The sequence below is a fragment of the Ostrea edulis genome, chromosome 2 (assembly GCF_947568905.1).
Source record: "Ostrea edulis chromosome 2, xbOstEdul1.1, whole genome shotgun sequence".
NCBI lineage: Eukaryota > Metazoa > Mollusca > Bivalvia > Ostreida > Ostreidae > Ostrea > Ostrea edulis.
In genome coordinates, this window is record NC_079165.1 from 84,520,890 (window position 1) to 84,592,978 (window position 72,089).

Here is a 72,089-nt window from a genome sequence, read left to right on the forward strand (position 1 = left end):
GATACGAGATGTATTTCAAGCTCTATCAAACCTGAAAAATCCAGGAGCTTCTGGACCCCCTGCCTCATAAAGTGGCGCCCCCCGTAACCACAATTCCTAGATCCGCCCCTGTGAATAAGTGTTGAATCGATGCAATGTACAGAAATGTTAATTGTCCAGACAGTATTGCGTTGTTCCGGTTCATTTCCATACTTGTAGGGTTGCTGGAACAGTAAAGCCTGAGTGACCACAAATTATATTATATGCACATGTAGTAGACGGATTTAGGAAATTTTTTTTTATCAGTAACATTTACTATATAATCCAGTCGAAAACAACGAAAGAAATTCAGCGGGCAGTTAATACAATTAAATTCGCAAAACAAATGTAAAGTCAACGCAAGTACACACGGTAAGTTGGCATAATAAAACACTTACAAGTGACTTATTTTTGTTTCGGAATTGACAAGAAACCCTGTTTTTACGCACAAAAAATACTTATGTGATTTCATTGGCAAAACCCAGGAGCCTCCGGGGGCTTCGCCCCTGGGCCCCATCTCAAGGCGGCCACCAGACCCCTTGACGTACTTTGCGTGCACTTCATTTTCTTTCTGGCTACGCGCCTGTGGTATATATAATGTTTATGTGTAAACCATTTTTAAATGATTTAATTCTTATTGTATCCTTGTCTCTGATTGGTCAAATTCTAATTGAGGAACGCAAGTTATTTTTGTATAACCTGGTTTGGTATAGGGACACCCCCCTCCCCTTGACAACCAGAAGCCGGAGCTATTTTTTTCTCGATCTCTAAATTTACATCGCATCACTGTGTTCAACCTTCTATGGAATAGAAAGTCAATGTGTACAATAAGATACTTCGGTTTGATACACATGTTGTTTTCTCGTTGTTCAATATTAGCATCTACTTACAGTACGCAAATCACTGTTGTAAAACATCTTTCTCTGTATGTATGGTCGAATAAGAGATTAAAACAAAGATATTATATTCGAATTAATCTTTTGCCAAGTAAGCATTACCCTGTTGATTTTGAAATACATTTCTCACTGGGGGAAAGGGAGGGGAGTTGTTTCATTGCTTGATCCGTCTTTCAACAAAGGAAACAAAAATTCATACGTCAAATTTTATCACATGACGTCAGACACATTGACATGTGGATCGCGATTTGTCACTTGCTAAACATATTTTCTTATGTCGGATTTAGTATTAGCGACAACGTTGCATACAAGGGTAAGTTTTCATGTCGTAGAAGTTTTCACAGAGTTAAAAGCCGCAAATTTTGCATTTTCTGATATTTGAAGATTATTTTGGGTAGGCCTAAACAATGCAATTTCCCGTATTTTCTCAATCTGTCGGAGATGAGCGACTTGAAAGTCGATCTCTAACCTATCTCTAAAGGGCAGCGAAATACGCATTGGATGCATAGTCTACACATATTTTCTATCATGACAAACTTCACCTTCGATACTGGCTAGGCTCCGTAGATGGCGACCTTCACATAGACGCTTCGTGTCGTTGTTGCTAAGTGAATCATTGCGCGGCTCAATTGACTTGTATTTTTCCGAGTTGTGTACATTTTGATGAACGAAGGTTAGCATCTTTGTCTCTTGCATTAAATTATAAGGAATGGCTTTAATTCTGGGGCAAGTTATACAAGTACATGTATAACCTGGTTTGGGTCAGTTCACGCTTTTTTATAATCCGCTTCGCGAATTAAAGTCATTCCTTAAATAATGTCTTAAAAGTAATGTTATTGATCGAACATAGATCTCCTTTAATGCTCTGCCGTGGGCCTCTTGTTAGTCAAATTTTTAGATGAAATAATTCCAGTTTCATCCCCGCTAAGTTCTGTTAGTATTAAAAAGATTAATCGGGAACGGGGACCACACTGATGGCTTTCATAAAGTACTAGGATTACTTTTCAATATTGACATCCAATATTCTTGTTTATTATAAATGAAGACCGAATACGTACTTCGTATTGGATAATGAATAGAGATATAAACATCAACGGGTTCCAATTCACTGCTACCTAAACATGGATAGCTCTACAAACGAAACCGTTGTGAGTTTTCGGTTCGCATGGGGCTCTAATAAATGTTTGGACAGAAACATACTGGGAAAATATGTTAATAGGAATTTTTTGATATTATAATGCAAGAATACAACGAGCTGCGCTGTAAACCAATGGTTCTTATAAGGGGTGAGTCTGTAACTCTCTGGTATGCCCAAATATTTTCCCAGAGAGCTACAGAGATCTCCATTAATGCAGACGCACAATATAATTCGGAATTGTCGGCACGCTTCGCATGCTCTGTGATGTACCTGTGTGTATGTGTGATTGAATAGAGCTGTAGTGTATAACAAATTTATACATTTTGATTAAAAAAAACCCGCAAAGTTCCTGCATAATAAACTTACATGTACATTCGATTTATCATGTTGCGATGATCCTTTGTAAAGTTTAAACATGAATTAAGGTATCTGTGCAAGTTAAGATTTTACACCTAGGTATGCATGTAAAAATTAAATGAATTACATGTAATAGCATTGTGTTTTTATTTTTTGATAATTGTCAGATGAACAAAAGAAGTTCAGGTGATTTGAAACATAACAGGCCTACTATAATAATGTTGTAACGTGCAGTAAATTGAACACGCTCACCGTTGCTTAGAGAAATACTACCATATCACTAGAAACGCTATAGCTCTCTAGCGAAGCAGTAGAAATTTCCTACATACTGTCTGTTACACTTCCCCCGCTCAGGGAAGCTTCCTCCCGTAGCTTAGTATGGGTCTTTTCTGATTGTTTGACACCTCTTCAGCAAAGGCATCTGTCGTTCCTGACTACAACCGCCGTCATCCCCGGACGACACCACATCCGTATATGGACATATTTAGTCCCAGATATACTCTACCTGAAGCAGGCCTCCCGCCAAACATCAGTCACTACGCTGCCACCAATTTGTAACGGGCAGCGGTTTGAACACGCTCGCCCTTGCTTAACTTGCGTGATCAAGAGAAATCACAAAAAAGCTACATACATGTATAGCTCAAGAGCAAGACAGTGGTATACTGTCCGTTATACATGTACTATATTTGCCAACAATTCGATATTACATATATTTAACGATATCGTGCTTCCATATCATACGCAAGTTTAAATGTCCAAGTCAGCCGTTGACTGTGAAAGTCAGCCTTTCTCGCAAAAGTCCAGTAGAAGACAATCATGTCTGCTATATCAGAATTTCAACACAGAATGTGATCTTGAACTGACCTACAAGACAAAGAACACGATGCGCTGGTAATATTTGATGAAATCAGTTTTACACAAATCTTGTTTTCTCGACAATGCGTGAATGCCCTCGGTTTATTAATACAAATAATAAAAGAACCTACCCTTAACGTCGGGTGGATGTCGAGCTATAGAGAAGGAAAACAACGTATGACGTTCACAGTGCTTTGTACATCAGGTGATTCTGATATCAAGACAAAACACTATTGTTATAGAAACTTGTTCCATTCCGAATAATCACACCTGAGTCTAGCTCTATGACAATTATCTGACAATAGTCTTAAGTCAAAAGTCATATTAAATTTTCCATTAGTTTTCTAAATGTATGCAAAAACAAAATACCCAATTAAATGTTATTTTCAATCAATAAACGCATTTAGAACAAAGGTGTTGCGAAGGGGGACTATATACAGTCATGTCTGTGCGCTCCCTGCCCGAACACAAATTGTTCTCGAAAGATGACGTGCATACTTACCAGCCCACTGAGAAATATTTTGAATGAAGCACAACGAGTTTTACTCCAATCATTTGACATCTGTCTGTCGTTGTTTAGTGTTGTCGGCCCACATTTGAAACTGCCGTGCCACCTCGATAGGTAGAGAAATTACTGGAGTGGTTGGTTTTTTTTTTTTTTCTTTGGGGGTGGGGGGTGGGGGGTTGAAGATGAACGGAAAATATAAAACAAAATGACCCTAAACAAAACGCAGGGATAACAAAATGATATGTTTTCTGTGGATATTGTGCAATTTATTCTGAAAAGATCAAACTTTGCCAGCAGGAAAAGAACTCTTTCGCTATAATAATTAATAATTTACTAACATCTTCACAAGTCAAGGGTTATTGATTCGTTACCTCGCATTAACCCTTGACATCAGTTGCTATATAAAAGTTGGGCTCATTAGACTATTACGCAATCCACAATAAATAAAACAACCAATGAAATCACTGCATTTTGTTATGGTGTACATGGATACAAATGACGCGATCTCATACTGCTGTATTGTTTTACACGCGCAGTTGTAATGTTTACACCACTAATTACGTTTATTGATAGATACAGTTTGGAAACCTTTTTGCTTACGACAAATATATTGCTTAAACGATTGAAATAGCCATGACTGTGGGTATCAATACACGTATTTTTATTTGAATCTCTCGCTTCGCGTTGTTATTAAATAGAAGCATATTCTCATTGGTTCCAACTCTTTTGTGGAAACAATCAGAACGAGCCTAACTTTTTGATAGTCACTGATGTCAAGAGTTAATGTGAGGTAACGAATCAATAACCCTTGACTTGTGAAGATGAATATACTTACAGATAGGGTTAGACTGATCTAAAAGGAGCCTTTCAGTATAAATTCATCAATTCAACTGTCCATAAAGGTGGAAGATAAACTCGCTGAAATTTTAGAGTCAGACAGGGTAACCACTTCAGCCCAAATCTTTCTTCTAAAAAATCTTGATAGATACACTGATCAGTATTAACAGTAATCCTGTGGAACTAGATCACACATTTTTGAGTTGCTTATCTTAGGTAATGATCTTGTTTCATTATCCCCTAGGGCGCATTCGATTGGGATAGATTGTTTGCTTGTTTTCCGTCTCGTTGAGAATTTTTCACTCATATTGATACGTCATCATTTCTAAGTTAAGTACAACTACACCTATACTTAGCGTTCAGGGTTGTAGCAGTGTCGACGCCTGCCGCGACACGGGACCTCCGTTTTTAAAGTCATATTCGAAAGACTCATGATTCTCACTTCTAAATGCCGTACATTTGGCGAAGGTGCAATCGTTACCTATGTTTACGTCTTAGGTATGACGCGGCCATGACACGAGCGGGGCTCGAACTCACGACCTCCCAGTTACGAAGCGAAAACTCTACCACTGAGCTATCGCGACCGGTGTTGTATACCTGTACATGTAGTAGCCTTTCCCCCATAGTAGCCCCACCCCACCCCCGGAAAAATGGTTATATAGTAGCTTTTCACCCTAGGGGCAAAGGCTACTATATGTATATAGTAGATCTTCCCCATAGCGGGGTTTGCGGTGGCGAATCATGTGACTTTGTCATGATCTATTACCCGGAAAAATGATGACGAAAGTCAACACAGGGAAACATTCAAAGAAAAAAGTAACACCTTTAACAATAACGAACTGTCACATAACTCACATCAACATTTGAAGGATTTTCTTGGGAAAAAATCTATACTAAAATGGTAGTTCTGCGTGAGATAGAAGTAGAGAACATTGACACAGGTTGTTTTTTTTTTTTCAGTTAAAAACTTTCCGACATCCAAAAACAACATCAAAATTTATGACTTTTCAACACTTTACACGACCATTCCTCACGATAAATTAAAGACTAGACTTTTTGACATTATAGACAGTTGCTTCTTCAACAAAAATGAAAAACGGAAATAATCATATCTAGTGATTAGTCATCCAAGAATTTCTTTGTTAAGCACCACTCTGATTCCACGCACAAGCACTCTGAAGTTGAAATAAAAAAAAAAGAAACATTCTGGAGTTCCTCATTGACAATATCTTCGTAGTCTTTGGTGATCTAGTCTTCCAACAGTCTGTTGGAATCCCCATGAGCACGAATTGTGCTCCTTTGTTAGCTGACCTGTTTTTTATATTCATATGAAGCAGAATTTATTCAAAAACTTCTACATGAGAAGAAAAAAATTCTTGGTGTGGCTTTCAATTTGATATTTAGATATATCGACGACGTTTTGTCTATTAACAATATTAATTTCCATTCATATGTCGATTCGATATATCCCAGTGAACTCGAAATAAAAGTCCCCACAGAGTCGTCCACTTCTGCTTCATACTTAGATATTCTATTGAAAATAGATATTAATGGCAAACTAACTACTTAACTTTATGATAAACAGGATGATTTCAGCTTCTCCATCCTCAACTTCCCATATTTATGTAGTAACAATCCATTATCACCTGCGTATGGTGTTTACATCTCTCAACTGTTCGATACGCAAGAGCTTGTTCTGCGAATGATCAGTTTTTAAATCGAGGCAGGCTACTGACAACCAAGTTGATGGTGCAAGGGTTTCAACACTCTCGTTTAAAGTCAGCATTTCGCAAATTCTATGTCGTTGTAACGATCTAGTGCGTCAATACAACCTATCATTGGGTCAAATGCTGTCTGACGTGTTTCATACCGATTGTTAGGCCGTTCTTGGCACACTGATTTTGACTACGGATATCTCCGTTTACCTGATCAAGATATAGGACTCACGGTGGGTTTGACCGATCGACAGGGGATGCTTACTCCTCCTAGGAACCTAATCCCACCTCTGATATATCCAGGGGTCCGTGTTTGCCTAATTTTCTATTTTATATTCCTTATAGGAGTTATGAGATTGATCACTGTTCGTTATCTTTACCTTTCATGTTATACAGAGTTCATTTAAGTCTATAAACTGTATTGGAGAACAGTTACGTAATTTATGCTCCGAAAGCAGCTTCTCGAGTAGCAAGGTATCAATATATGACAAGGGAACAAATTATAGAGAAAATTAGTGAATCTCTTATATTCACCTTCAGATGAATACTTTAGATATTCCAGTTGGATTCTAGATTGGTTTATTGATTGGTGTTTTCCGCCACACTCAACAATTTTTCTGTTATTTGGTGGCGCCCAGTTTTTATTGGTGGAAGAGAGAACCCAGATACAATGTACCTGGGAAGAGACCACCGACCTTCCGAAAGCAAACTGGGAACTTTTCTAACTTACCAGCGCGAACGGGTGTTGCATTCTAAAAATGAGTTTTAAATATTTAAGAATAATCGCTTTTTTCATTTTTGTAAAAAAAAAAAAAAAAAAAAAAAAAAATTAAATCTAAAATCACAAATCATACACACATGAATGCAAGTGACTACAGTTTTTACACTTGAATGATGTTATCACACATTTTTTGAAAAAGTTTATATGAAACTTAAAAGTAATAAGAGGCTCATTGGTCACATCGCTCAACTGAATAGCAGTTCCAAGCAATAAACAAGCTTGAGCAAAACTATCATTATACCAGCACTTTGGTTCAGAAAAAATATGTTCTTCCCTTGTAGGGGCCCTATGGTCCATCATTTAAACAAATTTAATCTAGGAATGTATTGTGCCAAGTTTGCTTGGAATTGGCCCAGCGGCTTTGGAGAAGATTTTTAAAAGTCATCCATGCATTTTCACTATAACCTCTACTTGTAGAAAGTCGTGGCCCTTCATTTGAACAAATTTGTATTCCTTTTACCCAGGGTTGCTTTGTGCCAAGTTTGATTGAAATTGGCTCAGTGGTTCTGAAGAAGAAGTCGAAAATGTGGAAATGTTACTGACGGACAACAGGTGATCAGAAAAGCTCACTTGAAGAGTGCATGCTAAAACTCAAAACTTTTCCAGAATACTCTTCGTATGGGAATAAAATACCATGACGCTGTCCATCTGTCAGATTCAGAATAAATCCATCTATGGAGAAATTTTGTAACGAATATGTATAAATAGAAGTGCAGTACAAATGGGAATTGGCACCGCCTGTAATAGTTACAATTATAACGATAGTATGTTCACATCTATCAAACCACCAAATACCCGAGAACAGTAGGGGGAAATGTTTCTTACAATTATAACGATAGTATGTTCACATCTATCAATCCACCAAATACCCGAGAACAGTAGGGGGAAATGTTTCTTACAATTATAACGATAGCATGTTCACATCTATCAAACCACCAAATACCAGAGAACAGTAGGGGGAAATGTTTCTTACAATTATAACGATAGTATGTTCACATCTATCAAACCACCAAATACCCGAGAACAGTAGGGGGAAATGTTTCTTACAATTATAACGATAGCATGTTCACATCTATCAAACCACCAAATACCCGAGAACAGTAGGGGGAAATGTTTCTTACAATTATAACGATAGTATGTTCACATCTATCAAACCACCAAATACCCGAGAACAGTAGGGGGAAATGTTTCTTACAATTATAACGATAGCATGTTCACATCTATCAATCCACCAAATACCCGAGAACAGTAGGGGGAAATGTTTCCTCTTAATTTAATTGAAAAATCCTACTTTCTCCTAATGAGGTGTTAAGAATCATGTCTAGCGAGAACGCGAGTTAATTACTTACATGTAATAGCGGCAATTTGGGATCAACAGAATTGTACTCAACTATCTGTATGAAAATTTGTGTTAATCAAATGGTAATAAACTTCATATTTCGAAATGTTAAGCTTTATTATATGAGTGCATATTATACAAAAGGTTTGAACACAAGTTCTTTCAACTTAGGGCCCGGGGCCCTCGTCTTAAATACAACTGTCATTTTTTAAGTTAATTACAATGATAGATAAACATGCTCATTTCTTAGTTACATTAAATGAATAAACATACATGTATTACAGGTCAGTTATTTGAATAAAGCATGATGTTAGTCAGCAATAACAGTAAATCCACAAGAATACCCGACCAACTTTTAAACAGAGGAAACAATAGACTGCATGGTTTATATCATCATGTTGTGCTTCGTCTTCCACAATCAAAAATAGACAATTGAGAAGAATGTAATAGACTTCTTAATAATTCACTTCTGGCATGATTATATTTGCTACATACAAAGAAAAAATTATATTCACGAGTCTTCTGGTAAACCACACGCAGTTACTTTCAACAATATTTTAAAAAAAAATATAAAAAAAAAAACAAAACAATTTCGAATGCATAAATAAACAAGATAAATTTCGAATGTACATCTGTGGTGTACACAAAATGGCTTATAACAATGCAATGTTAGGTGAATTTTGTGTATGTCCTCGTTCAAGTCGGATTTACTATTTACTCTGATCATTTCAACTTTCTAAATCTGTTGGCTAAGACATTCCATGTAAACAAACTAAATGATGAAGAAAGCAAATATAGATCTACAGTATAGGTAACCAGCATTTGTTTCTCTAACATACATCAGGATATTTCATCTCAGAGTTTCTGATAATCACAATTTTGTCAGTCTCCCGTCTGTACGTGATAGATTCATTCACGGATCCTTATTGATCAATGGCTGTTTATCATTTGACCTCCTTCCATCTTTCAGTATCATAATGTTGTTACTATCACGTGCAGTTATAATTTTAGTTGTTTACTAATGTATTTGTTTCTTTTCTTTCTCTTTTTTTTTTTTTAATTTTATTTATTTGTTATTAGTATTATTTTTTTTTCATATTTGTATTTTTCTTTATAAAAAGGCTGAATTATTTATTGTTAAATCAAAAATTAGTATGCAAGTTACTAAAATTCAATATATTTTTTTCTGTATCTATATAAAAAGAAAATCAAATTAACATTTTATTTTACGTTATACCTTGTGTCAGGTCAATACACGATGTTACTCTTATCAGCGTGACCCTTTGTTTACGCTAAGTGAGGATCAAGATGAACGTGGAGAAACGTTTTCAGAAAAAATTTAGGGAAAAGAAGGAAAAAAGCTATAAAAAATTCACAGGCAACAGAGAAGAAGGTAACCATTTGTGTATATGTATACACGGCAATGTTAAATAGGCATTTCTGGTTCCGAATAGTCTTTAAATGTTATCACCCGAAAAATCTCTGTCATTTTCTTTTTTCTTCTTTTTCTACTATTGATAGGACAGGGATTTGCCGATAAAAGGAAGAAGAAAATAGAACACGAATATCGTAAATTATTGAGGAAAGAGAAACGCTCGGACAATGACCGCAGAAAACACGTCTCTGTTCTGGAAGAATTGTCTGATGAAGCTACAGGGTCGACAGATGTAACTGAAGCCAAACAAAGGTACCCATTCAAAGGAATAGATTGCTCATTTCATGTTTTGAATCATTTTTAAATGGTTACTATGTGGCAGCGTAAGATAGGTCTTCTACTGTAGTTCTGGTTGGTGAGTAAAAGCACAGGAGTCGGCAATTTTATCAATAAAGTAGAAATATATGAGAAATAAGCACAAACACTACCCATGAGCTTCACGAGTGAAGCGCTCGCGAAGCTCATGGGTAGTGTTTGTGCTTATTTCTCATATATTTCTACTTATTGATAAAATTGCCAACTCCTGTGGTAAAATAGCCAGCATGTTTCTGAGCTCTTGTTTATTGATAAAAGTGTATATGTACCAACTCTAGTTAACATTAATGTACTTATTTAGCACAGTCAAAATCCCCAATTTGATCCCCATCAGAGGCAAATGCTGTCTCCCATACATTGGGACTTACATGTATTAACACCCTAGCATTTTTAGAGAATGGATTTGTCTCTGGTTGTCCAGGTAGACTAATTGTCACAAGCCTCAGCTGAAATGTACACTCCTCTCCATTTTCACTGTGTGAGAGGATCATACAGTTCAGTCCTGGCTTGCAGCAATGTGATAGACTAACGTAACCGCTGCGACCTGAGTTCAATCCCTGTGATCGACAGTAGTTGTATGTGAGAGGGTATGGTGGTCGCCTGGTCGGACACGTGGGTTTCCTTCAGGTACTCCAGTCTCCTCCCACAAAATGACATCCTAGCACTGACATCTGTTAAGTCTGTAAATAGCTAATGTGTAGCTAATGTTCCTTGTTGTAAATTTGTTATGTCTGACTTTTAAGATAAAGATTATTATTAATTTTGCATTTTTTAGATATTATGATTTGTTGGATATGGGATATGTTGGATAGTATGAAAGTTTGTGTCTTCAAAAACAAGAGGGACCAATTTCTTGGGTACTAATTATGCATCTGACTAGTAGATCTGTCACTATCAGTCTACAGTTTGATTGATTGTATCTTGTTTAATGTCTCTCTCGAGAATTTTTCACTCATATGAAGATGTCAACAAGACCAGTGAAGGGCTTCAAATTGATACCTTTCCTGGGCGCTTATGGCCATTGAGCAGCGAGGGTTCTTTAGCATGCCACACCTACTGTGACACGGTACATCCATTTTTAAGGTCATCTCCAAGGACCCATGACATTCACACCTGATGCCGAGCGTTTGGCTATGGAACTGTCACTACCTGTTTTAACGACTTAGGTCTGTCGCGGCGGGGATTCGAACTCAGATCTTCTGCATGTGGGGTGAACACTCTATCTCTAGACCAATGCGATGGTATATAGCCTTAGATATCAGTCTATAGTTAGGTAATGATTCTATATCTATAGATATCAGTCTATAGTTAGGTAATAATTGTATATCCTTAGATATCAGTCTATAGTTAGGTAATGATTCTATATCCTTAGATATCAGTCTATAGTTAGGTAATAATTCTATATCCTTAGATATCAGTCTATAGTTAGGTAATGATTCTATATCCTTAGATATCAGTTTATAGTCAGGTAATGATTCTATATCCTTAGATATCAGTCTATAGTTAGGTAATGATTCTATATCCTTAGATATCAGTCTATAGTTAAGTAATGATTCTATATCCTTAGATATCAGTTTATAGTTAGGTAATGATTCTATATCTATAGATATCAGTCTATAGTTAGGTAATAATTCTATATCTATAGATATCAGTCTATAGTTAGGTAATGATTCTATATCCTTAGATATCAGTCTATAGTTAGGTAATGATTTTATATCCTTAGATATCAGTGAGTCTATAGTTAGGTATAAATGATTCTATGTTCTTAGATATCAGTTTATAGTTAGGTAATGATTCTATATCCTTAGATATCAGTCTATAGTTAGGTAATAATTCTATATCCTTAGATATCAGTCTATAGTTAGGTAATGATTTTATATCCTTAGATATCAGTTTATAGTTAGGTAATGATTCTATATCTATAGATATCAGTCTATAGTTAGGTAATAATTCTATATCTATAGATATCAGTCTATAGTCAGGTAATGATTCTATATCCTTAGATATCAGTCTATAGTTAGGTAATAATTCTATATCCTTAGATATCAGTCTATAGTTAGGTAATGATTCTATATCCTTAGATATCAGTCTATAGTTAGGTAATGATTTTATATCCTTAGATATCAGTGAGTCTATAGTTAGGTATAAATGATTCTATGTTCTTAGATATCAGTTTATAGTTAGGTAATGATTCTATATCCTAAGATATTGGTCTAAAGTTGACTGGTTACAGGGCGCTTGTTTCACACCTGTTACCCCCAGGGTTTGATTCTTAATACTGGTTCCTCATCGAACCTAAGACCTGTAATTTTGGTAGTGACTATTATCAGTGCCTATTGTTAGACATGAAAGTCATAGGATGTTTTAGTTTGATCTTCAAAATGGAGTTCAAATTTCACTGTAGGTATTGGCATGATAGAGAAACCTCACTGCTATGGCCCAAAGCACCATGCATAAGTGGACATTTGTGGCACTTCATGAAAGCGTGTGGCATCTTTACATTCAAGAGTGAAAAATTCTCAAATGCAACCTAAAATGACATGCAGTCTATGTTTGGTAGGGATGTTTTTTGGCCAGATATTACTGATACAATGTTTATACTAGCAATATACAATATATACTGGATTTATTTTACTCATTATGAAGTCTGGGTGAAATTAAAACAACAAAATTGACAAGTAGAAATATCACTGTGGTTTGTGTTTGTGTGATAGATTCAGGGGTCAAAATTAACTTTTTTCTACCACAGGCTAATTTTAACCTGTGTTGGTAAAAATCCACAGGCTAAAATGAAAACCTACAAGCTAAAATAAAAATAAAGAAGCAGTGCTCTTTTTTCATATGTTTTTAGTCAATGATTTTCCCCATCATTACTGAGCCTAGTGGGTCAACAGGCATCGTTTGGACAAGACACTAAGTTACTCATATGGTGCAATGTTTAGGTCTCTTGATTATCGCACCTCTAATCCACAACCCATTTACCGCAGGTCTAGATCCAGTCTTCCAATTTCATGCCACATCAGGGTTGTAATTTTTCAAAGCGAATCCCGGACTCATGATTTTATAAGCAGCACGACCACGAGCCCCTTGAACTATTTTGATAATCGTTAACGTGGCGAGCAGTGCACTCGTGTCATCACTACAACCCGACCTCAATATGACAATAAATTTAGGTAGGACATTCTCGTGATTCTAATGAAAATGACTTCCAGAAGACTTGGTTTAAAATAATACAGTTTTGTTGACTCTGATTTTTTTTTTAGATAAATGAATAACAAAAACCTCATACTTGGAATTCAATTTAACATCCCTATAGGGGAACAGGACTTGTGGCACATGTCTATATTTTTCATCATAATTTACGATGTCCGACAAAGCATTTGTTTGACTCCGAGTTTCTTAAAAAATCATAAAAGAAAAATCCGGATAGGAACGGTTGTTGAAATCGGTCATTCACGTAAGCGTTTGTATGATTCAGAGTGCAAGTTTAAGAAAAGCGAATACCGCATCACCGTACAAAACGGATACGATACGATCATAGTTTCTAAATCACCACTCGCTATGATTTTCGAATGTCCACTAGTTTTACTCGCTATTTTTCAAATGTACTCACATTTTGCGAGTATTTCTCGCTAATTTCAAGCCCTGTAGATTTAGTTTGATGTGGCAGTTGGAAATAAATGTAAATATTTAAAATGTGGTGGTCTTTCAGAAGTTACGAACACAGCTGAGCAAAGGCTACAAGTAGTACTTTTACTATTCATTAGACAATTACAGTGTTTCATATCTTTTGCTCTTCCTAGCAAACCTAATATCACATCCTTTTGATAAAAAAAAAAGCATTTTAGAATAGAAGAAATACAGTTTTCTTGGCAACCAAACTTTAAAGGGTTGATTATCTGAATTTGAAAATGGCCAGTTAAGTTTAAAATAAGATGTGCACCACACAGGATGTGAACTGGTGCAACTGACAAATGCTTTGGGCAGATTGGTAAATCAGTGCAAGAGGCAGATCTGGGATATCATTGAAATGTGTTCCATTATTATCTCTGTTATAGTGACAGACTCATAAACTGCACTTTTAGGTCTATACAGAAGCCCATTGGAACATACACAAAGGCACACCATGAATACAAGCAGAGAAAGAAAGAGAAAGAGAGGAAAAAAAAGGTTAGTGTAATAGATTTATTTTCACTACGGAAGAACACAAATCCCTGGATTTTCATTGGTCAGATTGCCTAACTGAATGATCTCAAAATTAACAACACAAGAATTCTTGAAAATAGATCGAGGCTTAAATTAGATTCCATGAAAATGATTACAAAATGTATTTTAGTTGATAATTATCAAAAAATCTCGGTGAAAACTTTTAGCGAAACTAGTTCTTTCTAATATTACTTTTAAGAAGAGATCATTAATTTATCCCATTGTGAAGTGATTTTCATTACTTTTCCCATGAATCATATCTAAAAGCAGTTGTTTAATTTCAAGAGCTTAAGGTATATTAGCCATAGATCAACAGAAATACTAGTAATCATATTACAGTGTATACACAAATATTTGGAATTTTAGACACTTCAGATTGCCGTGGTGGCCGAAGAGGTTAAAATGTTTGCCCCGCATGCAGAAGGTTAGGGTTCGAATCCCAACCACGACAGACCTAAGTCGTTAAAACAGGTAGTGACAGTTCCATCGCCAAATGCTCAGCATCAGGTGTTGATATCACAGGTCCTTGGAGATGGCCTTAATTACAGTGAATTAAAAATGAATGTCCCATGTCACAGCAGCTGTGGCACTCTAAAGAACCATCACTGCCCAATGGCCATAAGGGCCAAGCATAGGCCTAAATTTGAAGCCCTTCACCAGTCTTGGTGACATCTCCATATGAGTGAAAAATTCTCGAGAGGGACATTAAGCAAGATACAATCAATCAATCAATTAGAAACTTCAGAAGTGTATTATTTGCCTCTTAAGAAGGTTATGCATGTACAATGTAGATATATCTGTTTATAAATTTCAAAAACCTAGTATACTTGATGATTATCTCAGATTTCTTTCTAAAATCTTAAAACTCATTTGGAATTTAATTCACAGTTTAAAGGTTTCTTCAATAATTTTGCAAAATGTCTTTTCTCACTGTTCAAAAGTTTTTAAGGCAATGTGGATGTACATATATAAGCCTATTATAATTAAGGAGAGGTATAAAAGTCTGTAATTAATGATGTTGCTGTGGAGATCACTCAGACCATCTCTAGTGCAAGGGAGACAAATCTCTAGGGGCTGATGGATATGAATGTTTAATATTTGCAGGAGGCATTGAAGAAAAAACAGTCAATAGATACAGCTATGGAGAAATACAACAAGAAAAAGCAGTCTGATTACAAACTTCTGTGTAAAAGAACTAGTCGAGGGCAGCCCGTGATGAAGCATCAGATTGAATACTTGTTAGAAAAAATCAAGAAACAAAAAACATGAGTAAATGTCAGGCGAGTGATCTCACTAGGGCTGCAAACATATTCAGTCCTAGAAAAATGTATTCTTCGACAGGGAAAGTAATTTGATGCAAATTTGGATCACAGATCACAAGAAACTCATGCAAAGGAAATTACCTAGTGTATTGCTTCCTGTTATGGAGATCTATGATCCATGGTGATCATTTCATTTTGCTAAAACACTCCAACATGGGTAATACGATAGGTATGCTTATAAAGCATTTAGACTCTTGAAACTTTTGAAGAAAAACTTGAGCTATCTGTAACCTTCTTATTATTATATATTATTGCTCAAGTGATACATGTGACTACTGTATATGTTTGTATGACATGGCACATCGTTATAAACCATCGTATAGATGGAGACTAATCATGTAACAGTTTCACGAATTTTAAAGGCATGGTAATATCTAAATACACGAAGGAGTTGTACAAGTTTGAAAGTATTTTCTTACTACTTGTAGTTATCCATGTTCAATCAAGTGTGTACGGGGATGTCAGTAATATAAATAGATTATCCACTTAAATGTCAATAATATAGATAGATTATCCTTAAACGCTGTGTTTCATTGTGATTTGATATACCATCTTTTCTGAAAATGAGAATTTCTACACACACATACACACGCACGCACGCACGCACGCACAGTTATTATACCTCCCGAACGAAGTTCTGGGGGGTATATAGGAATCACTCTGTCTGTCTGTCCGTCCGTCCGTCCGTCTGTCTGTCTGTCTTTGCAGATTCGTGTCCGGGCCATAACTTCTTTGTTCTTTTGACTTAGGCATACCATATTTGGCACACAGATAGATCACCATGAGACGATGTGTCGAGTACCTTCATTATCTCTATATGACCTTGACCCTTGACCTCAAGGTCAAAATTAAAGGTTTCTTACAATGGATTTGTGTCCGGGCCATAATTTCTTTATTCTTTGACATAGGCATACCATATTTGACATATGTGTGTATCACCATGAGACAATGTGTCATGTACCTTCATGACCTCCATATGACCTTGACCTCAAGGTCAAAATTAAGGGTTTTTACAGTGGATTCTTGTCAGGGCCATGACTTCTTTGTTCTTTGACATAGGCATATCATATTTGACGCATGAATGTATCACCATGAGACGATGTGTTGAGTACCTTCATGACCTCTATATGACCTTGAACTTTGACCTCAAGGTCAAAATTGATTATAGGGTTTTGACATAGTCATACCATAAGACATGGGTGTATCACCATGATACTATGTGTCATATACATTCATGACCTCTTTATGACCTTGACCTTTGATCTCAAGGTCAAAATTAAAGGTTTATGCCATGGATTTGTGTTCGGACTATATCTTCCATTTTCTTCTACAAACTCATACCATATTTTTGCACTCAGGAAAGAGGTAATTTATACCTATTAACAACACCCTTTGGGAGATTGGGGTAAGCGGAGGGGGTGGTGGGGGGGGGGGGATTCTTAGTGAGAATTGCTCACAGTACATCTTGTTACACATAACATGGTATTACTATATACTGGCTTTTATGAATTGAAATACATGTAGTTGAACAGAATGTCTGTATAAAAAAATCAAAACAGTAGTTTAATTTAATTTCAACACTAGATAAAAGCGAATGAATTTAAATTTTGAAAAGAAGACATCAGAAATGGCTAAAATTGATCATTTTTGTTTGAAATGTTCACCTGAAAGGGTGGGTGGGTGGTTTAACCCTTATAACCCCCTATTCTAGATCCGCTACTGTTGGGTTTGGCCTAAGAACCAAGTCACAGTCAGAGATTTAGAGATTTCTGGGGTTGACCAGGGAACAGTCAGATTTCTGGGGTTGTCACGGGAACGGATTTAGGTTCTGGTTCTTCATTACTGTTAGGTAATTCTAATTAAATTTCGAGATTTATGACAAAACATTTCATATATGTTTAAAATATTGAAAGTTACTTGATTCATTCAACACTCTATTTCAAGCTCGTGGATGGCATCTCGAATTAACAACCTATATATTATGATATTAGAAAAATGGACTGAAAATAGATTTTATACTTGAAAGTGTTGAATAAAATGTATGAATGGAAAATTGTTAATCGTTAATTTGTAATGCTTGACACGTGTTTATGTACGTGTGAACGTTGAAGGGTGTACTTCCTGTAGTGATGAACAGTCTTTACATCCCCGCGTGATGGAGTTATTTTTTGGTGTCTATCTTGTTACTATACACTCTCGTGGTCTTGTTATATCTGGTGATTTGTTATACGAGACATTGAATAATGAGACATATAGGATTGTGTAATGTATCGTGATCCAAGCGCGTATCTTGAGAGAAAAATGTGGCCTCTTAATCATTTCTGTTTATCGATATTGATACTGAAGAAGTGGTGATAATTTTTATACATCTGTAATTCAAGGATCTTGTTTTAACAGTTTTATTAGGCCAATTAAATGTGATAATTACATGTCGTATTAAACAGTAAAGGATAAAATTATGCGTATCAGACTGGGCTTCGAACCCATGACCCTTGAATTTCTGGTCAGGTATTCCTAAATCGCAATACTTGTAATGAAAATAAAGGTTGATGCTCGTAGTTAAATAACTTCTTTTTAGACGGATGGATATATTTTGGTTCGATCTTTGTTATTGATTTGATTTAACTAAAGAATGACTGAAGCTCAGACATGGGAAGAGAGACAACCAAGTCCTGTAAATTTTTTATATTCATATACATTCCGATAAAAGTTACAAGAAAGAAGCTTTCAACGACATGTAACTGTCTGTGGAAAGGTTCCAAATTTAAAGGTTTTTCTGAAACGCGTAACAAGTGTTTTAAGTGTATCTCCATGATTCCTCTCCTGATTTTTTCGTTATTTACACTGTACTGAGTTTACTCTCTGAAACACTTGATTAGTTTTTTCGTTAATATCTCCTTAATTCCTTTCCTGACCTTTTCGTTAATTACACTGTACACAATCGGATTTGTGGCATGTCCCAGAAAGAAAAAGTATCGAAATACCAGAAAGTCATACACATTGAAAATGGCGAAGAAAAATGGAACCCAGCAGACAAGATAAATGAAAGTACACGCGAACATCATGGTCCATGTTTTTGTCCGAACATATGATGTCGTTTTAGAAAAACGGAGTATTTTCTTGTGGGTTCTTTGAGCACGATTTCTCCTGGCTTGGTTAGTATTTACGTCTCCTTGAGATGTAGCTGAGGAATCATGAATTGTCGATTCTGCTTCGTTGTCCACACTTGATTGTGGAGCTGTAGATCCTCCTCCCATGTTGTTCATAGGAATGATGTCTGGGTTAGATTGAGTGCTGTTATTCTCCCTCCTCGGAGTTTGTCGATTTTCTTGCCGCTGACCCGTAGAAAAGGACATGGAACGACGAAGCCGTCTTCTATTGCAGTAAAGAATTACGTATATGATGACGTAGAAGACAATCAGCAGCAGAAGTTCAGTCGCTATCATAAAGGAGAGAAAATCGCGGTAAATCTTACTGCCAGTACCGCCCAGCTTAGACGAAGTATAACGACAGTATTTCTCTGTACGTTCATTTCGGACTGTCGTGTTGTGTATACCATTCTCTGGAGAGTAGTGATGGTCGTGTGACTCCACTTCAAATATCAGAGCCGCTGGAACTGCAGATATTGTAGATACCGTCAGCAAACACAGAATTAAGGCAGTTTTCATTTGTGAGGAAACTACATTCCTCATTGGTTTCCACACCATCAGCAGACGTTCACCGGCTATTAATATGAGAATCAAATTCGAAAATCCAATCGATGCATGACGTATTATCTCCATTCCATGACATATGCCATCATTAGTTATCATTTTGAATTCAAACATCGCTGAATACGGAATAATGAGAACATTGATAATTAAATCTACCACAGACAGAGTTAAAATGTATTTGCGAATTGCAAAAGAATGTTTCTTAACAAAATATACCGCAATGATAAGAGTATTCCCTATAATTCCACACAGGGCAGTTACGGACACAAACACAGCAAAGGAAATCTGATCCGCTTCCATTTTTTCTATGGCAACACGGTATGCCTTCACAGAGATGCCTTTACAAATTAGAAATGTAAGTTAGCAATAGAGCATTATATAGACATTTATACGTTTATTTTGGGATATATTTTGTAATATATCTTGTGATGTAATCACAATTTTATTTACTAATGTTTCGATGATGGTGACGATGTGTCTGATCCTGAATAACAAAGAAGCAGATGTACATATTGATGACACACCCCTTTGTCTCTTTAGTCACCCCTGCTGTGTACTCATCGTTTACATTTATAAAATTTTATCCGAAATACGTTTTCCCCATTGCCATAAATATATTTTAATCTGGTACATAATTCATATGCCATGCCACTATACAGTGGTGAATATTTTTGTTTTGTTTCTTTATTTTTAAAATGACGATCATACATGTACATGTAACTTTCAAAAAATAGTACACAGGGGTATTTGTCATTCATATGAGAGGTTGCATATAGTCTATTTTTATAGTATAAATCATCACTATCGGGAGCGGTGGAATAAAAAGAACTTAGGAAATTAAGAAGGTGTTGAAAATAAATAAGAAATACATGTATTTCTACCTAGGATCTTTAACACCATGTTTTATTTTTTTCCGAATTCCAAAACTCAGTTTTGGAACAATGAATTCTTAACAAATTGTGAATGATGATTCTTCTAAGGCAATGTGTATACGAAAATGTCACTTTATTTTAAAACTAATTTCTAACAATTATTCATATTGTAGAACTGGAATTACTGTAATTTTTATCCCCCCCCCCCCCCCCTTTAATTGCTACACCTTTAAACTCGAAAAATATGACTAGACAGAAAACATAGTAAAAAATATATTGGTCATGCTGGTATTATCATTGCCTTCATATAACACAACCATTTCATATTATTCATCACACCTCGTCCTCTGTTGATCTCTGATTGAGCTTTAAAGACATTTATTTTTTTGCAAGTAATGTTTGAAATTTTGGATTAATTTGGTTTATTTACATTACAATACTTGATAGAAAGGTAAAATATTCAATAGACAAACCATAGTTAATTTAAGGAGTGGGGGTACTGTACAGTGTATATAAATTGTAATACAGTGTTAAATGATCTATTCAGGGTAACTAAAAAAAGACATAAGGGAGAACAATTTTCCGGGAAAAGTCGCATTATTATATAGCAAGTTTCGTCATTTATTTTCGTTCGTACATATGCATGATTTTTGCTTATTATCATTTCGATCCTATGATTTATATTAAATAAGTAAGTCGAATCTGATTGGCCGAAAAACTTTTAAAAAAACAACAACATATTGTTACCCTCTGAGAGCAGAAACCACGCGCTCCAGGGTGATAGTATCTAGCAACTGGTAACGTTACTTGACATTGGGTGATATTATAATAATTGTGACAAGATCTTTCTACTGGTACCAAGATATTTGTCCTTGTGACCTTGGCCATCTTTGGAATTGGCCATTATCGGGGTCATTTGTGTTTCACAAACACATCTTGTTTTTTTTTTTTGGGGGGGGGGGGGGGGGGGGGGGCTTTAAAGCAGGGCTCCCCCTAAGATATTTTTAGCCGAATTGCAACGAAGTTGAACTCGGCTATTGGTTTGGTGATGCGGGCGGTTGGGCGTCAACAATTGGTTTCCGGATGATAACTCGAAAAGTTTACAATATAATCAAATGAAACTTTGATATATTGTTGGGTACCAGGTAAGGAAGACCTCTACTGATTTTGGAGAAAAATGGTCAAAGGTCAAGGTCACAGTGACCGAAAATAGAATGAAATTTCAGGAAAATTTGGTTTCCGGATGATAACTCCGAAAGTTTAAATCCAAATCACATGAAACTTTGATATATTGTTGGGTAACAGGTAAGGAAGACCCCTATTGATTTTGGAGAAAAAAAGTCAAAGGTCAAGGTCACAGTGACCGAATATAAAATGAAAATTTCAGAAATATTTGGTTTCCGGATGATAACTCAGAAAGTTTAAATCCGAATCAAATGAAACTTGGATATATTGTTGGATACCAGCAAAGCAAGGCCCCTATTGATTTTGGAGAACAAAGGTCAAGGTCACAGTGACCGAATATAGATTGAAAACTTCAGACAAATATGGTTTCTGGACAGTAACTCGAAAAGTTTAAAACTGAAATTAGTTCTTCACAATTATAAATATACCACGTCATTCCTGGCTTTACAATGTATCCCATGCAACTCGGGTCATGCACCCCTGGGTGCATATACTGATTTTTCTTCATGTTTTGGTAAGTTACAATCTCAAGAACAATTTACAATAGTATTTTTGAGGGGCACTGTTACGGCACGTTTGGTCGTTTCGGCACGTTTAGTCGGTACTGACTAAAACCCGGTCTCGGTCCCGGTCTTCGGTCTCGGTCCCGTGACTAAAACCCGATCTACTGTCCCGGTCCCAGATTTTTTTATTCGATAAAAACAGAATACATCAGAATATTTTAGCCCCAATTTCTCGTTAATTTAGATATGACATATCATGCCTGCATTCTGATAGTTGATTAATAATATTATTGTCGTCTTTCGTAAAATAATACGTGAAAACTCCGGGACCGGTGGGACCGAGAAGTAAAAACAATGCTAAAAGCCGGTCCCGGCTCGATGTTTTTTATTTTTCTAAATAGCCGCTTTATTCTACTTTTTTATGAGAAAAAGATAAGAGTGTTATATTCAATGACATTCCTTTGTATGCACATGTATGTTTCTGATTTATTGTATGTTTGTGTTTAATTCCAATTTTCCTTTTTAATGTCAAAATCGAACTCAACTAGTGATTTTTTTCTCCCAAATGAACGCGTTACAACACATTTTCATAAAAAGATAAGGATGTAGAAGAGAAATGATATTATATGTACTTATCCTGGTATATTTGTTTTTAATTTACTGTTGGGTGTAGTATTTACAAAATTAAGTCTTTTTTATATTTCATTTAGGTCAAACACCTGACCACACGATTGATAAAATTTTCAAATTCAATGTTGGTGTATTCCGAACCGGGTCTCTGTATATGTACATGTATACACGGGTTACTGCTCTCTCTCTCTCTCTCTCTCTCTCTCTCTCTCATTTGCGAGTGTATCGTGAGAATCGCATTAGTTTGTTAAATTATGATGTTACATGTATATTAGTTGTTTTAATCAGGGAAGAAAAGCCTCTATGTAAATATTAGAATAATACGTGCAAGATATGAGTCCAGAATGTACGATGTATGAAGTAATTTAAAAAATTATGTTCATTAGTGAAATGAAAAAAAAAAACAACAACAAATATTGTCCTTAAATCTTATTATGATTATTGAAACATGATGAATAATTGTTGTTGATAGCGAAACAAAATTAATGTGCACTCTAGTCAACAACCCTTCCCCCGCCCCTTTCCAGAAAGATTCTGAATACAAGAATGATGCTTTTGGAAAGCAAATGTTATACCCCCGTAATCGGATATTCGGGGCGCATTTATATAGTTTTTGGTCCATCCGTCTGTTTGTCAGCAAAGATTTGAACCTTCGGCATAACTTTTGAATGCATGTTGATAGGGTTTTCATATTTCACATGTGTACTCCTTGTGACAAGTTTACATGCAATTCTTCACCTTTCAAATTTGACCTACTTTTGAAAATCTTTAACTTTAGCCATAACTCTTGAATGGTTAGTAAAAATACACGAGGGTATAAAATGCTTCACGCAGACATACTTTTCATGAAGCGCTAACAGTACCGTAGGCGTATTTGTATTTTCAAAACTGAAATTTATTTCTTAAATAAATTTACATGTATGTCTTGCATATTTATAAATGTAGATTTCATTGTTTGTAAATTTATCAGTTTATGTCAAATTTATGCACTTTGAAATATAAGATATTTTGAAAATAGGAAACAAACAGTTTTTGTGCAGCATGTAATTAATACATGTATGTTTGTACATATACGTATATAACTATTCACAATAAATATAGTTACCACATAATATTACAGTAAAACATACCATAGATTATTTGAAGATCATCTAAAGTCAGAGGGTATCTTCTGTATAAGTATACAGAATCTGAGAATTTTTGGTGAGCATGTGCTCTATGTATGACACACTTTTATAGATACTATAAATATATTAGGTGGACTTTTTTTAAAGCATTGTATCTAAAAAACAACAAAAAAACAAAAAAAAAACAAACCACAACTGAAAAAAAGAAAACTAAGTATGAAATAAGAAAGGAAGAAATATTTAATAGTTATTATAAAATTATTGGTTATATACAACTATACCCATATAAAGAGATCGGGTTCGGAATACCAAACATGAATCTTTGAAAACTGATTTTGACAGGAATAGAAGAAATAAAATAAATGAACAAATAAATTAACTGTAAATTACAAACAAATACACCAGGATAAGTACATATATATTATTTCGCTTCTACATCCTTATCTTCTAATGAAAAGGTAGTGTAACGCGATCATTTGGGACAAAATGTCACGTACATGTACATGTACATGTAGTTGAGTTCGATTCTGACATAAATACATGTATAAAGAATATTGGAATAAAAAACCTATACACACTATAAATCAGAAATATATGTATACAAAGGGATGCCATTGAGTATCACGTCCTTATATTTCTTATGAAAAGGTATATTAAAGCGGCTATTGAGAGAAAATGTCGAGACCGGGACCGGCTTTTAGCATTGTTTTTATTTCTCGGTCCCACCGGTCCCGGAGTTTTCACATATTATTTTACAAAAGAAGAAAATAATATGATCGATTTACTATTAGAATGCAGGCATGAGATGTCATACCTAAGTTATTGAGAAATGGGGCTCAAATATCCTGATATATTCTGTTTTTATTGAATAAAAGTATCTGGGACCGGGACCGAAGACCGGATTTTAGTCACGGGACCGGGACCGAGACCGGGTTTTAGTCAGTACTTTTAAAGTCGCCGGCGACCAATTGTGCCACACGTATCGTCGCCGGGCGACCGAACGTGCAGCGATGGTGGACACGATTGGTCGCCAATTTTAGGTTATACCCGAGCACGAATGGTCGCAACCCATTGTTCAAAGCTCCCACCCCCAAACCCCAGCTTTGCTTTTCTCCTTCTCCTCCTTCAGCACCTACTCCCCTTTCTTCTCTTTCTCCCTTCTAATCCTCCTCCTCCTTCTTCTCCAAATTCTTCTTCAATTTCTCCCGGTCTGATCAAACCGAACGAATCTTTTGAATTGGCGGGTAATAGCTAAGGGAGATATGGCGCTTTCTAGTAGCCTTCAATTAACAATCATATGCTAATGGATGCCTCTATAAAAATCACAGCACATCAAACCTTCGACATGTTTTAAGTGTACAGACAATAGACCTAATCTTGCATTTCATAAATGTGGCGTAAAAGGGTAGGCCTACAAGAAGAGAGAGTGCACGAAACATGACATGGACATATCCACAAAACTGTAGTATTCCTCCGTATAGACACCTACTCTTCAACAAGTCAGAGCTTTATCCGCGCTGCCCTCCAAAAATCCCCATGTAATTTCTCTCTCTGTCTCTCTCTCTGTCTCTCTCTTTCACACACACACACGCGCGCGCGCACAACCACATACACGGCCTCTCCGTCTCTCTCTCTTCCACGCAAAATTCAATAACAGAAAGACAACTGCGTTTGTGCTAAATACTTTAAAAAATAATGGCTCTATCTTAAAAGAGCCAATAGCATGTATGAAAAGTGCTTCATACCTATGAAGTGGCATAGTTATAGATTTATACTTACTCCACCTGTTCAATTTGATACGTACTTTGTAAAAGTACCAATTTGTAGCTATTTCGTACATTTTACTTTCATGCTTATCGCTAGTACAGTAGTTGACCTCAATTCCTTTTTTTTAAATTCTGTTCATCATGATAGTACTGATTAATTTTTTGTGTGTATAACTTAACATGGTAAGTGGCAAAGTGCTGTTCGTGAATATTATGTTCACTAAAATTAAAACGATGCATGCAGTGTTTGTTTATGCCAATTCAAAGATTTTATTTTCTTATCAAACCATGACAATTGGTAGTACTTGCTTGTATTTCACTCTATGTGCTCATTTATATTTGTATGCGTGTTTGCGCACTCTTACTTATCAGGATGTATGTCACGCCATATTTATATTTACTCCTTTATAAAGGTATCTAATGTAATCTATGAGATACATTGTATCTTCTATTTTAAATCAAATATCTAATAAATTTTATAAGATGTCTCACATAATTTACAGTTGATAATATATCTCATAAAATATATAAGATATTTTTAAACAATATAAGATATCTCAAACTTTATAAGATATCTTGTATATTAAACAAGATATCTTATAAAGTTTATAATATATCTTATAAAAGATAGAAGATATCTTATAAATTTAGTTTTGTAAGATATCTTAAAAAACATATAAGATATATCATATATTTTATAAGAAGATATCTCAGAAATGAATTTTTATAAGATATCTCATCAAGTTTATGAGATATCTTATAAAAGATAGAAGATATCTTATAAATCTAGTTTTGTAAGATGTCTTAAAAAACATATAAGATATATCATATATTTTATAAGAAGATATCTCAGAAATGAATTTTTATAAGATATCTCATCAAGTTTATGAGATATTTTATGAAACATACGGGATATCAAATATGTTTTATAACATATCTTATACATGTTATTATGGGTCACAATTACCCAGCAGCAGAATTTACTAACAACGGCAGTCAAACAAGTAATAACATTTATTTGCAATTCTTGAAAGAAAATTATAATAATAACAAAGTACTAAATTACAATAGGTGAACAATAAACAATGTCCGTGCCGAGCTGAGTCTGTATACAACACAAATCACAAATCGGCTGTTATCCAACGAAATTCCTAAATCCTAGTTCCAGTTATAGAATAATCAAAAATGCCTAAAGTGCTTGTCTAACCAGAACTTAACATCGGCTAAATTCACATTGTATTCATAATTAGACAAATGTTCTGGTACATTCTTGAAAGACACAGATCGTCACCTTTCTACTACGTGATAAACATCGGACTTTAGAACAATCTAGGTCACAGGTGTCACTCAAGTGCAAGTATTACACAACAATATGATGCCTTATAAGATGTCTTGTAAAAATTCATTTATGAGGTATCTTATAAAGCTTAAGAATTATCTTATAAAACATATAAGATATCTTATATGTTCCACAAGATATCTTATAAAATATATGACATATATTATAAAATTTCTCTTATAAGATACCTTATAAAAGTTATAAAATATCTTATAAGAGTTGATTAGATATCTTAAATCAAAAGCGTTAATAAGACATTTTATAAAGTTTATGAGATATATTGTATATCATATAAGATATCTCGTGTAAAACAAAAAACATATTAGGATATTTTATATCTTTTATAAGATGTCTTATGAGATATCTTTGAAGAGGAATAAATGTAATAACTGCGTGCCATAAGGATGGTATGTGAAGAAAAAAATGTGTTGCTAAAATGTTGCGACTCGTGTGTTTGCAGAATAAATTCACATCAAATTCTATCCAGAAATGCCCGAGTTTTTTGTTTGTTGGCTTTGTATCGTACTTGGCTTGTGTTACAAATGCGTGGGTATTACAAAACAAACTTTATTACACATGAATGCACAAACACATACGCACGCACATATATACACACATGTAAATATACGTACATGCATACACACATACACGCGCGCACACCTCACACCGTCACTCAAATACACTCAGACACGCACGAACGAACACACGCACATGAAAACACACCGTTTTTGCAAAGGGTGTCGACCATTTGTGTTCGGGTATGGCCTAAAATTAACGACCATTCGTGTTCACCCTTACGGCACATTCGGTCGCCGGGCGACGATATGTGCGGCATGTTTGGTCAGAATCAAAACATGAATGCTTGCGAAGAGAAGTCGATGAAGGCTATGCCTCTCGACTTCTCTAATGAGAATAGCCTAAACAATGCAATTTCCCATATTTTCTCAAAGGGGTATAGCGCACTTGGTATCCAATTTCGCCTACATAAATACCTTTTTCTTGAATATCATTTTTTACAAATATTCTGCTATACAATGTTAGTTTATACTTGTGTTTACCCAAATTACTTAATAAAGATATCGATATGTTGATAATATGTTTATTTGATAAGCATAAACATCACCGTGATCATATAGAGTATATAGTAGATGTAACGTAATGGACATAAAAAAATTGCAATCTGTTGCAAAAGGCCACCTTAAACCAGAAATAAAACACTGAAATTGTTTTACTTGATTATGACTGTATATAAGTTCGTTTGAGGAAATTTGGTTTAAGGTGGCCCTCTTGTTGAAAATGGATAAAATATGGAAAAAAATCGTTCTCAAAGTTTACCTTGAGATTTAGCAGTCTGTCAAACGTTAAACCTTTAAACTCACATGTCTGGGTGGCCTAGTGGTTTAGGTGCTCGGTAATCTTACACTTAAACCATACATTCCGAGTTCAAGTCCAATATTTTTCCAATCTATTTTTTTTTTCTTTTGCTTTTCATTTTTTTTGGGGGTCGTTTTCTTGAGGGGGGGGGGGTAAATGTGATACATATATTATAACAAATATTAGTCATTTTCATCATAACTTCTAATATTTGCAAGTTACGACTCAAAGAAAGAGAATTTATTCCGAGATTATTGTAGTTCCGTTTGTTTACACTAACATGTTCCTGTGTGCACAGGATTTTCAAACCGTAATGTGACTGACGAAAAGTTAAACAAGAGGTACTGTGAGCAATGCTCACTAAGAATACCCCCCGCTTACCCCAGTCTCCCAAAGTGTGTTGTTAATAGGTATAAATTACCTCTTTCCTGAGTGTAAAAATATGGTATGCCTTGTAGAAGAAAATGGAAGATACAGTCCGACACAAATCCATGGCATAAACCTATAATTTTGACCTTGAGATCAAAGGTCAAGGTCATAAAGAGGTCATGAATGTACACGGCACATCGTCTCATGGTGATCCACCTGTGTGCTAAATATGGTATGCCTAAGTCAAAGAATAAAGAACTTATGGTCCGGACACGAATCTGCACAGACAGACAGACAGACAGACGGGCAGACAGAGTGATTCCTATATACCCCCATGAACTTCGTTCGGGGGTACAACAAATACTACAAGAAAAAGGACACAAATGCACAGCATGTAATAAGTAGAAAGGGAGGAAAAGAACTGTTATACAGTTTGACTTCTCAAAAGAAAATATAAAAACTCATGTAGCAACTGTCATACGATATTTAGGCAAAGCTAAACACTCGAATTATCAACCAAAGGCAAATGAACTGATTACATCTATTAAAGGCACTGCAGTCATGTCAGAACAGTGAGTTAAGTAATGCCATATGTAAAAGGGTTGTTGTGTAATATGAATGCACAGGTCTATAAAAATATTGTACTGTTCATCATTCCAAATAGGAAAATGGTTTATTAAGTAAAGAACGACTCATATAAATATCAGGAATGCTAAACTGCGGCAGTTATTTATCTTGGTTAACGAAACATCAAAAACCTTGGCCTTATATTTAAATTTTACACGCTTTCCATTTAGATTTCTGAGTCGGCCGTATCGTCTGAGATGAGGCAGTGACTTCAAAGTCTATCTCTATCTCTAAAGGGCAGCGAAATACGCATTGCATGCATAGTCTACACATATTTTCTATCATGACAAACTTCACTTTCGATACAATATTTTGATAGATAGGCTAGGTTCCGTAGAATTACGATTAAAGTTGGCGACCTTCACAGCTAAACGCTTCGTCGTTGTTGTTAAGTGAATCATTGCGCGGCTCAGTTGACTTGTATTTTTCCAAGTTTATGTACATTTTGATAAACGAAGGTTAGTATCTTTGTCTCATGCATTAAATTATTAAATCATAAATTATTCCTTAAATGACTGCGAAAAATTTAGTGTATCGTGACGTCATATATTTCTAAGTGCTATATAATCAATAGCATAACTTACAGTGTAAGTGATACTTGCAAAATGACATCCGTAGGTCGATAATTTTTTTCAAAGGAGGAAAAACTTGCATTATCCATGGGGTGTCCTCAAAACAATTGTCGTGTTGCAAGATGAAATTTAGGTGAGAAAAACACGATAGTTCCGCAGTGACGACCACATTTTTTCAGAGCACTATGGGTAATCCTCAACATTTTTTCAGCTGACGACAAGCAAATCACGTGACTTACAAAAATGTACTTGTGCAATCAGAGTTGCTTCAATATTTCAAGATGTATAAAACATCTCAAGAAAAACCATTCTGATACCACTGATACCACCATTTACACTGTAGTAGCTTCACTGTCATGATCGTGTGCAGGATTGGATAAAACAAGATGGCAGACGGCATTTCCAAAGGTAGGCTCTTAAAACTTCATTTTACCGACTTATTAGACGACGAATTTATGAATTTAAAACACTGCCTGGTCAGGGAGGCATCATTAAGTTGATTGGTTGTTGGAATTCTTACTCATGTACACGTACAATTCTAAATTCATTGATCGAAGTTGACGATGTTGCCTCGATAGAATTCGAAGCGGGCGAAGATGTTTCTAATCATGTTTTCATGCATTTTAAGAAAGATATTTTAGGTAAAATAGACTCTGCACATACCTTTTAATGAAAACTTGAACCAGTGTATGCGATTTGTCCCGTAAATTGCCTTGGTTAAATAGATATCTTGACTTGAACATTTGCTAATGTGCAGGATTGGATTATGGTCGTTTCCACAATAAACGTGCCGGATTGGACCTCAATTTGGTTCAGGATTGGCCCCTCTTTTTATCTTTATTTTCAAAATCCTTTATATTTTCGAATCTCGACTCCACTTTATCATATTTTAGTTTGATTAATGTAGCTTATTAGATTCTCAGACATTTCCAACATGACCATGGTGTATTTTGAAATTTTTTTTTTACTGTTATCAAATTACATCGTCGTTTAAGTTCCCAACGACGACAATTGCTACTGTAAAAATATCCATTCGCTATCTCCTTCAAATTGTACCAATATAGTAGATCTATACAAGAATCATCAATCTTTGTTTACGACAGATGTAACGTTGACTGTTCGTATCCTGGATATATAAGGCCATTTTGACCTATAAAACACGTGAGAAATTATCATCATTTTAGAATCCCCTGTAACAATATAAATTCGACGTTTCCTGAATTCAATTAACCCGCTTACATATTCCCTAATTTATATAGATTTCCTCCTTTGTTTCAGGTATCAAGCCCTAGAACTTCATTCCATGAGATGGGTACACTTCGAATGTGCGAAATTTGTGGTGAGGAATTCAAGACCAATTCTGAATTGCGTAGGCATGTAAAAAGGAAACATCAGTCAGAGAAATTGTCTTCGTTTGTGACCAGTGCAACACACGCTTTTGCACATTATAAAAGAAACTTGAAGTAAAAAAATTACATTGTTTTCTGAATACACGAGGTGCATACATATACCATGGCAGCCGTTTTATATATTCGTTTATGTACATTGTGAAACGATTATTTTTACGGTATTATGCTTTGTTTTACAGAGATACTACTAATCTTTTACATTGTATTTTACACATGTTGATTTGTCATTTCATTGAACCAGAAGTGTTCTTAAGTTTTACGTGTTATTAAATATATTCCAATGTTATTGCGTTTGTATTGAACTGATAACAACTAGTGAAAAAATTGTATTGAAGAGTAATCTCTCATCTGAGCAGCAAATATTGAAAAAGAAAAAACACCATGGACAAAACGGCTTTTCATTTAGGTTCATATTTCAGCTACAGGAGTGATATTGCAAATTTCTGAGAAAATATCCTTTTTATTTTCTTTCATCAGTATATGCACTATAAGGTTGAATTCAATGTAATTACAAGAAACGAAAGGTTTTAAAATACAAAAATGCTGATATTTACTACCGTAAGTAATTATCCTTGTAAGTGAGTTGGCCTCGATATCTTTCACGACATATGCACTCAAGATTATTAGAATTAAAATGATAGGGAATTTTTTTTCAAAAGATAATAAATCCCGCTTTAACAATCAAAACTGGTTCCAGCAGAAGCATACATATGAAAGGCACAAGTGCATGTGGACAGATGATTAAGTATTGAAAACATGAACACCTCAACATCTTATTGTCTTTATTGTCATTGAACAGCTTTGTGAAATGTAAACCATCATGCCTGAAGAGATTATTATACGTCAAACCATGCTCAGTTTTAATAATTCTATGCAGATATCACAAATGTTTAGTGGTTGGGAATCGAACATGGTCTACATGTGTATATACAATATAAATGTATTTGCTTCTGCAAAATGAAGACTTTTCAACATGTTGATCTTCGAGAACAAGGCTCCTTCTAACGTGTGGCAGAACTTTAGATTCATGTACGCGGTGCAATTCTCAAACACGTAAATATTTTCGAGCTGGCTCTTCCGGCTTACTAATAGTTCCTTGCTCCACGTGCTCTTTTAGGTTTGTCAAAACCATGGTTTTAGTAGGAGACATAAAATAGAACACACTTCATTCACTTGCAACTTTTAAGCTTAAGGAAGTCCGCTCCTGACTGGATCTGTGAGAAAAAAAATGCATGTATTTAAGAAAGGGTCCAATCCTGAATCAAAATCGAGGTCCAATCCGGCACGTTTATCGTGGAAACGACCATAGTCCAATCCTGCACATTAGCAAATGTTCAAGTCAAGATATCTATCTAACCGAGGCAATTTAAGGGACAAATCGCATACACTGGTTCAAGTTTTCATTAAAAGGTATGTGCAGAGTCTATTTTACCTAAAGTATCTTTCTTAAAATGCATGAAAACATGATTAGAAACATCTTCGCCCGCTTCGAATTCTATCGAGGCAACATCGTCAACTTCGATCAATGAATTTAGAGTTGTACGTGTACATGAGTAAGAATTCCAACAACCAATCAACTTAATGATGCCTCCCTGACCAGGTAGTGTTTTAAATTCATAAATTCGTCGTCTAATAAGTCGGTAAAATGAAGAGTTTTAAGAGCCTACCTTTGTTTGGAAATGTCGTCTGCCATCTTGTTTTGTCCAATCCTGCACATGATCATGACAGTGAGCTTAGCATAATGTCGTTTTTCGCATTAATTTAGGTCACTTAGGTGACGTATTGCTATCTGTGCCCGTCCGGCGTCATGCGGCACCCAGATGTTATTTTCGAACTTTTTCAACTCCTCATAATCTACTTAACCATTCGTTACCCAACTTGGTGTTTATCATTTTTAGGAGTGGATTTCATGATCACTTTCCTCTTGAAACTTTAGAAGTGGGACAAAAACTTGCAAAAAGTTAGAAGTATGTAATCTTTAAATCAATTTTATCCCCTTTCTCTACCCCATACATGCTTGTCAATCCAACCCCCTGATCTACTCAATTTTCCCAGAACCAAAACTATCAGACCACGAGACTGATTATTTAAATCGAGGCAAGCTACTGTCAATAAAATTGATGGTACAGGGTTTTCAACAGTCTCGATTTAAGTCAATGTTTCACAAATTCCATGGTCGTTATAACGATCTAATTTGCCAATACAACCTATCATTGGGTCAAATGCTGTCTGAAGTGTTTCATACCGATTATTAGACCTTCCTGGTACACTGATTTTGACTACGGATATCTCCGTTTACCCGATCAGGATATAGGGCTCACGGCGGGTGTAACTGGTCGACAGGGGATGCTTACTCCTCCTAGGCACCTGATCCCATCTCTGGTGTGTCCAGGGATCCGTGTTTGCCCAACTATCTATTTTGTATTGCTTATAAGAGTTATGAGATTGATCACTGTTCGTTATCTTCACTTTTCATTAAGCTACTAAAATAATTTCACAAGTTTATTTCTGAGTAGTATGGATATTTAGGATGCATTTCAACGTAGTGTTTAAAACAGAACACCTGCCTACACAACGTGACATATGCTCTGTACCTAATGTCATTGATTCGATGAAGAGAGTCACGAGTGGTATTTTTGAATGACATTAGAATTGGTTAGATAGATGAAGCTGCTGTATTTTCGTAGTTTGAAGTGCTGTCGATTTATTTTACTGTCTATATAAACCCACATAGCTTTCATTTGTGTACAGGAACACGTAGCTATATAGGATTTCGGTGAGTAAAGATATGAGAAGTGTAACATTGAGCATGTACTATGTTGATAGATAAAACTGGTCATTGAAAATAATTCCAGCTATTGATGAATAGAAATGGTACTGTATATTACTCTCGTGCATGTTTATCCTTGTGTAGTAAGATTTGGGTTTTATCTTGAATTTACAGTCGGGACCAGGGTCCTCTGGTGTCACACGTGTCTTTTCCTAGTCTCGCTTTCCCCAAGACGTTGTACGAGCGAGAGTCTATTCTCTATTCAGAGTTTCGTGCGCTATTCGTATACTTCTACCAACGGTCAATTTACAAAAAATCTTATAAAAGTTTCTTATATCCAACATTTATGTTTCGGACTATAGATTTAGTCATATTATGAAATACTTATTAACAATTAATCTAAAATTGATGCTTAAAATCGCTGTTTTCTTATCCTAAATTTGGAACGACTCTGTAATATGTGTATTAATGTAGGGCATCAACGTGGTGAATATTTAATGTAAACATGGAATCAAAAGTAAGAAAGTCTGAAAACGATAAAACTTGTAAAAATAAACGGCTAAATTGTAATGTAACGTAGCGGTCACCCAGCCAAGTGCTGATCACGCTCGCCGCTGCTTAACTTGCGTGATCAAGAGAGACACTCTACCACATCACTAGAAAAGCTAGCTCTCTAGATAGGCAACTTATAAATGCCCTCTTATACTGTCCGCTACAGTAAAAATGTACTTAACAAAGTGTCAGTGGTCTATGAAAATGGCATGATGTATCACCTGTTGTCAGAACGTTTGATGGAATGACTGTTCATATCATGTGATTATATTGTCACGTGATTCCAAGCGTTGACAGGGGTGTAAAGGAAGCTTGTGTAACGCCCCCGCTGGTGAGAAAATAGTGATAATTCGGTACGATTCCTATTCCAATTTTGTAATTTCAAATCGAGGCTTACCGAGAAATTGATTCTACTTACGTTGAAGCAACTGCCAAAGTGTTTACAAAACGAAATTTGAATTTTCAAATGAAAGACCTTCAGCTATCAATATTAAAGTCATTTTGGTTCAAAGCACAATGAGATACTTGTAACGAACAAAATAAAACGCATATATCCTTAACAGGAGTAGCCATTGATATATATTTGGTTTAACGCTCTCTACTTGTCACCAAATTAAAATGAAAATCTTACCAGACTCTCGCTCGTGCAAAATCTCGAGAGTGAGAGTCTGGTGAAAGCGAGACTGCTCTTTTCCCGAATACTAGCGGACGTATTTCATTGACCTCAGCATTGTAGTTGTATTTGTCGTCTGGTCTTTACAAGTTGTTTTGTGTATGGTTAGAAGCGTTTTCTTGGTGTTGTCCATTCAGTTCAGAAATCACATAATTACTTATTATAGAAAGAAAACATTTACTAACTGTTGATATATATTTAAGGAAGTACTCTACATCGTCTTAAAATCCATCTGTGACGTTATTCTTTTGTTCGAACTCGCCATTATTTTTCTGGAATGGAGAGTTTCAGACAACTACTTAGTAATGTTCTGTTGTACAATTGTATTAAATTTATAACTTTTATTTTTAAGTTCCCTATAATCTGCCTCTGTCGTTAATGAAGCTTTAGGTTTTAACAAAATGTGAATAATATTCAAATTAAAACCCAAATGCACAGATGGAGTGGAACTTAAAACTTTTCACATGAAAAGCAGAACCTCTATCCACTGAGGACAATGGCAGCGTTGGAAAAAATTAAACAATAAATGTTTTATATGACTAAACCCTATACTAGTATATTATATTTAATAGTATTTTTATAATTTATTGAAAGAATTTCCTAATATGAGTTGAAATTTTAAATAGATTTAAACTGGGGTGAATTTTAAGCAGGTCAATGACCACGTTCCTCTCCATTCCTTAAAAGCAATGGACCTAGGCCCCTTCAGGACCTCGGCTCCATTACTTTTATGGAATGGAGAGGTACTCGGACATTAACCAATACATAATGGCTGACTTCCATGTCTCTGTATAAACTACAGTATATCAAATAGATTATATGCAGCTTCATAATTTGGATACGACAGAACTATCTGTAACCTCTGTAAATAAATTATTATCAATCCTTTATTACTCATTGTTGCATAAGTGAAAATATGTTTTTATTTCTGCGATCAGGTGTGACAGACCACGTGTGTGTGTATTTATAACTGACCACTGGACTTCCCTATACTTGTTTAACCGGTTTCTAATACTCACTCACTTTCCCGCTTTTATTTTACCCAGGGCCCGCACTGCCGGCGCTACCCTTGAAGGGAACAGATGTAATTGAATAGCTGCATAGCATTTAGTCTTCATATTTCTTATTGAGGAAATATATGTACCGGTGTTTGGTAATTATTCATGATGATGTTAACTATATGTAATTGTGATCTTCATTGTCATATTTAAACGTATTTCTAATTATTCATTTTATTTCAGGTTTTCACTTAATAGTTTTAATAAACTTATCCCTCAGACTGATAGTATTTGTCTCTCTGGTTACATATCAAAAACTTATTTTGAAACATTCTAACACGAGGAAACTTTTTTGGTGTTCTACCATCTTATCTCCAGATCCAGGATGATGGTCACTCTATTTCTGACTCTGCTTTCTTTGTACTTATTCAATGATGTCGTAGCTGCAACCAGCGACATATGTGAAGGTGAAGAAAACTGTCCTCTGGGAAAAGATCAAGGCTGTGTCCTGCAATGTGACAGGAGAAACAAGTGTGTCGACCGCATCTCCTGCCTACTGAGATTTCGCTGCATTTCAATGTGTCCTGCTATGACTACCACAACACACATTCCTTAGCAGAGCATATGTCTTGTAAACTTGTTACCTTTATTAAAAAATACATGGGTATTAAATTTTATTCAAAATATTGTAGAAGTATGTATTATTCCTATCGTACCCGCTCGTCGTCGTGTGGTGTAAACTACTGAATATTTTCTGAAATATACTACCGGACGAAATTTTCACTAAATACATGCATTGTGCTTTAATATCAGTGATGGTGCCTCTATCCTTGGCGACTGATGGGCAGGCCAAAACTTCTGAATAAAAATATTTTTATTTCCGGATAAAAGTTTTCAATTTTTAACACCATTGTGAACAACATGGCCTCTGCGTCGGAGAATTTGGTGCTAAGGTAAGGTACTTTGGATCTTATAGTGAAATGCACTATAAAAATTAAGATTCTTCTGCACCAATATAAAATTGCTTTGAATCTGAAAAGATCTTTTCTTCTCAACATTTTACCCTATAAAGTGGATAAAGTCATTGTATTCTTACATTTACAGTGTATGGAGAACAATCATTGATGTCTTTACCAGAATTACGAAATTCGTGGCCACGTGGTCGGGGTTCAGAATAACATGGATTATATAGTGTAAAGACATTGGTTCTTTAGAAATCTTCTTTATTCATAAACATATTCGCATCTAACAAAAGAAAGCGATTGCAAAGTGCTTTGGGGATTTACGAAATAAATATCAATTTTGAAAATACATGTACACCAGAGTATGAACTGCAGCGTTTCACGCCTTCATACTGTTCATGAAGCGTAATGGCGTGTTTCATGATGCATGTTTCCGTTAAACCGTCCCATCCCCCCCGAATATTTTCAAAAATGAAATTTTACATTTTGTTTTCCTTTCTGTCGGAATTCCCAGTTGTTAAAATAGTCTTACATTTATCAAGATTCATACGCACATTGTTCGCGTTCATGAGAAAATGGCTATCATTTAAAGAAGTAAAGATATCGAAGACAAAAACAATGGAAATGTAAATATTTGATATTTCATTTTAAGATACGTATGAATTAGGCTGTGTATCTATAGTCACAATATGGAGAAATATGCGAGTGTTGTAGTCATTAATAATATATCAATCAGAGCAGAGTATTTAAAGCATACATCATTCACATTCTATGGCCGTCATGTCAACTGCTAACGCATGCAGAGCGCCAACTAAAAAAAAATGTCATTACTCATTTCACAATATCATGTCTGACAAAGCCGAACCCCCAACTCGGCAAGCGATCGCTCTATAGTTTTAAACATAAAAGCATTTGGCATGTCTAGAAAATGTACATTTCTGAAATTTGAGCTGTATCAATTACCCTGGAGTAGGAAGAGGGTGTCATTATTAAGATATGCTGCCATTGTTGCATACATATATGGAAATTAAATCTCATTGATGCAATTTATTTACCCATGAGCATTTTATCAAATATCGATGTGTGGCTGAAAAACCCACACTATTTTCAAATTCGATTCCAGTATTATCTTCAAGGAATAATGGAATACAAGGACGATCATTTTACTCACTGTTAAGAGATACATGTAATGAAGATGGCGAATGTCACAAAACCATTAAGTATTTCCAAATGAAAGAGAATAAAATTGATTGTTCAAAACTTCAAATACGAAGCGTAAACGGCACTTAACTCAAATGTGTGGCCAAATAGCTTTCAAACAATTAGAAATACTCACTTTTCAGCTGCTGTTCTAAAATCAAAATATTTTCGTACCACTGTTTTTTTTTTTTATAAAGTTAAACATTATAAAGTATTGTTCATTTATTTTATAAATAATAGAAAACTGCAAATCTATATACATTTCACAATGTAATGGCACACTTCCTATCCAATGGAAATCATAATGTATATATTTGATTTTCCAGTTAAGTCTTAGTTCATGTATCATTCTTAGCGTTCTTTTCCTTGCTGTTTTATATAATAATGATAATATAATGATAATTATAATAAAATTATGTAACGCCTTATATGAAACAAATTACTCTAAGGCGCTTTACAAGGGTAAGAAGAGGAATGCAACAATAAAACACAATTAAATGAAATTAAATGATAAAGTCAGTATAACATGAAATCTTATATCTGTAAAATTATCAAAATAAAACGCTACAGTGTATTTTTAAGATCGAGAGTTAAATGTTTTATGTTTTCATTGAAGTTAGCAAAGTGATTACTTAACAGAAATACCCAAAGTTTATCTGATATTTCCCTCCTATACAGGTACGCGGGAAGACGCCGTCAAGACCCGCAGAACATGTCGTAATCCTTTGTTCGGTTTTCTGATAAACAATTCTCGGATTCCTCTCCTGATTTTTACATTCACAATGCTGTAAATGATAGGATTAGACATGTGTCCAATAAAGAATAAATACCTTAGCACTAACGATTTAGTCATGTTTAAGATTTCAGCAAAAAAAGGAATCCAGCAGATAATGTACAGGAGAGTACAGATGGATAGCATCGTCCACGTTTTAGTGTCCACTGTTGCCCTCCTCTGGGCGGACCTGACAAGTTTGGAATTCGTTAAATGCCTTCTTTCCGGTAATGCATTGGATTCTGTGGAAGATTGTAGCGTCTTTTCGAGATCTATGCAAAAATGTTCACAACTCATCACTCTTCTCTGTTGGTTGCTTTTTGTTGTCGTCCATGTTGTTTGATCGGTGGTATTGGAGAAGACCTCATGTAGCCGCTTAACATTGTGAGATTCAGTTGGTTGCCCTTCAACATCCAGGGCTGTTCCTTGAAATAGGGACTTTGATATACAAAACACTTCGTTGTATTTCAAACAATCATCGTCATTACTTCGTACAGGTTCATTATGAGAATTCTGTTTTCGTGTTTTATCAACACGTTTTGATGTTTCTAGAACTGAATATGTAGTACTTGATCCCGAAAATACACCAGGAAGTTTTCTCCGTTGGCGATATATAATTATATAGACGAGAATGTATGTCACCATCAAAATTAGCAATACTAAAACGATGGAAAAAGCCAGAAAATCTCTGTACATTAAGCTTTTCCATTCTCCAAGTATAGTTGTTGTATATCCACAATATCTCTCCTGAGCGAATGTACTATTGCCAGAGGAAGTTCTGTTACCATGAAAGTCAACGCTATAGGTAACAGCTGACGGGCTGGCCCAGAGAAGAGAAAACACAAGAAATCCCAGAATAAAGCCCATCTTGGTTCTATGTTTTATAATTCTAAATGGCTTCCACACCATAAGCAAACGTTCCCATGCAATCAGGATCAGTATCGTGTTGGAATATATAATCACCGTGTGTCGAACTACTTCAAACACATGACAGACAAAGTCACTGGTAACTAGCCTGAGTTCGAAAACAATGGTGTAAGGAGCTACAAGCACTACCACCACCAAGTCCACGATCGCTAGGGTCAGGACATAGACTCGTTTGGGAAAACGGTGTTTCTTTGAGAGGTACACGGCGATGACAAGAGAGTTGCCAACTGTCCCACAAATTATGAAAATAGACATAGAAATCAGAAATGCAACGTTGTCAAGATCCATCTGCCCGAGTTCTTGAACAATGCTTGTCGTCTGCGTTTTAATGCAACTGCATTACGGATATGTGGGAGCCAAACAGGAGGAAGGCGGATCAAATTCCAGCAAAATATGGAAAATATCGACAGCTTGTAGTCGTATTTTGAGAATTCTGTTTGTTGAGTGTATTCGGTGTTTACAAAATGTTTAATTGTTATAACATACAACTCTCGGTGAATTTCCTCAACAATCAATGTAATCATTGGGTACAGCCATCATCACGCCGTTCAATTCATGCAATAAAACGAAAATAATTTGTAAATATAGATTAAAACAAATATTGACAATCATATCGAAGATATTCATAACTCTGTATTTAATGAAAAAAGGGTTTATTAGACCATGAAATACACGCCATGGAATACAATTTAATTAACTTAAAATAACTTAATTATCGTTGCTGCTTCTCGTAAGAGCAAGCTTTATAAATAAATATACGAGATACATTATTATTGTTTTTTTAGTTGAAATCAATGATTACAAATTGATTGGAGACGGACATTTACACTTGACGCAGTTTGAATGTCCATTCCAAAGCTACACAACGGAAATGTCTCACAAATATATTGCATTTTAGGCACATTGGTTCTTAAATAGTCACCGCATAAAGCAATGGCTTTTTCTAACATTCCAAGTACCAAAACATATCATAAATGTATCTAATTTAGATATTATTATCTATAATGTAGTTAACACACTTTGTTTTGTTGAAAGCATGTACATGTAGGGCCTATATGTATATTATTACTTACTAGGTTTGTTTCTGACCGTCTACAGTTTGTCGGGTTGTTAAAGTTCATGAAAGGCAAGTAACGGACTTAATAGTAAGTACTTTGTTTTATCGAGGACCAGTAAAGATGTATAATTTATACACAGGCAAATGTGCCTTACGTGAATTTCACGTGAAATGCTGTTCACGTGAAATTCACATGAACCTTTCACGTGAAATTCACGTAAATTTCATGTGAATTGCACATGAAAAGTGATTCACGTGAAATTCACGTTAATATGTCCACATGAATTTCACGTGAACAGCAATTCACGTGAAATTTTTCACATGAATTTCACGTGAAAAGCATTATATCACTTTTCACATTAGTTCCTTGCGAAAATTTTAATGTGATTTTGATTTCCGCAAGGAAATAATGTGAACGGTGATTCATGTGAAAAGATTCACACGAATTTCACGTGAAAGTTCTTCATGTGAAATTAACACGAACAATTTCACTCGAATTTCACGTGAAAAGCTATTCACATTAAAAATTTCACAAGAAAAGCGATTAAAGTGAAATATTCACACTTCTTAATATATGTTCAAGCGAAAAAACAATAAAAATAAGGTAAAATATAAAACGATATGGAGATTAGGCAATTTAAGTTATAGTACATTTATAAAATGTTGGCAAACGACCAATAAAGTAGATCCTGCTCACGACTCCCTCTCCTCGTTTATTTGCGAAATTATTAACTTGCATTGTAGTTCTGTCCGCAGTATGATTACATGTACTTTCCTCAACTGATTTCTCTCATTTCCCATTATTTTTTCTCTTAAGAATTAAAAAATAAACTAAATTTCCCAGCACCATAGATATGAATGAAAGCACCTTTTCCAACTACTTGAAGAATCACTATATTGATAGAGTTAAAACATGCAACTTCAAAAACACGAAATTTTCTAAACGTGGAAAATTACTATTTTACAGTAAAATCAGAAATAACCACCCAGATAGCATGACTACGTTGGCCCAACGTTGGCTAATGGTTGGACCGTTGGCCGATGGTTGGCGTTGGCTAAACAACGTTGGCCCAACATCGGACCAATGTCAACATGTCACGTTCATACTCTGATGCCGGGGTTAGTCGGGAATACAACATTGGCCCAACATTGGGCCAACGTTGTAATATTGTGACTAATTAATTGCCGGAGTATGTTGTCAACACAATGCTGGCCCAACATTGGGCCAATGTCAACTTATCACTTTCATACTGGTACCGAGGTTAGTTGGGAATACAACATTGGCCCAACATTGGGCCAACATTGTAAGATTGTGATGAAATTCGACAAAAAAATAGATTTTGATATCTATATTCATGACACACGCACACACAAATGCGCATGACTCGCATGTTTTGAAGAAGAGGATGATGAGTTAATTAAAATAAACTACGTATAGAATGTATAATTGATTTGAAATATTTATAATTTTTGTAAAATATATGCATACATAATTGATTTCTTTTTTAGAAAACATATTAAAAAATTAACATACATTCAATTATCATTTGTGCAGGGATGAAAATTAACCTTGCATATCAAAAGAATGAACTCAAAAGAGAAAGGTTTAACACATGCAAAGATTACATAAATGCTCTAAAGTGTTGGATTTAGGAAGCAGATTCTAAGATAAGAGCACATTTACTGACCAAGCAATTAGGACAGAGTTTTTCACAGCTTGAGACTGGCCAGTTTCCATGGTAATTTTGATATCTGATATGTTGGGATGGTCAATCCTGTATCTATTTTCTAGCTAATCTCGGAGTTTTACTGAGGAATAACGTGAAACAAGGCAACTGAAAAAGGAAAACTTATTCCGGGGAATCGTTTTTATTGTGAATTCAGATTAAAGTAATACGTCCTGGCATACGTATACAGAAATGTAAGTACATTATATATGTATATCTATCTCAAATCAGTTAAATATTTCAGATTTCAAAGCAGAGCCACAGGTTAATACTTTTGACTTTTATTGAAAGGAGCTGCTCGAGCAAACCGATTATGTGCAGACGCAACACACAATGAGATAAACAATGTTATCAAAGAGTGGTTCCGGTACGCATGTGACCGTGAAGGAGGTCGAAAAGAAAGAGAGGAAAGAAAAAAAAAAAGAAAAAGAGAGAAACCAAAGCTCCCAGAATGCAACAGAGGACAGTGATTCATAATTGTGGAAGAATTAAAGTGTATGCACATGTATCAGACAAAGAGACAAAGTTAACTTGTTTACACTGGAATGCATTTATTGTTTTAATCATATTTTCATTTGACCAGTTGTTAACACAAATTAAATTCATTAGATGTCTTTTATTTTGTTTTGATAATGTGTAGAAGTTGAACAATCCTTATGTCTCTGGTGGAGATTTTTAAAAAAATGGATATATTTTCTACTGAGTTCTAACAGTGGTCAACCTTATATTGTAACTGAAGGAGGATTATGAGATTAGTTAATTCATCTGCAAATTGGAATCGTTTTTAAAATTTGAATACAATATTTTATTGCTTAAATGAAAAAACAAAACAAATAACCAAATGTGTATATGATGTTCGGCAAACATTGGACCAATTTTATTTCAGTGATTGGCCAATATCATTAGAAAATGCACACAACATTAAGCCAACCTGTGTATGATGTTGGGCCAATGATGGCCCAATATCACACACACTGGATCAATGTTGATTTAATGTTGGGCTAATATACGAAAAAGGCACACAACACAGGGCTACTTATGACGTTGGGCCAACGTTGGGCCAACGATGGCCCAATGTCACACACATTGGGCCAACGTTGATTCAATGTTGGGCCAATGTCATGAGAAAACTTGCATTACATTGGGCCAACGTTGGCCCAACTCGTTGGGCCAACATTGGGCCGATGAGCAAAATTACATTGGGCCAACGTCATTTGCCAACATTGGCCCAATGTAACTGATTACGTTGGTCCAACGTTGGCCCAATGTTAGCTTGCTATCTGGGCATGGATTAAAACTAATAAGACCATTTGAAATTTCCATGTGAGAGTAGTAATAATATTTGCCCACCCTTTAGAAATTCAAACTGGTAGATATTCAAAACCATGTATTCCAAAAGATCGTTGTTTTGGTCAGTTTTGTAAAACTACTGAAGATGAGTTACATTTTTTATATCGCTGCTTTATGATGTTGGTGACAGGCTACTTGTCGGGGTGCACTTGGGCTGTTTACATACATGTGATTTGAGGGTAGTATTGTGCAAGTGGGAAAAAATGCCATGGTATTGTTTTCCGCTGTCGGTAGACTAGGACCCCCCCCCCCCCCCTTATATACATCGAGAATAGCATTCGGAAGAAAGCGAAAAACATATATAATCCTCAACATTACTGTTCATGTATATTTAAGAGGCTGTCTACGATAGAACCATGCAAATGGCTATTGATGGACATGTGTCGGAATTTCATGAAACTTGGTATATATGCTTTAGATAACATAACTTGAACGTAAAAATAATTATTTTCATTCCACTTGATCGGTAACCATGGAAACGAGAGACACTTGGTTTTCCCCATTTCTATATTTAGATCTATTAAAAAAAATCAGACAATGTACTCTTCTTTTTGGTTTAATGTAAAACCCATGTTTTGCAATTTAATGATACCTATTTCATGATATTGCAGAGACAGATAGGAATTAATAACACATAAACAATCAAAATTCAATACACAGTGCAATAAAATATCAAAGTTTTAAAATGAGAGAAATGCTGAAATTTTACCTAATTTCACCTATTTGCACTGAAACAGGTATAGTTACCCAAGAAACGCTTCAATAGACATCATATTTGATACATGTGTAGAACCTATCAATTTCTAATATATGTTAAAGGGAATTTGGTTGCAAATGAAATTTAGTGGTATATTGGGGGGGGGGGGGGGGTTATGTAAGAAAAAAAGGGGGTGGGGTAATAATGTTGGTTGTGTAGTGTTAAAATCTTCAGATAACGTAATAATATCATTGCACATGTCATGCATGAGCATTAATGAAGGGTGAAAATAATTGTTTGTTGTACTTTGACCCAATATTGAAGGGAGAGGGGTTATTTTGAAAGAAACTTGTTGTCTTACATAAAACAAAATTTTATTTATCGAAATCACAGGAAAGTTTCAAAGTGATTAGAAGCATTCCACATTACCTAAACCTACATTTATATTAAGTGTGCAATAAACATGATACAATGTAAATAACAGAATCATTAAAAAAATCTTACTTCTATCTGATTTTCAATTCATTAATCACAGATCTCACAAATATCTCCATAGACTCATACATAAATATTTAATGTCATTTGATTTTATTCCAAAATTGATTTTTAAAATTATCTTGATTCCAATATGCACTGCTAAATAAATTTTCTGTTTATAGAACAAACAAAAAACAAAAACAAGCTAGTAGTGAAACTACAGTTACATTAATATTAATGCACACCCCCTCCCTTCAATCATTTCTATTATCATTTTCTTTAAAAGTTAAAAAATGTCTAAAAACTACAATATAAATTGCTCTTACATAAGTCATTCTCCAGAAAAATCCTGGACTTGAATTTGTACTTTATTTGTTTGACTTAATTCAGTTTCCATCTATAATTCTATCAACTTACATGTGTATATATGTTAGTTGTTAACCTAGAAGGTGTCACTTAAATTCCTATTGAATTTTATTCAGACATTTGTTTGCATCATACCTTTCAACTCTTTCTTTACATCTGTCTTAATCTGGACCCAACTTTTGTGTTTCTCAATGTATTGCCTTGTCTGCAAACACCAAACACATATATTAAAATTTCATTGTATTTCCTAAATATGTTGTAACAGTATTTTAATCTAGAAAATTGTGCATTGAGGAAATTGATATCTTAAAAATTTCAAATAGAAGTAAAATTTTAAAAATTTCATCCATGAGTATTTATGCATAAGTGCATATTTCAGTATCTGTTAGTGCAGGAAGATAAAAAAAAAGTTAACTTACCAGAATCAATGGCAGCTTGAGCAATGTGGCAGATCTATCGGCTTTGGAGTCACGGAGTCACCCCCTCCCCCCCCCCCCCCCCCCCTTTCACATCTGAGTTAGATTTGTCATGTAATGGGTGACAACATGTTGTTCTTTATTCAATGTCAATGTCCATGACTGGCATAGGCATGATGATGTCTGTTAAGTCTAGATCATATTCATAGTTGATGCACATCAGCCGTGCAGTGCAGTGAACAATGATTCTGGAATTCACACAATTTCTGATGGACATTTAAAAATCTCAACTGTGCTGAAGTATACTTCTTGCAATCCTGATGTAAATAAACTCCCTCTTTCCTTGAAATTTTCACCAAGGCTATAAATTTATCTTCCATCACTTTCCACCCATTCCATGTTGTTGTCATCTGCCTTATGAATCATTCTTCCCTACCTTCTTCCCATGAGAGTTCCACAAAGGGAGATAATTTTTTGATAAAATTTCCGAATTTTATACCCCAAAGAAATTACTTTCTATTTATTTGCAACCAAATTCCCATTTAGTAGTGATACTTTCTGCATAAATCTGTGTTTTAAACCATGAAACTATTTATTTTAAGCGTTTCTTGGGGTTTTATGACTCACTAAAAATAGCATTTAATTTGAAAGTTACATAAACTTACTAGTTCAAACACTACACGACTTAAATCTGGAGAATGAATTTTAAAGTTATGTTCACCAATTCAAAGATACCGTTCGAATAGACTATGCGGAACTGAAATTATATGTGATTTTTCTGCTTTTGATATTTTAATGACTTGCTTAAATTACCCCATTTATGCATGAAATTGATGTGTATATTGTGCTAAAAATAGAACGGCCCATTAGGTGTTAGTTCGGGGGGTACTCATCGATTTTGTCACAAAATATGATATAACTAGTAAAATACTTTTGAAATATCATAAAAAGCTCTGAAAATTTGACAACACCTTCCATAATAATTTTTTGATTTTGCATGGTTCTATCGTAGACAGCCTCTTAAATAACTTTTTAAAAATATATAAAGCTTTACACTACAGTCATATTCCGGTAATATTTACAAGATTGTGATGTCACACTCAAGTAAACCGTCTGACGTGTCTGACGTATGTGAAAGTACATAGGGATGAGATAGAGTATTGTAATCATAAATGTTCAGTGTAAATTCAAGCCATTAGGCCTATTACATTTATGTGATATAAAGTTCTTAATGCAACCGCTTTAGACGGGGTACGTCAACGAATTACACGTACATGTATCAACACTTCGCGAAAGTTACTTCCCTTGTCCACCATCTCCCGGATAAAAATCGTATTTCCCTACATTGTCCTTTGTAATTTTCCTACCTGTAGCTTTGACATCTGTTATTTTTCCATCATTGCAGTCAACTACAATATGTCCCAGATTGGGGCAACCCATTAACTTGTATGAAAACTTGGTAATTGGCTAAAATTCAAAGTAATAGCATTTTACATTTGGTAAGGTAAAGAAGGAAAGCTTGGTTTTTCACTGAGGCGAAGCCCCCCGGAAGCAGAAGCGAAATAGAGAAAAATAAGGGTAAAAATGCTCTATCCTGGATGCAATTTTTGCTTTTTATTTACTTATTTAATACTCATAAATATGAAAAGGGAAACATACTAAAATTGGTCATATGTAAGGAAATGCTGGTCAATAATATGTTCTTGTCTAATGAAAGTTATTCATTAATTATATGAAGTTGGACTTTCAGTTTTGCTTTTATTTGCTAGCAGGTACCAATGATCACTTCTTCTTTAAATTCATTCACAGAGCAAAGATGCAAAATATGAAGTAAAACATGTATACATGTTAACATTTTTATTCAAACTTTGTTTCAAGAAATGGTAATGAAAGGTGAACAAAACTTCAAACTACAACACAGTACTAAGTCCAAAAAATAAAAGAAGATTTTAGTCATAAATTACAGACAGCATTTATAAAGGGCACTGCTAGAAGTTCTTAAGGCAAAAAAAAAAAAAAATTGCGTGTCCAGTTATCATGGTTATATGCAAAAAAAAAAAAAAAAAAAAAAAAGAGTTGGTAGGTTGAAAGTTTTTTTTTTAATTTCTATGTCCCAACATTTGATCCCTGGGTCGTAAAGTTTTATTGATTTCCATATGTACGTATGTCCAGCTAAACTGTGATGAGCTGCATCCCGCATCATACAAGGTATTTTTAGATTTGTCAGATGTTCACTGATTGATAATAAGTTCAGTTTTAGCGCAATGACAGACAACACAATACATTTGTACGTTTCCGAAAAGCATTACTGTTTTAAAATTTTGTATGCAGTTTAATTGTGATGAGTCCGACTCGTACTTCTGAAGATATACTTTAAAGCATTATTGATATTACCTGTGTACTACAACTGCAGGTATCACACCGGTAATTATTTTCACTATATAGTACTATAGAGGGGAAAAAATCATTAAAAATCAGTTTACAAAATTGATGCCGAATAATGCAGTCAGACACGTCCTATGTTACCTATCTCGTCTGCCGACACCAGAAAAACAACACCCTACGCGGCATTTTCGAAAAAAAATTACCCGCAAACAAGATTACCCTCAAATCCACGTGTTTTTCACATGTGTGTAAACAGCCGGAGTGCACCTCAGGAAGTAGCCTCAGCTACCAACAGCAAATAGTTCCTTTGTATACACTTGATTATTTCTACAAATTACACAAAATTTCCTAATCAGGGGTACAAAAATTAAGAGAAAAGAAGAAGAGGAAATGAGAAAAATCGCGCAAGGAAAAAATTTTTTTCTTTAAATATATGGAACTACAATTGACTAAGTTCATTTTGATTGGACAATTACCGGTGTGATACCTGCAGTCACACGAAAACTCAGCTAGATCAAATCGATCTTTGAAACGATGCATTTGTCCCAGAATGTCTGCAAAACATACCACTGATCAAGACTAAATTCGTTTAAAAAAGAAACCGAAACCGGATACGATGTTAACCGTATTTCTTTACGCATAAGCAATATGTATTGAATTTATTTCGTGATATTCCTTACTGTGGAAGTAAAAGCTAGGGATTTTAGAAAATATTTGACTTTAATAGTGCTTGATGATTTACACAGCCGATTTTAATAGTGCTTAATGGTTTTCACAGGGGTGCGCGTTTGCACCCCCGCACCCCCTCGGTACGGGCCTCGTTTGTTAATCTTCCTTATTCATCAGAGAACATGATAATCGTAATTCAGAACATAAGTTTTATTTCAAACACAAATTATTGATAATTTTGCAACTTTTTTTCTTCGTTTCTGCTACATCTACATGCAATTTCATTCATAGTATGTGTATATAAGGATTAAGATGACTCCTTTTATATATTGAACAGTCCTTCTAATACAAAAATATTTCTTTTTTAGAGTTTAAAAGAAATAAAAAAAAAAGACAATGAAGACAACCATGTAAAAACAAATTCAATCAATTAAATTATCAGCAGATTGAATACAGAGTTGTACTCCTTTTTGTGTTCATCTCAGCCCGAGATTCAGGGTATCAAAATATCCATGTATGATTTAACGTTATAAAGTTTATGTGAAATTCACATGAATTTTATGTGAAATTCATGTTAAAGATTTCACATGAAATTCACGTGAATTTTTTTTCGTGTGAATTCACATTTGATGCTCTTTGAACGTGAATTTCACATAGAAATTTTCACGTGAAATTCATGTGAATTTCACGTGAGGCACATTTGCCTGTGTATATGGTTACGAAGCGAACGCTTTAACACTGAGCTACTGCGTTCATTTTCACTAGTTGGTCCTCCATGACAGAAAATGTAGTTTTTACTGGTTTCACTCATTATCTCTCACACCACTGGTAAATATCAGCAGTTTTTTTTCTTCATTATCTCACACACCACTGGTAAATATTAGCAGTTTTATTTCATTATCTCTCACACCACTGGTAAATATTAGCAGTTTTTTTTTCATTATCTCTCACACCACTGGTAAATATTAGCAGTTTTATTCATTATCTCTCACACCACTGGTAAATATTAGCAGTTTTATTTCTACATGTATGATTAAGATTTATTTATAGATGATGTTATGAACTACAGCGCTTCACGCTTGTGCGGAATTCATCCACGTTAGTTTCATGAAAAGTATGACGGTGTGTATCGTTGCAGTTTATGTCATTATCTATTTTCAAAAATACAATCTATTTATTATATTTACATTCTTTTTGCGTTTTGGTCGAAATTCCCAGCCGTTAAAATATACATATTATACCTATCAAGTAGATATGTATTCATACGCGCATTATTTACAAGATTAGTACAGGTTCGTGAGGAAATGCCTATCATTACATTTAAATTTTGTACATACATCAAAGACAAAAACAATAGAAATTAAAGCTGACATGAATTAATAAATATAGTATAATTCTATATGTCCGCCATATTTCTCTGCTAATCCGCCATATTAGTTGGAATTTCTATTGTTATATGTATCGGGGTTCGCATGGTATATAAGGGGACGAGCTTTGCTACGCTTCACTTCATATCAGCGTCTTCGATTTACCTGTACGGGTAGCTTCGACAGGTAACACGTACATCTCCGATACTAATTTATAGGACATCAAGAAGAAATGAAATCACGTTTTGGAACACCACGCAATGCTCAAAATTATAATAAACATATCGTACAGTAGTAAATCATTCTAAATATATATATTTGGATAAATATATATAGAATGCCTTTTCTTTACGTGAACGTGCGTACATTTGCAGTAAATATGTCAAAACTATACAAAAATGCGGAGAAATATTTCATCTTTTATCTATTGATAAAATGGAATAAGCAAAGAGTATACAATCTATACCATTCACAATTACTTCAAGTAAAAGGCAAAGACATAAATACTACTGTATTTATAAAAATGGCATGTATGCTCGCCATGAAAACGCATCGAATGCGGACGACTATTTACCTGGGCCTACTCGTAATATCTGTAAAGGACCGCAGATGTACGTGTACACTTGTCGAAAATACTCTAAGTAGTAGTAAAACTTCCTTTATTTGCATAATCCATGAAACAAAACGATAAACTCCATTTGCATTCCAACAGTAAACAACATTGTCCATTGTACAGACTGCGACACACTTAGCCCGTGCCGATCAGCTATCTTCAATCAGGGGAAGTATCAGAGTATAATATTTACCCTGTATTGTGCATGAATCCTTATACCATATGATTTACTGGTCAGAGTATTGCAGATTTATAAATCAGGAAAACGTTTAGGTACATAAATTTGCATATACAACACTGTACGAGTGTATGGGATGAGAGAGAGAGAGAGAGAGAGAGAGAGAGAGAGAACAACGAGAGAGATAACGACGAGAGAGACAGAACCGATGATCTTGTAATAATCGTGCTCTTATTAAGACAAATGATTTCGTTAATTCAATAAAAAGAGAACAGTACTAGTAATTCAATATTGCTTTCATCAATTGATAATACAGATTTATTTGATTCATTTAAAGCACGCATTAATTAAAAATTAAACATATTTTTAAATAATGTTATTTTCAATTACTTCATTTTATGCTAATTTGGCGCTCAATAGATCTTATATATCTATGCCATTTTGCGTTATTACATTCTGCGTCTAACTCGACGCAAATTGTACTAATGCAAAATGTAATAATCGAGTTTATCATATTATGCGTCGTTATCAAACATCAAGGGGAGAGGACAAGAGTGTCTGTCACCCAACTTTAATAACAATATACATTTTTTGTTACTTTGTAATGCAAATAAAAGATACATTGAGTGACAACCCCTCCCCCACTTACCCCAGCTTGAAAGTTCTGATATAATAGTAGAAGACACACACCACCACCAATTAAAAAAATGAAGATATGAGGCACTCATAGTAGAGGACTCTAACCACCCCATCCGACCCCCAACGATTGAAGAAAAGGGGGAAATTATTGAGGTAGTCAAAGTAAAAGACTCTTTAACCCTTCACCCCACATTAGGACTTTGAACATCGGACAAAACATCTTGGTTTGTTTGGGTGTTTTGTTTTATTTTGTTGCTGTTTTCGTTCATCTCTTTTAATTATTATTTTGAATGGCAAGAAATTTTGAAGAATCCAATTTTCCATTTTTTCCCCCTGTTGTACACCCCCCCCCCCCCCCCCCCCCCCCATGAAAAATGACAATACATGTCTGGTTATTACATGTACATTTTGTTTTGCAACACATGCATGTATACTAATTGTATGGTGCATGTAGAATTGCACCCTTTACCAAGTTTTCCTTCATTTATACAGTGTAAGAAATGGTAAACCAAAATCACAAAACAAAATGCATAAAGACCAAGATATTTTCAAGCGTAGGAACTTCATTCATGAATACATAAATACATGTATTCAGAAAAATCGCATGCATGCAATGCAGGACTATAGCATTTGTGTGTTTTAACGTTTCTGTAACATGCCATAATGATTACTTTGAGGCTTGAGTGTAATTTATTCATAAATATTCTCATTTCGTAGATCTGGCGCAATGGCCATACCGCTGTACGTAGAAATTTCAAATTCAAATGTATTCGATAAGATGTTAGTATGCATAAATCAGTAAAATTCGTGTTGATGTTTTATTTGATATGATACAATGTCAATATACTGTAATGCATTAGTAGGATATGCAGAAGGCAAGAGTATAAACATTTTCTTTTTTCATTATCAGTATCAATATCTATATGATCACGAAAAAACATTATATAATTTATATCCGGATTCATTTATACCGATTTAGATATCAATAAAAACAAAGCTGCATAGTTTGGGAGAGGGGTTTCTAATGAGTCTGGTGAAATTAAAAGAAGGAACCCAACATTTGCATTCAAACTAGATATACTTCAACATGAATTCATTTCTGCTCTGACTGAAAGCATGATTCTAAATTCGGGAACGAATCTTGCATACAAGATAATTAATAGGGGAACACATAAATTCGAGCTCCTTTGGAATTTAATGAAATGTAGATATGCACCTTTCTTTCGACACGAATTGATATGTTGTTTCAGGCACAAAAACAGGGGGTTGGGGTGGGCAGGAAGGCTGGTCTGCTTTCCCCACTTTTTTTGACAATTTACTTTTTTCCCGTTATTCTAACATACAAAGTCAGTATTTTCTACATGCACAGTTCAAACTAATTTTTTTTAAATTTGTAATGAATTCAATTATAAGCATCAACTCCTGTAAGTTTCCAATATATTGTCAATCACAAATTTTTAAATAGCTGGAAATTTTTAATGCTTGAAAGCTTACATTTATATAAGTGATCAATTTTCTTTCCTTCTGTGAAATGATATATTATAAATCGAAGTAGGACGCTCTCTCTCTCTCTCTCTCTCTCTCAATGAATATGGCCATACAGAGACCGTAAATAAGTATGTGGTTCCAAAAGAGACAACAAAACTATATTTTCGTTTATAAATTTCCTTTCATATGTGTCTTTGTGTAATGAACTGTTTATTATGGATTGCAAATGTAATACACGCATTTGCACACAGATGTATATTTTCGATCATTATTCCCTTATTTGTATATCCAAGTTTGTTTATGATCATCGAGAAATTTTGAATTGTGCACGCAATATATCCAACCAGATATTAGATTCCCCATTTCTATAAACTGCAAAACCTCGACCAGACAAGCATTCAATACAGGAAAAAATTTCGACTCTGACATCTCCCCTGACTGAAGACACACTGTTTGGCACGGGTGAAGTGTGTCGCAGTCTGTATAATGGAATGAGAACGTGTTGTAAAGTTCTAACGAGATACAAATGGAGTTTATCATTTTGTTTCGTGGATTTATCAGAATAAAGAGAATCTAATATTTTCGGTAAGTGCACATCTCCGATACCTGTTGAATAGACGTCCGTATTTGATACTTTTTTTGGCGATTATACCTTGTGCATTGCATATTATGCATATGGCATGCACCTTTATTTTGCAAGAATTGATATAAATATATTTTATGCTCTTTGCCTATTCCATTCTATCAGTATGTAATTGGCAAATGATTTATCCGCATTTATTTTATTAGAAAATGCAAATACTTGCATGTACTTACAAGTATGCAAGATTTTTTTTTTTTTTTTTTTTTTTTTTGCGTTTTTGTCTAACTTATCTAAACTTCCAGAATGTTGCATTAGTATACAGTCAATATTTTGTAATTTTGAGCAAAGCATAATGTTTTAAAATGTTATTTTATTTGTTTCTCATTCCCTATATATTACTATCGGAGATGTGCGCTGGTCGAGTCCACCTAGAAAAATCACTCAGGTGTGACAATCACATTTGGGGTATATGCGGGTAGATTAAAGTAGGCTACCTGAAAGAAATATGGCGGATAAGATGAGAAAGGTGTACGTATTTATTAATTCATGTCAGCTTTAATGTAAATATTCTTTAATGAATACGACTTATCTATTAAGTTAATTTTAAATACTTTTAAAGTGAAGGGTATGATTATTTTTATCTTCAATACGATAACTCTATTTGGTGTCTCATGCATTTATATCAAGGAATTAGAAACAATATTGACCTTAGATTTCTTCTTTTTTAATTTGTGAGGTGAAACCTAGTATAGAAATTATTATTAAAGTCTATAGTATGAATTTTTGTTAAGGAATGAAGCTGATTTTGATCCATGTTATATGCGATATATAGGCGTCGGTGACCTAGTGATTAGGCCGTCAGAATCTCGACCGAAAGGTCGTGAGTTCTCGAGTCCTGGCCGCGGGAGGGCTAACGTTGTGTCCTTCGGAAAGGCACTTTACATGAATTTCCTCACTCCACCCAGGTGTAAAAGGGGGTACCTGGCTATAGACAGTGAAAGATATTGTTAGAATGTTAGTGTTCTAGTGCTTGTAATGGCAGCTTGCACTGTATGTTTCCTAGGAGGCTGAGAAAGTTCTAGATTGATATAAGGTCTGCCGGGGTAATAATGTACATTGATTATTGTAAATCGCTTTGAGCAGCATTCGCTGGAAAAGGCGCTATATAAAACCAATTAAAACATTGTTGTGACGTCAGTTCTTTGTCATGACAGTACTTTATTTTTCATACTGTACTGAACATAGTCCAGTATTATTAAGAGCAGGCCAATATTATGAGAAATACTGGACTGACAGTAAAAACCAGAAACAAAGACCACTCTTCGTTGTGCGAGAAAACATATTTATTATACATCAAATACAATATTCAAGGCGTGAAATATTCCAGTAAATTATACGAAATGAGTGTTTCATGTATAATCCGATTTTACCGTATATGAAATCGTTTAGGCACCACAGTTATAAATCCATGTCACAATCATTCATTTAAACACATGCACATTAAAAATCGCAAATTCACTGTTACATCCCCGGCAGTGATGTTTATTTCTTTTTTTGATCCATAGGAAACACATTCGTTGAGCTTCACTTTCTTCGGCTCCGGCGGGGACACTGGACGGTTTCTGAATTAAATCACTTGCACTCTGTAATTGTTCCTCGGAGGTGCGTTTGTAGTTGCGAATCAAAGATGACCTGTAACCAGTTTTTTCCGCTATAAGTTGCTCGTCAACACCCGCAGCATATAGGCGTGTAACGGCAGTAGCCCGAAGAGAGATTTGTAATCCTGCCTCTTTAACATTTTGGCCACAATCTATTGCAGTTGATGTACCCGGACTGGGACGTTGTACCATACATTCCCCTTAGGAGCGATTTTTGATCTGAGATAAAATGCATTGCATTTTCCACTTCTGGGGCTACAAATGATTAAAAAGAAATTTGTATACAACAAAAATGAAACAAGCAAAATAAATAATGTGCAAAAAAATTGTTAATATATTTAGGAGAATCTGTAGAAATAATGAATAATCTTACCGCAAACTCATGTACTTTTCAATCATCTGAATCCATTTCTTCAAGACACCCAGACTAAATGCTAAAAGAGGACTTCGGCTTCTGTTTTTATACCAGTTATAGGCCTACGTGTCAGTATCATATCAGGGTTCCCAGAAAGGAATGTGGGAAACCAATGTTTTGTTTTTTCTAAAAGATTCTTTCCGAACACCCTTTACGTAGCCTCATTCACCCAAAAAAGAAAACCAGTTTTGTTGAGTACAGTCTTCAGACAATAGAAGCATTCGAATCGCTTTCCATGAAGAACAAAATCCTGTTTTGAGGAGTATCGTATTATGACAATTGAAATGATGAGCTAACAGTTTTTTGTGAATTAAAGACAAGAGTTGACCTTGTGTACCATTAAAGTTTATGAATTCCTAATATATCAAATATTAAAAACAAATCAGAAACAAAAGATGTAAATGTATCTGTCTATACCAATGTATATTTATACGTGGGTTTTTTGCCTTTAAATGCATTTGGTTTAGATATAACAATGTTTTTAGTAAGATACAAGACTCCGATGGTCAATTGTGTCAGATACGGGACTGATCACTCGCCGCTCGTGCCAGTCCCGTATCTGATATAATAGACCATCTTCGTCTTGTATCCCTTACCAATTGACCATCGGAGTCTTGTATCTTACTTAAAACATTGTTCTATCTAAAAGCAAATGCATTTAAAGGCAAAAAACCCACGTACAAATATACATTGGTATAGACAGATACATTTACACCTTTCGTTTCTGATTTGTTTTTAATATTTAATATATTAGGAATTCATAAACTTTAATGGCACACAAGGTCAACTCTTGTCTTTAATTCACAAAAAAACTGTTAGCTCATCATTTCAATTGTCATAATACGATACTCCTCAAAACAGGGTTTTGTTCTTCATGGAAAGCGATTCGAATGCTTCTATTGTCTGAAGACTGTGCTCAACAAAACTGGTTTTCTTTTTTGGGTGAATGAGGCTACGTAAAGGGTGTTCGGAAAGAATCTTTTAGAAAAAACAAAACATTGGTTTCCCACATTCCTTTCTGGGAACCCTGATATGATACTGACACGTAGGCCTATAACTGGTATAAAAACAGAAGCCGCAGTCCTCTTTTAGCATTTAGTCTGGGTGCCTTGAAGAAATGGATTCAGATGATTGAAAAGTACATGAGTTTGCGGTAAGATTATTCATTATTTCTACAGATTCTCCTAAATATATTAACAATTTTTTTGCACATTATTTATTTTGCTTGTTTCATTTTTGTTGTATACAAATTTCTTTTTAATCATTTGTAGTCCCAGAAGTGGAAAATGCAATGCATTATCTCAGATCAAAAATCGCTCCTAAGGGGAATGTATGGTACAACGTCCCAGTCCGGGTACATCAACTGCAATAGATTGTGGCCAAAATGTTAAAGAGGCAGGATTACAAATCTCTCTTCGGGCTACTGCCGCTACACGTCTATATGCTGCGGGTGTTGACGAGCAACTTATAGCGGAAAAAACTGGTTACAGGTCATCTTTGATTCGCAACTACAAACGCACCTCCGAGGAACAATTACAGAGTGTAAGTGATTTAATTCAGAAACCGTCCAGTGTCCCCGCCGGAGCCGAAGAAAGTGAAGCTCAATGAATGTGTTTCCTATGGATCAGAAAAAGAAACAAACATCACTGCCGGGGATGTAACAGTGAATTTGCGATTTTAATGTGCATGTGTTTAAATGAATGATTGTGACATGAATTTATAACTGTGGTGCCTAAACGATTTCATATACGGTAAAATCGGATTATACATGAAACACTCATTTCGTATAATTTACTGGAATATTTCACGCCTTGAATATTGTATTTGATGTATAATAAATATGTTTTCTCGCACAACGAAGAGTGGTCTTTGTTCCTGGTTTTTACTGTCAGTCCAGTATTTCTCATAATATTGGCCTGCTCTTAATAATACTGGACTATGTTCAGTACATTATGAAAAATAAAGTACTGTCATGACAAAGAACTGACGTCACAACAATGTTTTAATGTCAGATACGGGACTGATAACTCGCCGCTACGCGGCTCGTGCCAGTCCCGTATCTGACATAATAGACCATCTTCGTCTTGTATTCCTTACGTAAATGACACGTTTATTTATATATTCTTATCAGCATTTCTAACAGGGAAGTTGAATTGATGTTTTTCCTTGGTTGTATTTTTTTTTAAATACTAGAAACCATTGACCACTTCTCAGTGTTGCCAAGAATTTCATCATTAAATTAGAGTCATTCAAATTGTAAGTTGCTCCGTATATCTAGGTATGAAAGGTTTGGTTTAGGACTGGAGAAGTTATTTATCGCACTTTGAAGGCAATCACGAACTTGAATAAGAAAGCATAATTTTGACAGAGCACTATGAAAGGTAAAGATAACGAACAGTGATAAATCTCATAGTTCCTATAAGCAATGCAAAATAGATAGTTTGGCAAACACGGACCCCTGGACACACCAGAAGGGGGATCACGTGCCTAGGATTAGTAAGCATCCCCTGTCGACCGGTCACACCCGTCGTGAGTCCTATATCTTGATCAGGTAAACGGAGTTGTCCGTAGTCAAAATCAGTGTGCCAAGAATAGCCTAACAATCGGTATTTAACACTTCAGAGAGCAATTCACCGAATGATAGGTTGTATTGGCAAACTAGATTGTTATAACGACCATAAAATGTGCCAACTGCTGACTTAAAACTCCTGCACAATCAACTTGTTTGTCAGTAGCCTGCCTCGATTTAAGAAGAGTAACGCGCAAACGGTACAATATACGCCAGTCAGACAGTGAAATTGAACCTGGAAGCATATGTTGTACTCTGAATTGACACAACACACATTCTGAATAGAAAAGCCTTAAAGTGGGTCATGGTGCACCAATCCATTTGACATGTGAACTGATTATGTATTTCTCTGAGAGTGAGGTTGTGACAAATTATATCTATCTGATAAAAAGTCCAGGAAAACATTTGATCTACTTTTAACCTTAAAGTTGGTCATGGTGCACCAATTAAGTTGAAATGTTTGAAAGGTGAACTCATTACGTATTTCTCTGAGAGGGAGGTTGTGACTAAATTTAAGAGCAATACCTGTGACCATACAAAAAAAAATAATCTGGAAAACTGTTTGACCTACTTCTACCCCTAATGTACTGTAGGCCATAGTGCGCCAATCCAGCTGAAATGCTAATTGCACTTGCCTTCTTCCGATAGAAAGCCTTTGACTAGATGTCAGGGCAATATCTGTATCCGTAATGGAAAAAAAGTCCGGAAAAATGTTTGACCTATTTTTAGCCCAAAAGTAGATCAAGGATGGACCAATTTAGCTGAAATGCAAACTGAACTTGTATTCCTCCGAGAGGAAGCCCTTCACTAAATATCAGGGCAATATCTGTATCCGTAATGAAAAAAGTTAAGAAAACTGTTTGACCTATTTTTTCCAAAAAGTAGGTCAAGGATGGACCAACCCAGCTGAAATGCAAACTGAACTTATATTCCTTCGAGAGGAAGCCTTTGACTAAATATCATGACAATATCTGTATCCGTAATGAAGAAGCCCGGGAAACTGTTTGACTTATTTTTATCTCAAAAGTAGGTCAAGGTTGGACCAATCCAGCTGAAATGAAAACTGAACTTGTATTCCTCCAAGAGAAAGCCTGTGACTAAATTTCTGCGCAATATCTGTATTTGTAATGAAAAAAGCCCGCAAAACTCTTTGACCTACAGCTGAAATGCAAACTGAACTTGAAAAACCCAGAAAATTGTTTGACCTATTATTAGCTCAAAAGTAGGTCAACGATGGACCAATCCAGCTGAAATTCAAAATGAACTTGTAATCCTCCAAGAGAAAGCGTGTGACTGAATATGACAATATCTGTATCCGTAATGAAAAAAGCCCGCAAAACTCTTTGACCTACAGCTGAAATACAAACTGAACTTGTATTACTCTGAAAGGAAGCTTATGTGTAATTTTAGGACAATATCTGTATCTGTTAGGAAAAAAACTTCGCAAAACTTTTTGACCTACTTATAGCCCTAAAGTAGGTCAAGGATAGACCAATCCAGCTGAAATGCAAACTCACTCTTAAAATTCTTAAGGAAGAAATTGTGACACAATTTCACAATTGTACATGCATCCGTTACTGAAAAAGTCCGGAAAACATTACCATACACAGAACAAGCTCTTGGGTATCGAATCAGTTGAGAGATATGCAGGTGATAATGGAATATTGCTACATGAATATGGAAAGTTGACAGAGAAGCTGAAATCATCCCGTTTGTCATAAAGTTTAATTGTTAGTTTGGCGTTAATATCTAATTTCAATAAATAATCTAAGTACAATTTGTATGAAGCAGACGTGGACTACCCTGTGGCGTCTTTTATTTTGAGTTCACAGGGATATATGGAATTGACATATGAATGAAAATTATTACTGTTAATTAATAAAACGTTGCTGATATATCTAAATGTCGAATTGAAGGCCACAACAAGAGATGTTTTCTTCACACGTAGAATGATTTCAAAGTGGGACACCCATCCCCCCAAAACCCCAACAAAATTTGACACATCCTTCTAAATCACTTTGATGCATTTGTTTTGTCAATTTATGCAGGAGGTCTGAAGAAGTTTGACGAAGGAGGGTATCTACTTCACCTACTTTTTGATCTGGTGGCGCCACCTGTTGAAGGATCCGGATAAAACAAAAAGACTTGTAGTGGATCTTGAGTAATTCATCCCCATCAAGTTTCATCAAAGTCTGTAGAAGTGATTTCAGAAGACATGTGAGAAGTTTACGACGGACGGACAAATTATCTCCTAGATGTTTCTTGCATATATTCGTTCAAAGAAATTTTATATCAATATGCGTAATTGATTGGAAGACATGTTTAAGTACACGAATATTCCACGGACGAGATGATAAGTAATTGGAAAATACTCCATACTAAACAAATATAGCGGGTATGAATCATCAGTGTGTTAGAAGAGATGATTGATACGTAAATAACAACTAACATTGAAGACTTTTAAAAAAAAATACATGTAAAGGCATTAAGTATTGTATTTTTCATAAATTTAAGCAGGAAACTTTAATTCTGTACATCTGACACTTCAACTCAAAAGAGTAGGCATTCCTACAAGAGAAAACAAATACAGTAAGCTCAGCATTAAACCTGTTTTTCTATAAAGTTTTTTTTACTTAATTCTTGGAAAATAAAACATATCAACCGGGTTATTTTTCCAAACACTTGTCAGGTTCTTCCAAATGCTATTATTGTGATGCATACTCACTGTGAGGATGCAACTCATTACTTTTTGTAATGTCCTGCTTACAATAATTAAAGTCATAAACTTCTTCAATATATAAAAGCAATGATGTGTGAATAATCTATTATTATTTGGAAATCCTGATATTGATTTTCACACAAATAAGAATGTGTATACCTTTATTGCACTTACCAAAATATTTGAGTAATCTTCAAATACATTAAATGTATACAAGGTGAAGATAACTAACAGCGATCAATCTCATAATTCCTATAAGCAATACAAAATAAAGAGTTGGAGAAGCACGGACCCCTGGACACACCAGAAGTGGGATCAGGTGCCTAGGAGGAGTAAACATCCCCTGTCGACCGGTCACACCCTCCGAGAGTCATATATCTAGATCAGGTAAACGGAGTTATCCGTAGTCAACGTTAGTGTGCCAAAAAAGCCTAACAATCAGTATGAAACACGTCAGACAACATTTGATCCAATGATAGGTTATACGGGCAAACTAGAGCGTTATACGAGGGCTGTTCGATATGTAATGTGTATTGTACCACAGCGCGATAAGACTTTGCACGATTTCGTAGATGATGATACTCTTGAATAGCTCTATTCAAAACCTTTCCAACGGTATAAATACGAGTCTTCAGCTCCACATAGTTTTAAACTTATAGTCATTTCAATGGAGCCAGTTGTTGACCACTGTTGTAAAAATGGTTGAGAAACGGATTGAGAATATTGAAGAAATTAGAGCTTATGTACGCACAAAACTCGGTCATTCGGTAATGTAGAATCTTATTGAATTGGGAGAAGTTTATGGGTCTTATTAGGTATTTCATGAGACAGTTCGTAGGTGGAGAAAGAAATTTCTGACTGGCACAGAGTCCGTCAAAGATGCATGTAGCAGATACACGATTCGTGATATTGCCAAAGCCGTTGGCATATCGCTATCGCGTGTGCATTTCATTTTGAAGCGTATTTTGAAAGTACAAAAGATTTCTGTCAGATGGATACCGCATATATTGACAGATGACCAAAAACGGGTACACTGTACGAGTACAAACCGCTAAGCAATTGCTCAAAATGTTTCCCAAATTCAATCAAAGACACTTTGCAAACATTGTTACTGGTGACGAAACATGGGTTCACTATTGTAAAAATAATTGGAAACAAAATATGGCTAAACAAGGTAGAAGGCCTGTAGTTGCCAAAAGAACAATAAGCACAAAGGTTCTGTATTGCATATTCTTCTCATGTGATAGTATAGCTGTAAAAATTCCGGTGCCGAATGGCAAAAGTGTTATAGATCCGTATCACCGAGATGTTATATATTTAAAAAAAAACAACCTCAAAAAATATTATAATAAACGACGCCCTGTGCCATGAATTAGGCATGTTCGTCTCCTTCATGATAATTCTCCATCACATACATCTGAGCTTGTGAAGCAATTTTTGAAGTCGGAAAAGGTTACCGTCTTGCCACACCCACCATACTCTCCAGATCTAGCCCCATGCGACTTTTTCCTTTTTCCAAAACTTAAACATTTCATATCTGGTTGTCTTTACAAGTCCCGACAAATCCTTGGCTCAGCCATCAGTCAGTGCTTCAGAGGTCTACCTAAATCAGTGTACCGTGACGCATTTCAGATAATGGATTCAGAGATTGAAATTATGTATTTCAAACCGCGGAGAATACTTTGAAGGGAATTAATGTTTATTTCACTATTTGAGTCGAATGCTTTTGAGATATCGTACAATACACATCACATACCGAACAGCCCTCGTAAAGACCAAAATATTTGCAAAATGCTGACTTTAAACGAGACCGTTGAAACCCCTGTACCATCAACGTGTTTATCAGTAGCTGGCTTCGATTTACAAACTCATCATACGCAGTTATATATATTATATTATCAATGTATATGACCGGTACCATCAATATTCAATACTATTATTTCTACTAGTATAAGATACTGAATTATACTACAGTGTATCTGCAAATATGTTAATATTTATATATAGAGTATACATACATTTAAACCCCAAATGAATTACATATACATGAATATGTTATACAATTTTGTACATGTAAATATCCTGTTCGAGTATTAGGGAGAGGTAAACCCACTGTCCAATCTCATCAGTTTATCAAATGAATTAAATTACCGGGTTCTACTGTAGTAGATAAAGTAACATCTGTCATAATGACACAATGATGATAGATAAACTTACATCTGTCATCATAACACAATGATGATAGATAAAGTAACATTTGTCATAATGACACAATGATGATAGATAAACTTACATCTGTCAGCATGACACAATGATGATAGATAAACTTACATCTGTCATCATGACACAATGATGATAGATAAAGTAACATTTGTCATAATGACACAATGATGATAGATAAACTTACATCTGTCATCATGACACAATGATGATAGATAAACTTACATCTGTCATAATGACACGATGATAGATAAAGTAACATCTCTCATCATGACACGATGATGATAGATAAACTAACACTGGTCATCATGACACGATGATGATAGATAAAATAAAAGGAAGTTAGCTCCTGAGCTTTTGAGCACAACTGCGCAGGATGCTACAACTAAGTATTTACTGGTTCTATATTGACCCCATTGGTGCAAACATATTACACATTTATTAATTAACCCTATCCAGTTGAATTTTTTTGTGTAAATTCAAATTTTGAAAGGGTTTGGCAGGGACTATATTTTGTGGCGGAAGGATTCATTAATCAAAAAGTTCTCATTCTGCATTATATTACAGTTTCTGTTTCATCCAATGTATCTTCTATTTTTATACTCCTATACATGTATTTCAGTTTTATGATTTTTGATACAGGTAGTTGAGACTTGGAACTAGTTTAAATGATGTAATTTATTAACTTGGTTCATATATTTTTCCAAAGAGAACACCGATTCTTTAAAACGTTTTATTTAATTCACTCGAAATCTTGTATAAAAAGTCAGTATTTTCGCTAATTATTCAAAAATTTGATCTCCAACCCCCAATTTTTAAAGTTGCATTTTAATTTGTAAGACCAGACCTTGAAAATTGTTTAAAATTTTAGAAATTGACATTACTCCTAATATGTCCTTTTAAACTATCAATTTTGATATCATGAAGTTTTTCGTATCTCAAGTGCAACTAGTTCTATTGTAACGGGGACCGTTACAGATGTTCCCCAAACCTCCCCCAATTAAAAACTGATGTCCTTGTGAATCTATAGGAAAAAATCATTTTATTTTAGCCTTTAATTACATGTAGTACGTTCAATATGGTCATTTCAGTACCAAGAAATGAAAGAAAGCGTTGCACGTGCATACACGCGCACACCTGTATGATTCCGAATTTTTGTTGATGTCGTTCAACAGGCATTTGTATCATATACCCACAGTATGAATATCATAACGTTTCCACCAAATATAAGGAAGTTATAGCGATTTTAAAATCGTCCAATCAGAAATCAGCACACGTGCATGCACGTGCTAAGCAGTAATTCTAACCACAGCAATTTGTAAGGTATACCAAGACACATCTAAACCCCTAATATCAATAGAATTTGATGAAAAACAAAAACGTTATTGCCCTTTAAAAATTGAACATTTGTAAAACGTTGCACGCGCATGCGCGTGTGCGATGGTATTTTTTGTTACACCAATATGTCGATACACATATTGTCTACGTATGCTGTGAATATCATCTCATTCGCTTCATAAATAAGATAGTTACAAACGTTTTAGTATTATCCAATCAAAATGAAGCGCACGTGCATGCGCGTGCAAATTGGTAATTTTGACCATGCAAATCAGTCAAGGGTCTCAATATCTACTAATGATATGAATATCAAGTCATTTCAATGAACAACAACAAAGTTAGACTGATTCCAAAGTTAGTGTACAAATTTTGTAATGTACGTGCACGCGCATGTGTGCGCGTGCAGACAAAATAACTATTATTTTTTTATATCTACAAATGATATACTACCATCCTATTTAGGTTTCATATCGATCCCTTTAATATTCTGATTTTCCATTTTTTGTACCAAAATTGCAGTGCACGTGCGCGCGCGTGCATGCACGTGCAGACAAAATGACTATCACTATGCACATCTACAAACACTATACTATCATCCTGGAAAGTTTCATATCGATCCCTTTTGTAGTTTCTGAGAACACTACCGGACAAAAAAGTACCGGAGAAAAAGAATAATAACTAGAAACTCATTACTAGTAATGAGTAGGTCTTCCGTTTGTTCACTTCCGGTAAAGAGGTTTCTGATCCTACAAAAACCATTCAAATATATCAGACAATGTACTTTAACAATAAATGAGAAGTGTATTATCGATTTTTTTACTCATTTCTTGTAACTTCCGGTGACGACCGGAAGTACTATTCAGATGTGTTTTCCTATGAATGACAGTGACTCTTTACTGTCTATATTCCCTGAAAATTTCACGTCTCCATCTGAAGAGTTCTCAACAAAAAGAAGTAGACTAAAGAAAGAAAAAGTAGTAGGTAACTACCGACCGGAAGTCAATTTTGAAAAACGAAATTGCCAAAACTCTAGAAGTTGATACTATTCTTAAGACATGTGAAAATCATATCAAACACTTCAAATATAACCGAAATTTGTGGGGACAAAGAGACGAAAAGTAAAAAAGTATTTTATCAAGAAACCGGAAGTAGTCGTTTTGACTACCGACGGAGTCATTATTCTTTTGACATTTTGAAAGAGACTCAATAAACTAGTATAAGTTTCAATTTAAAAGAAAAAGTTTTAAATTTACGATTATTTCAATAACTTCCGGTGACGACAGGAAGTGACGGTCGACATGCTCAACACCCTATTGCATGCTTACAAACGGAGATTGATCATCCCTGAATATTTGATGAACCTATCTTTTACCCTTTCCAAGAAAAATGCTGGACAAAATCTCGTTTGAGAAACAGAAAATCGACCATATTTTCCGACCGGAAGTGAATTTTGGAAAAACAAAAATAACCACAGGAAAGTCATTTCAAAAGACATTATTCCTGAAAATTTCAAGAAAATCTATCCAGCCATCTCTGAGAAATCACTCGAAGAAATCGGAAAATCGTCATTTTTTCAAAGTACTTCCGGTATAGAGCGGAAGTGACGGACGAAAAAATTGAAAGTATGTGTACAATGGCCTAATGCTAGTTGATTAACTCTACAAGTTTCAAGCGTCTATATATTTTCGTTATTGAGAAACTGAAAAAACGAAGTTTGAATTTGTCCACCCCCTATCTCACGACCGGAAGAGAATTTTCGAATAATATTTGATGTTTCTCTAGACATTTATAGTGTCTACAATATATGTTAAATACAAGTCAAACACTTGTTTAGTAAACGAGATTTAAGGCATTGAAAAAGGAGAATTTGAAAAGTTTTTCCTTAATTACCGGAAGTTGACGTTTCCACTTCCGGTGGGGTCAACGGTTTTCAATACTCCAAAAGATACCTGATAAAGTGGTATAGGTTTCGATTCAACAACTACAACTTTAATTTTTCGTTTCTTCTTATCACTTCCGGTGACGACCGGAAGTGACGGCCGACATTCTTAACCCCCAACTGCACGCCTACAAAGTGAGATCTATCAACTCTGAAAATTTGGTGACTCTATCTTTTACCGTTTCTGAGAAAAACGATGGACAAAATATCTTCTAAAAAAACGGAAATTGGACATATCTAACGACCGGAAGTAAATTTTGAAAAAATGAAAAAAACGCCTGGAGGTATTTTCGTTCTCTATCATCCCTGAAAATTTCAAGAAAATCCATCCAGCCATCTCTGAGAAATCGTGCCGACAAAAAAGGGGGAAAAATAATAACGAGCTATAACTGTGTTGGGATGCCAACACAAATGTCTCCCAACACCTCCCCATGTCAGAAATGCTTTTTGATGCCAGATATGCACTCAGGATCCTCAAAAAACCCTAGAAACTAAATTTGGTTGAAATCCGACGGACTTGTTTTTTGGCCGCCAATTTCTTCAATGGCGGCCATTTTGAAACATTTGAAAATTGATTGGAAGGAAATACTGATGCTGGAAATGAATTGTGGACCCTCCATTTACCCCAGAACCCAAATGTTGTAGAGATTTTAACACTTTCAAATATTTCGGTATATGGCGGCCATTTTGAAAATGGCGGCTCAAAAAAAAATTGATGGTGGAAATGGACTCGGGGTCACTAAATTACTCTAGAAATAGAATTTGGTTGAAATCCGACAACCTTGAATTTTTGACGTTTTTTGGCCGCCATCTTGAAACGGCGGCCATTTTGAAAATTTGAAAAGTTGATTGCACCCCTTCTAATGACCCTCTATCAGCTCACAAAGTTTGAAGTGGATCAGTCGAAGCATGTTCATAAAATCGAGCGGACAAATTTCTCACTAAAGAAGAGGAAAAATAAGAAGAAAATAATAATAACTAGATGCGATCTCGTTGCGAGCAACGAGTGGGTCTTCCGCCCAATTTTAGATGTGATGAGATAAGAATTTGACTGAGATTTTCGTTCATAAATAATGATACATATATATTATCTAGACGTACAATTTAGCTTCCGTAATGTTTTACAAATATTGATCATTTAAGTGTTATAAATTAAAGACTCTCTGCCCCTCTCGGCCACTAATTAAAGGGGTCAGCCTTTTTTCGAGAAAAAAGTTAATAATGTTATTTGCTGCGATACAAATTCGACTGATCAGGTGAGTCATGTCGCCCGGAGGCCCATTTTTTTTATATCATTCTAAATATATCTCGCAAAATTGAACAAATTTTGATCTACATGTCTTATCAAAATTTTCTTGAGAAAAAAATTATTGATTGCGACATTTATCAGACTGTAAAGGCGAGTCATAAGGCCCGAGGGCCTTTTTCTTGATATCGTTTGAAAGATCCTGCAAAACTGAACAACTTTTGTTTTACATGTCTTATCAAAAGTTTCTCGAGAAAAAAGCTATTGATTGTGACACTAATCAAACTCTTCAGGCGAGCCATGAGGCCCTTTCGCCTTTTTCATGATGTTTTTCGAAAGATCTTGCAAAACTGAACAACTTTTGTTCTAGATGTCTTATTAAAAGTTTCTTGACAAAAATGTTATAGATTGCAACAATAACCCAACTGTTCAGGTGAGCCATGACATCCGCAGGCCTATTTCTTAACATCGTTAGTTAACACTTGCGAAACTGAACAACTTTTGTTCTACATGTCTTATCAAAAGTTTCTCGAGAAAAAAGTTATTGATTGTGAAACTAATCAAACTCTCCAGGCGAGCCATGAAGCCCGTTCGGCTTTTTCATGATGTTGTTCGAAAAATCTTGCAAAACTGAACAACTTTTGTTCTAGATGTCTTATTAAATGTTTTTTGACAAAAATGTTATAGATTGCAACAATAACCCAACTGTTCAGGTGAGCCACGAGACCCGCAGGCCTATTTCTTCAGATCGTTAGTTAGCGCTTGCGAAACTGAACAACTTTTGTTCTACATGTCTTGTCAAAAGTTTCTCGCGAAAAAAGTTATTAATGTTATTAATTGTGATACAAATTTGACTGTTCAGGCGAGCCATGATGCCTGGGGGCCTATTTTTTGATATCCTTAGATAGATCTTTCAAAATTGAACAACTTTTATTCTACATGTTTTATCAAAAGTTTCGTGAGAAAAAAGTTAATCATTGTAACAGAAATTAAATGGTTCAGGCGAGCCATGAGGCCCATGGGCCCATTTCTTGATATGGCACGAAAGATCTCAATAAACTGTACAACTTTTGTTATATATGTCTAAACAAAATATTTACGAGCAAAAAGTTATGATTTAAAACGTGGAAAAAAATTGGCCACTTTTCTAAACTCCATTTTCGACCCCTACCGAGCTTCCATACTAGGCACTTCCGGAAATTTTGAAAACCCAGGTGCACAACTACAACATGTCGTCTAACATCACTGAAAATTTCAGCACTCTAGCTTTTATCGTTTTTGAGTTTTTGTCTGGACAAAATGGTCATCTGAAAATCGATAAAAGGGGGATAACTTCCAACCGGAAGTGATTTTGCAAAACTTGAAACGGCGGTACAAACTTCAAATGGCAACGCATCAATCCTGAAAATTTGAAGCAAATCGATCCAGCCATCTCCGAGAAATCTTCTGCACAAAAATCGGTAAGGAGAAAAAAAAAGAATAATAATAATAACTAGATTCGATCTCGTTGCGAGCAACGAGTGGGTCTTCCGTCCAAATTTAGATGTGATTAGATAAGAATTTGACTGACATTTTCGTTCATAAATAATGATACAAATATATTGTCTAGACGTACAATTTAGCTTTGGTAATGTTTTACAAATATTGATCATTTAAATGTTATAAATTAAAGACTCTCTCTCCCTCTCGGCAACTAATTAAAGGGGTCAGCTTTTTTTCGAGAAAAAAGTTAATAATGTTATTTACTGCGATACAGATTCAACTGATCAGGCGAGTCATGCCGCCCGGAGGCCTATTTTTTTTTTTATATCATTCTAGATATATCTCGCAAAACTGAACAAATTTTGTTCTACATGTCCTATGGAAATTTTCTTAAGAAAAAAGTTATTAATTGCGACATTTATCAGACTGTTAAGGCGAGTCATAAGGCCCATGGGCCTTTTTCTTGATATCGTTTGAAAGATCTTGCAAACCTGAACAACTTTTGGTCTACATGTTTTATCAAAAGTTTCTCCAGAAAAAAGCTATTGATTGTGACACTAATCAAACTCTTCAGGCGAGCCATGAGGCCCGTTCGCCTTTTTCATGATGTTGTTCGAAAGATCTTGCAAAACTGAACAACTTTTGTTCAAGATGTCTTATTAAAAGTTTCTTGACAAAAATGTTATAGATTGCAACAATAACCCAACTGTTCAGGTGAGCCATGAGACCCGCAGGCCTATTTATTAACATCGTTAGTTAACCCTTGCGAAACTGAACAACTTTTGTTCTACATGTCTTGTCAAAAGTTTCTCGAGAAAAAAGTTATTAATGTTATTAATTGTGATACAAATTCGACTGTTCAGGCGAGCCATGACGCCCTGAGGCCTAGATTTTTATATCATTAGATAGATCTTGCAAACCTGAACAACTTTTATTCTACATGTCTTATCAAAAGTTTCGTGAGAAAAAAGTTAATCATTGTAACAGAAATTCAATGGTTCAGGCGAGCCATGAGGCCTATGGGCCCATTTCTTGATATGACACGAAAGATCTCAATAAACTGTACAACTTTTGTTATATATGTCTAAGCAAAATATTTACGAGTAAATAGTTATGATTTAAAACGTGGAGAAAAATGGGACACTTTTTAAAACTCCATTTTCGACCCCTACCGAGCTTCCATACTAGGCACTTCTGGAAATTTTGAAAACCCAGGTGCACAACTACAACATGTCGTCTAACATCACTGAAAATTTCAGCACTCTAGCTTTTATCGTTTTTGAGTTTTTGTCTGGACAAAATGGTCATCTGAAAATCGATAAAAGGGGGATAACTTCCAACCGGAAGTGATTTGTCAAAAATTGAAACGGCGGTACAAACTTCAAATGGCAACGCATCAATCCTGAAAATTTGAAGCAAATTGATTAAGCCATCTCCGAGAAATCTTCTGCACAAAAATCGGTAAGGAGAAAAAAAAAGAATAATAATAATAATAATAAGAAAAGTGAAAAATCAACAATAGAATAATAGAAGGGTCTTCCGCTGAAGACGGAAGACCCTAATAATAAGAAAAGTGAAAAATCAACAATAGAATAATAGAAGGGTCTTCCGCTGAAGACGGAAGACCCTAATAACAACGAGCTATAACTGTGTTGGGATGCCAACACAAATGTCTCCGAACACCTCCCCATGTCAGAAATGCTTTTTGATGCCAGATATGCACTCAGGATCCTCAAAGAACTCTAGAAACTAAATTTGGTTGAAATCCGACGGATTTGATTTTTGACAGCCATTTTCTTCAATGGCGGCCATTTTGAAACATTTGAAAAATGATTGGAAGGAAATACTGATGCTAGAAATGAATTGTGGACCCTCAATTTACCCCAGAACCCAAATGTTGTACAGATTTTAACACTTTCAAATATTTCGGTATATGGCGGCCATTTTGAAAATGGCGGCTCAAAAAAAAATTTTGATGGTGGAAATGGACTCGGGGTCACTAAATTACCCTAGAAATAGAATTTGGTTTAAACCCGACAACCTTGAGTTTTTGAGGTTTTTTGGCGGCCATCTTGAAACGGCGGCCATTTTGAAAATTTGAAAAGTTGATTGCACCCCTCCTAATGACCCTTTATCAGCTCACAAAGTTTGAAGTTGATCAGTCGAAGCATGTTCATAAAATCGGTCGGACAAATTTCTCACTAAAGAAGAGGAAAAATAAGAAGAAAAGAAGAAAAATAAGAATAATAACTAGACACTCATTACTAGTAATGAGTAGGTCTTCCGTTAGACCACTTCCGGTAAAGAACTTTCTGTTCCTACAAAAACCATTTAAATATATCAGAAAATGTGTCTTAACAATGAATGAGAAATGTATTATCGAATTTTTTACTCCTTTCTCGTAACTTCCGGTGACGACCGGAAGTACT

General features: G+C 35.1%; 3 protein-coding genes and 3 long non-coding RNA genes across 6 annotated transcripts; 3 read left to right on the forward strand and 3 right to left on the reverse strand.

Moving 5' to 3' along the window:
• The first annotated feature begins 9,444 nt into the window (after positions 1-9,444).
• Positions 9,445-19,784, forward strand: LOC125682323 (thyroid transcription factor 1-associated protein 26-like). The gene is made up of 4 exons (XM_048922815.2): positions 9,445-9,837; positions 9,966-10,131; positions 14,280-14,364; positions 15,505-19,784. The coding sequence occupies exons 1-4, from the start codon at positions 9,753-9,755 to the stop codon at positions 15,667-15,669; spliced, it is 501 nt and encodes a 166-aa protein (XP_048778772.1). The 5' UTR covers positions 9,445-9,752; the 3' UTR covers positions 15,670-19,784.
• On the reverse strand, positions 18,393-19,735 carry LOC125682317 (alpha-2 adrenergic receptor-like). The gene has a single exon (XM_048922809.2). The coding sequence runs from the start codon at positions 19,733-19,735 to the stop codon at positions 18,578-18,580; it is 1,158 nt and encodes a 385-aa protein (XP_048778766.2). The 3' UTR covers positions 18,393-18,577.
• A 12,093-nt stretch (positions 19,785-31,877) lies between the features above and the next one.
• Positions 31,878-32,935, reverse strand: LOC130051932 (uncharacterized). Its single transcript, XR_008800207.1, has 2 exons — positions 32,876-32,935; positions 31,878-32,422 (listed from the first exon to the last, which is right to left on the reverse strand). It is a non-coding gene; the product is annotated as an uncharacterized LOC130051932 (long non-coding RNA).
• Positions 32,936-33,936: 1,001 nt separating this feature from the next.
• LOC125682325 (uncharacterized) lies at positions 33,937-36,887 on the forward strand. The gene is made up of 3 exons (XR_007372515.2): positions 33,937-33,984; positions 36,250-36,356; positions 36,445-36,887. It is a non-coding gene; the product is annotated as an uncharacterized LOC125682325 (long non-coding RNA).
• Positions 36,888-38,576: 1,689 nt separating this feature from the next.
• On the reverse strand, positions 38,577-40,534 carry LOC125682312 (D(2) dopamine receptor B-like). The gene has a single exon (XM_048922800.2). The coding sequence runs from the start codon at positions 40,348-40,350 to the stop codon at positions 39,034-39,036; it is 1,317 nt and encodes a 438-aa protein (XP_048778757.1). The 5' UTR covers positions 40,351-40,534; the 3' UTR covers positions 38,577-39,033.
• A 1,583-nt stretch (positions 40,535-42,117) lies between these two features.
• LOC130051931 (uncharacterized) lies at positions 42,118-43,460 on the forward strand. Its single transcript, XR_008800206.1, has 2 exons — positions 42,118-43,040; positions 43,138-43,460. It is a non-coding gene; the product is annotated as an uncharacterized LOC130051931 (long non-coding RNA).
• Positions 43,461-72,089: the final 28,629 nt, after the last annotated feature.

Bases quoted from the DNA above. Each gene is read 5' to 3' on its own strand.
- LOC125682312 (XM_048922800.2), bottom strand. From the start codon at position 40,350: ATGGATCTTGACAACGTTGCATTTCTGATTTCTATGTCTATTTTCATA.
- LOC125682317 (XM_048922809.2), bottom strand. From the start codon at position 19,735: ATGGAAGCGGATCAGATTTCCTTTGCTGTGTTTGTGTCCGTAACTGCC.
- LOC125682323 (XM_048922815.2), top strand. From the start codon at position 9,753: ATGAACGTGGAGAAACGTTTTCAGAAAAAATTTAGGGAAAAGAAGGAA. The intron at 9,838-9,965 runs GTAACCATTTGT...TACTATTGATAG, and splicing joins CACAGGCAACAGAGAAGAAG to GACAGGGATTTGCCGATAAA. The intron at 10,132-14,279 runs GTACCCATTCAA...CTGCACTTTTAG, and splicing joins GTAACTGAAGCCAAACAAAG to GTCTATACAGAAGCCCATTG.